General features: G+C 45.9%; 1 protein-coding gene across 1 annotated transcript; it reads right to left on the bottom strand.

Moving 5' to 3' along the window:
- Window positions 1–15126: 15126 nt before the first annotated feature.
- Anp32b (acidic nuclear phosphoprotein 32 family member B) lies at window positions 15127–37853 on the bottom strand. Its single transcript, XM_038347898.2, has 7 exons — window positions 37465–37853; window positions 28712–28861; window positions 24382–24504; window positions 19398–19626; window positions 18381–18505; window positions 16027–16096; window positions 15127–15562 (listed from the first exon to the last, which is right to left on the bottom strand). The coding sequence occupies exons 1-7, from the start codon at window positions 37516–37518 to the stop codon at window positions 15495–15497; spliced, it is 819 nt and encodes a 272-aa protein (XP_038203826.1). The 5' UTR covers window positions 37519–37853; the 3' UTR covers window positions 15127–15494.
- Window positions 37854–70164: the final 32311 nt, after the last annotated feature.

Below are 70164 nucleotides of genomic sequence, written 5' to 3'. Positions count from 1 at the left end.
CAACTGCCATTTTCCATCGCTAAAGCAGAAACATATGACAGTGTATGGAAACCATCGATCACAGTCACTGTTGTGGCACTGAAAAAAATTATTTTTATGTATATGAGAGTTTTGCCTGCATGTATGTCTGTACACCACGTGTACCCAGTACCCACGGAAGTGAGAAGAGGGCATCAGATCACCAGGAACTGGAGTACAGATGATTGTGAGTTACCATGTGGATGTTGGGAACTGATCCTAGAGCTTCTGCAAGAGCAGCCAATGTTCCTAATCACTGAGCCATTTCTCCAGGCCCTAGCACAGTACATTTTAAACAGCCATAGCTGTTCCTACAATATGACAGGCAGTGGGGTTTGTGAGTTTCACCGATTTGACCAAAGCCATCTTGAACTCCAGACTAGGGCTCAGACTAAGGCCTTGGGGTGTCTCCCAGTCCAGGGCTCCTACAGTGCATTCCTTAGATTTCAGACCAAGTTAACCCAAGAGTTAGATGGATTGCCTGTTTGACTACACAGAACTGAAGAACAGAGTAACAGCCAGAAGCAGAGGAGGGCAAGGTTGGAACCCATTGTTAATAAATGTGCGGTTCGAACTACCCACCAGACAGGAAGGAGCACAGCTGTATCTGGCTGGGAGGAAGGGGACACTGGAAGCTCTCCCCAGTGAGAGGGAGGCTGAGCCTGACTAGTGACTGAGAAAGCAGGGCTGTTGGGAGGCTCGGGTGAGCATAGCAGAGAAAGCAGAGAGCAGATCACACCCACAGAGAACTAGAAGGCCAGTCAACATCGGAGGCCCATAGCTGGAGGATGAGGAGAAGGGTCGATGGAAGCTGGGCTTACACACATAGGTGTGCTTTTTAAATGACAGGATCTTACAGTCTCAAGTGTAGTTGGCAGAGCAACAGATCCTGATCCCAGCGAGCATGAAACATGACACTAGAGAAACTCAGTCAGTTTTGGCTAAAGAAAACAATTTTAAGCCAAGCATGGTGTCTCATGCCCATAATCACAACAGTTGCCAGAATTGCTGCCTTACAGCGGGTTCCACGTCAGCCAGGACTGCAGAGAAGTGGGGGTGGCGTGTTAGTCTACCATTGATTTGATTGTTGGGTTTGTTTTTGTTTTGAGAAAGGGTCTCATGTAGCTCAGGCTGTTTTCGGACCTGCGACATAGCAGAAGATTGAGCTCCTGATCCACCTAGGTGCTGGGAGTACTAGCATGTGCCACTATGTCTATTTAAAGAGAAAACAAGATTTAAAAAAAAAAAGAAATAAAAATCATTGTAACTTTACATAATCTGTGACTAAATAGAAAATTAACCTGGGCTAGTAGCGTGTGTCTTTAATCCTAGCACTTAGGAGGCAGAAGCAGGCAGATCCCTGTGAGTTCTAAACCAGCGTGATCTGCATAGTTCCAGGCCAAAGTTAGACAGAGAGACCTTATCTTGAAAAAAAGAAAGAGCCGGGTGGTGGTGATGCACGCCTTTAATCCCAGCATTTGGGAGGCAGAGGCAGGTGGATCTCTGTGAGTTCAAGGCCAGCCTGGTCTACAAGAGCTAGTTCCAGGACAGGCTCCAAAGCCACAGAAACCCTGTCTCAAAAAAAAAAAAAAAAAAAAAAAAAAAAAAAGAGAAAGAAAAAAATCTACAATGAGTAGAAATCACATTTTAAAATAGCCATCTCTTGGTGGTGGCACACGCCTTTCATCCCAGCACTCGGGAGACAAAGGCAGGCAGATCTCTGTGAGTTCAAGGCCAGCCTGGTCTACAGAATGAGTTCTAGCATAGCCAGGGCTACACAGAGAAACCCTGCCTCAAAAACAAACAAACAAACAATAAATAAATAGATAGATAGATAGATAGATAGATAGATAGATAGATAAATAGATGTGTTCCTACATTATGAGCCTATGAGCCTTCCCTGTCTCAAAATAGGACCAGGTTCAGTTCCCAGCTCCCAGCACCCACTTGGTGGTTTATAGCCATCTATTACTCCAGTCCTGAGGGATCTGACACCCTCTTCTGACCTCTGTGGGTACTGCATGCATAGAAAACATCCACACACATAAAATAAAAAAAAAAAGAAGCCATCCCACCAAAGCCAGATAGATTGATGCTGCTAGGATTACTTCCCTCACTGCAGTCAGCAGTAAACGGGTTTTGCCTGTTGGCTTCCCTGCTTTTTACAGATGAAGCCCAGCACCCAGACATGCTGGGCGAGTTCCTACCACGGAACAGTCTACCCACCTCTCAGTCTTGTGTTTCTGGCACTTTCTGTGGCTTTTTCTGGTTGGCTGGTTAATCAATGTTTAATCTGTCCAGGTAGGACTACTCAGGAAGGGTTTTCAAAGCAAATTAAAAAAACCAGCCCAGGACTCTTTCCTGTGGCTGGCAAAGAGGACAAGGAAGAACCTCGCTTTGGAGAAACTAGAGAGCCCTGACTGTATTAGATCTCTGAGGCCCCGGGGCCAACCAGACTATGCCAAGTCTCTCCTGAACTTGGCTTGGCAAAGCTTCCTCTAGCTGATGGCTCCTGCCTAACATGTTGCCACTGTGTGGTCCAGCTACACTGAACTATTTTGAGTCCCCTAAGGATCATATTCTCTCACCTCCAGGCCGTGGCCCAGGCTGGTTCCTGGTAATGTTCATTCTGATCTCCTCCTCTCTAGCATTCTTTTTTTTCCCCAAGTTTTATTTACTGGCTGGAGAGAGATAGCTCAGAGGTTAAGAGCATGGGCTCTTCCAGAAGTCCTGAGTTCAATTCCCAGCAAGCATATGATGGCTCACAACCATCGGTAATAAGATCTGGTGCCCTCTTCTGGCATGCGGGCATACATGCAGACAGAACACTATACATAATAAGTAAACCTTTAAAAAATTGTTTACTTTTATGTGCATTGGTGTCTTGCCTACATGTATGCCTGTGGGAGGGTGCCAGATCCCCTGCAATTGGAGTTACAGACAGTTGTGAGCTGCCGTGTGGGTGCTGGGAATTGAACCCAGGTCAGGTCCTCTGGAAGAGCAGTCAGTGCTCTTAACCGCTGAGCCATCTCTCCAGCTCCCCCAGCATTCTTAACCTAGCCAACTTCTTCTGCTCTCCAGTGCAGTCATTAATTACCTCCCCTCAGTCCCTCAGTCCTTCTCTCATTTCCCAGAGCCTTCTCTAGGCTCTCAGGCTTTTTTTTTTTTTTTTGCCTACTTCTTACCTTTTAATTAGCTGTCCCTCTTTGGTGTCCCCCTGAGGTACTTGGGGTCAGGGACCATCTGGGATGGGACACCTATACAAAACACCAAACCCAGGGCAGCCCTGGGATATGCAGAGCCCCAAAGAGATAGCGACCGCTCTGCTTTATGTCATGCCCAGAGCTGTGTATGGGAATTGTGTTCTGGAGCCAGTGGGGTGGGGGAGGGGCAGAGGTGGTAGTTGCATGCACACGTGTGGTGTGTGTGTGTGTGGGGGGGGTCCTTCACATGCCTGTGATCTCAGTACCGCGGAGCACAGCCTGGACAGCTGGATGCTGTGTTCCAGAAGTCTGAAGATTGACTGTATCTGTTTACTCTTCCGACCCCTTCACATGCCTGTGATCTCAGTACCGCGGAGCACAGCCTGGACAGTTGGGTGCTGTGTTCCAGAAGTCTGAGGACTGACTGTAACTGTTTACTCTTCCGACCTCATTCAGCATCTTGGGAGAACGTGATTGATCCATGATTGATTCCAAACTGAAGTCGGTTTTCTGGCTAGTTCGTCTGAGGAAGAAGTGAGTTACCAAACAACTCATCGGTCCCCACCCAAGCTGCCAAAGACCTGCCTTGAAGTCAAGAGGCCAGAGTCTGGTCTCCCAGTATTCTCAATCCCACTTATAGGTATCTTTGACACAAACACCCCACTTCCTGCTTCCTCTGCCTTGGGCATCTCCCTAAAGCATGAAGCTAGTTTCTCAGGTGTCTCGAGGCAGACAAATACCCATCCTACCCCGGGGTGACCGGGGAGATAAAAGTCAACTGTGGGTATCCCCTGCTTGCAGGATTTTGACCTTTGACAACTTGACCTGCTTCCGTTTCCTAAAGGGAGCTCACTCTTACATTTAGAAACTCATTCCTGACAGCCTACTGTGTGCCGGGGAATAGAATGTGTTCCTTTCCTGTAAACTGTAGTAAAATGAAAGGCATTTGCAGCAAAAGTCAATTATATTCACACACAAATGTCTGATCACAAATTACGCAGAAGGCAAAGAAAACTGCAAACTTAGTCTGCTTTAGAAACCAACAAATGAGCAGGGTCTATCTCTGTGGGTTCAAGGCCAACCAGGTCTACTACAGAGAGAATTCCAGGACAGCCAGTGCTACACATGGAGAGACCGTGTCTCAAAAAAACCTACCCCCCCAAAAAAGCCAACGGATGATGGTAATCTTGTTAGCCAAAGATTTTAGCATGTAAACATGGGCCCTGGCAACCATAACAAGGTAGACTTGGCTACCCTTCTCAAAACACCAATAAAAGAAACCAGTGAGGAGCTGCAGAGCTGGTTCCGTGGTTAAAAGCTCTGGCTGCTCTTCCAGAGGACCTGGGATGGACTCCCAGCTCCCATATGGTGGTTCAAAACCATCCAGTTCTAGGGAATCAAATGTCCTCTTCTGGCTCTGTGGGTATTAGGCATGTATATATATGAAAGCAAAACACCTATGAAGTAAAAAGTTTTTCGAGACATGGTTTCTGTGTATATCCCTGGCTGTCCTGGAACTCATTTTGTAGACCGACTGGTCTTGAACTCAGAGTTTCACCTGCCTCTGCCTCCCGAGTGCTGGGATTAAAGGGGTGCGCCACCACTGCCTGGCTGTAATTTTCTTTTCTTTTCTTTTTTTTTTGAGACAGGGTTTCTCAGTAGCTAGGGAGCCAGTCCTAGAACTCGCTCTGTAGACCAGGCTAGCCTCGAACTCACAGAGATTCGCCTGCCGCTGCCTCCCAAGTGCTAGGATTAAAGGCAAGTGCAGCCATCACCACCTAAAAAATTATTATTATTATTATTATTATTATTATTATTATTATTATTGAGACAGGGTTTCTCTATGTAATAGTCCTAGCTGTCCTGGAACTAGCTCCATAGACCAGTCTCTGGCCTCAAACTCACAAAGATCTGCCTGTCTCTGCCTCCCAGTGCTGGGATTAAAGGGGTGTGTCACCACTGCCCAACTGTAATTTTCTTTTTTTTCAAGACTGGGTTTCTCAGTAGCTAGGGAGCCAGTCCTAGAACTCGCTCTGTAGACCAGGCTAGTCTCGAATTTACAGATATTCGCCTGCCGCTGCCTCCCAAGTGCTGGGATTAAAGGCGTGCGCCAATACCGCCTGGTGAAAAAATACTTTTTAATTAAAGAATAATAATAAAGAGACAAAAGAGAAACAGAGAAAGATTTTTCCAGGGTGGCTGCTTTGAGAAGAGAAAAAAATAAAGGCCCAGTGACACGTATGTCAGGGTGCTAACATGAGGCTTAAGTTTAAACAGAGAACAAGAGTATACATCACTTGCTCAAGCCAATAGCCTCCCATTCCTACTCCAGTAAGCAATCCTAATTAAGTGCAGTAGAACACGTGCGCGCGCACACACACACATGCACACACGCACACACACACACACACACAAGGAAAAGGAAAGATGGTGTCTGCTGGTATTAAGAAAATACTCTGAAGAGTAAACATTTAGGCCCAGACTCCACCTACCCCCTGCTTCAACTCCTTCCTAATGATAATAATCCCTTCCTGCTCTGGCTCCTCTCTGCAGGATACTGTAAACACACACACACACACACACACACACACACACACACACATACACACAAGGTATAATATAGGGTCCTGAAACGGGAAGATGGCATAGATTCTCTTTGTGAGTGGGGACAAAACTGGGGAAAGAATGCTTGCTTAGAGACGTGAAGCCCCTCTAGCTGGGGAACTTCCTCCTGTGGGGGATGGGCCACCAGAGGGCAGTGGTGAGGATCACAGGAGAAGCCTGTTTGCACTGCTGCCACCTTCCCTGAGGATGAAGTCATCCTCAGGCTTCATCCGTACAGAGGGTCACAGTGTCATCTCCTAGCTGGGTTCTGTTCCTCCCTGCAGCCCTGGGAGGACCATCACTCCATGCCGTTTCCATCTCCTTTGCTCAGTTCTTATTGAAAATCCCTCTGTTTCTAACTTTTGTTCTTCTTTCCTGAAGGGCTTCAGGATGTCAAAATGAGCTTCTGCGTGCGCGCGCGCACACACACACACACACACACACACACACACCACCCCTATCGTAGCCTAGACTGACTTCAAACTTTCAATCCTCCATCCTCAGCCCTCAGATTTACTTGTGTGTGTGTGTGTGTGTGTGTGTGTGTGTGTGTGTGCATGCAGGTGCCCAGCTTTCCCCATTCCTCAGATTTACTTTCATTTGTGTGTGTGTGTGTAAGCGCGCGTGCATACGCACGTGCAGGTGCCCAAAAGAGACAAAAGAAGGCTCCAGATCCCCTACAGCTGTAGTTACAGGCAGTTATGAGTCATCCTGAGTGTTCTTCATGGCTGAGCCACCTCTCAAGCACCAAACCCATCTCTCTCTGAGGCCCTTCTCTGAAGTCTCTGACTCACTCCAAGAAGCCACAGGAAATCATTCATTTTTACTTTTCTCTGTCTATCCCATCCACAACCCCTTATCCTTTGACAGCCATGACTACAATTGTGTCATTTCAGGACTATTATATTATTATATTAATGGGACCCTATTGCATAGGAGCTTTTGTGATGGACTTTTTTTTTTTTTTTTTCTATGAAGGTCCGGCTATGTCACCCTGGCTGGCCTGGAACTTCCTATGTAGACTAGGTTGGCTTCAAACTCATGCATAATCCTCCTGTCTGCTTTCTAATTGGTGGGGTTATAGGTATGTGGTTGCCGTACCCAAACCTCGGGACGAACATTTTCACTCACCGTTATTTGGGGGGTTTCATTCAGGTGCTGCCTGTCTGCATGCGCATGAATGCATCATAGTCTGTGGCTCAGTCTTATGGCCGAGTAATATTCCACGACTGTGCTCAGCGCAGCCTCCCTAACTGTGCATCTTGCTGAACATTTGGCTGTTTCCTCCTGGGGCTACTGCGAAGCAGCTGCTTCAGACATCCGTGTCTTAACCGTGAAGATCAGTTTACAGTCTCTGAAATCATGCCCAAGAGTACACTCTCTGGGTCCCCTGGCGGTCGAGTAAGAAACTGCCGACTTGCTTTCCAGGGTGGCTGGACCATTTTACAGTCTTCCCGGCAGCGTACAGTCTAGTTTCTCTGTGTTCTCGGTCCCTGCTTCTATGCTGCCCATTCCGACGGGTGTATCTCTCTGGGCTTCCATGTGCATCTCACAGATGGCTAATGATGTTGAGCATCCCGGGTATTTATTTACCCTCTTCAGTGAAAGCTTTTCATGTCTTTCTCCCATTTTCTGATTTTAAAAAAAATGTATTTATGTGCATGTGCGGTTGTCTGTGTCTATATGAGCATGTACATCCAGCTTCCAGAGGAAGCCAGAGCCATCTGATGTGGGTGCTGGAAACTACCCCGTGGTCCTCTGGCAGAGCAGCCTGTGTTCCTAACCGAGCCTTCTCCCCAGCCCCCCATTTCTTAATGCTATTGATTTTTCCTACTGAGTTTTCATTCTGTTTAAATTCTAGTCTTTTCATCAACTATGTAGGTTGTAGGTATTTTCTCCCAGTCTGTAATTACACCCATTTCTTAGTCTTCTGTACAAAGTCTTTTGCAAAACAAAGGTCTTTAATTTTAATGAAGTATAGTTTATTAATGTTTCCCTTTATGGATCATGCCTTGTGGTCTAGTTATTCTTTCCTGGATCTAGATTCTAAAGATCCCCCCCCCCAATTAGTTAGATTTGTTTTGTTTTATTTTTCAAGACAGGGTTTTTCTGTGTCCTGGAACTCACTCTGTAGACCAGGCTGGCCTCAAATTTACAGAGATCTTCCTGCCTCTGCCTCCCGAGTGCTGGGATTAAAGGTGTGTGCCACACTGCCTGGCTAGTTTTTGTTTTGTTTTAAATTACCTTTTTTTTTAAAGATTTATTTATTTATTATGTATACAACATTCCTTCCATGTATGTTTGTATGCCAGAAGAGGGCACCAGATCTCATTACAGATGGTTGTGAGCCACCATGTGGTTGCTGGGAATTGAACTCAGGACCTCTGGAAGAGCAGTCAGTGCTCTTAACCTCTGAGCCATCTCTCCAGCCCCCCCCCCTTTTTTTTTGGAGATGGGGTTTCTCTGTGTAGCTTCGGTTGGAGCCTGTCCTGGAATTTGCTCTGTAGACTAGACTGGCCTCGAACTCACAGAAACCTGCCTGTCTCTGCCTCCCAAGTGCTGGGATTAAAGGTGTGCACCATCACCACCTGCCTTAAATTACCATTCATTTAATTTATTTTGTATGCATATATGTGTGTTTATGTGTGAGCACATTCAGGCCAGGACACTCCTATTGGGGTCAGAAGACAACTTGCAGGAGTCAAGACTCTCTTTTCACTGGGGCTGTCTCACTGGTGCTGGGTTGCTTTTTTGTTTTGTTTTAATGCAAATTCTCTCTATAGCCCAGGCTGGCCTCGAACTCACAGAGATCTAACTGCCTCTGCCTCCCAAGTAATGGGATTAAATGTGTGTGTCCACTACAGTCTTTTCTGAAAATTTTATGTTTGTATCTAAATTTGTATTTCGTTAGAATTAAAGTGATTAATGGTGGTGGCGCACACCTGTAATCCCAGCATCATCTCTGAGTTCAAGGCCAGCCTGGACTACGGACGAAAACGTTGTATTCATTTTGTGGTACTGGGAATGGGATCTAGGGCCATGTCTGCTTAGCATGTACGCAACCACTGAGTTGTACTGTACCCTTAAGAGTGTTTTTAAAAGATGGCTGGAGAAATGGCTCAGTGGTTAAGAGCACTGGCTGTTCTTTTAGAGGACCCAGGTCTGATTCTCAGCACCTACAGGGCAACTCACAACCAACTGTAATTCTAGTTCCAGAGGGTCTGATGTCCTTTTCTGGCCTCTGTGGCTCTGCGTGCATGTGGTGCACTGTAGGCCCATATTTCCACACTGAGTGGCAGCCAGACTTCCAGGCCATAATTTGCACCTGCCACACAGGAGGTGGTCACCTCCCTAACAGAGGGTCAGGATATGCTAATGTTGTTCTGCTCCCTTCTTATTAATTTGGAGGATGCCTGGGATAGAGATGTTAACTTGGCCTACATGAGAGCTGGCATACAGAGCAGGAAGATAGGAAGACATGACCGAGAGGGCAGAAAAGATGTGTGGACATGACCACAGCCATTTACCTGGTTACCTAGGAAACAGAATACTAATGAGTTTATGTTTTGGTATATAATAAGGCTGTTTGGAGAATAAACGCAGAGAACTCAGGATTTCATGAGGGATCCCTGAGTATCTCCCTCCCGATAAAGGCACGTGACTTGTCTCAATTATTCCCATGCCTCCCCAGCTGGTCCGGAGAAATAATTTAGGGGTCTGTTCAGGCAAAACACCCAGACATACATTAAAAAAAAAAAAAAGATTGCTTGTCACAGTTACATCAACAATAAAATAAATGATAATAAGAAAATAGGGTTAAGGCTTCCTTAGTATCCCGGAGGGAAAACAATTATTTCTGACAATGGCTACAAAGTGCATCAGATAAGGCTCAGTATCTGTAGGAGACTGTTTACCTGGCCTGTGTGACACCGTGGGTTTCAGCCCCAGTTTTGCGTTATATACGTGAATACTACACAGTCCTGTGGGGAGTAAGCTACCTAACACCAGGCATCTGACAAAAAGCAGGTGACCCTGTTGCTGAGGAGAGGCCAACATCAAGCAGTGATCAGATGAAAATTCGCCTAAGAAGCCTGTGTGGATTATGTTCCCCTCCCCAATGCAGGCCACAGAGAGCAGAATCCGTCCTCTATGTGGTCACCCCTGAAGAACTGCACCCTTCTCCACTTCTCGCCCTATACATCTGCTCCCATGCTCCTTTGCAACACCCTCCACAGCAGAGGGGTTAACCTAAGGAAGGTTTCCCGGAGTTCTGTGAGCCACACTAGCAAAGCAATTGAACCCAAGGAGGGGTCGTGAAAACCATTTGTCCGAGCTGGTATCTTAGGTAGCTCAGGCTAGTCTTGAACTCTGTGTAGCACAGGACTCCTGATCCTCCTGGCTCCACCTGCCCAGTGCTAGGATTACAAGCATGCACCACCATGCCAGCTTTTTACTGGGCAATGCTGGGCAAGCATTCTACCAACCGAGCTACAGCACAGCTGAAGGGATCTATTAACCTTTCCTCTGAGTCACTTTGTATCTCAAGAAAAACAAAACTTGAGGGACAGACTCCCCAGTCAGAGGACAGTTACCCCTGGAGGTTCAACCCTCAGAGGTTAACACATTAAAATTGGAGCAGACTGTTTTGCTTTGCAAAGACAACAGCAGAGATAACGGGTTGATGACCACACCTCCACCAGTGTGTTGTTAGGTCTTAAGTCTTAAGTGTTGTACTTAAGACTGTATAGCACTTGCTCTCTACGTGTATTCAAACCTTGCATCAGCACTCCGAAGACAAAATTGCCGTCCCAGACCCTCTGTGTTCCTCTCCCCATGTGTCCAATGGGTCTTTCTCTTACTTTCACTCTGACTTCTCTTTAGCTGGAGACGAGTGGCTGGGTAGTACCTGTGGGGGTTGCCAGAGCCCAAGCTTTTCCTCTAAAAACTGGCCGGGCGGTGGTGGCGCAGGCCTTTAATCCCAGCACTCGGGAGGCAGAGGCAGGTGGATCTCTGTCAGTTCGAGGCCAGCTGCGTCTACAAGAGCTAGTTCCAGGACAAGCTTGGACAGGCTCCAAAACTAGAGGCAGAGGAATGTACCTGTAGTCCCAGCTACGCAGGCTGGAGGATTGTTTGAGCCTAGGACTTAAAGGTGAGCATGGCTAACATAGGCAGCCTTCACTTAGAGACAGGAGGCTCAGGCCAGGCCAGAGCTGCAGCTGGTAGCAGACAGGCCTAAGCAGGTGGCTGTGAGGATAGGAGTGACTAGACCAGGGAACCAGTAACAGCTCAAGGGCAGACCAAGGTCCTGCCTCTTCCTGATAATGCCTGACAGGGTTTCCTACACCAAAGGCTGTGGTTGTGTTCCCTTCTGTTCGGACTCCCTGGTGCCAGTGCCATACAGCTATTGTCCAGACAATGGCTTCCCTTCCACTGTCAGAGTCCCCACATCTGAGGGCCTAGAGACAGCTTTGTAGGACTAAGGGATCCTCACATGTCCAGGCCACAGCTGAATGCACACCCATAGTCTGTTACCAACAAAAGCCCCTGGAAAGAACTGTTCCCAGTCCTTCTAAACAGCACCCTGAAGGTATACAGCCCTGTCAACGCAATGGCTCATCAAGGGCAGTCCTAATTTACAGATGGAGAATGAAGTTCACCAGGGTGCCTCTACAGGCCACCTCGAGGAAGAGTGGCAGGCTGGCCAGCACCTAAGTTGTATCGCATGCATCCTAGGGGTCCATGGCTCCAGCCCCAGACTTCAGTTTGTTCTCCCAGTCCGTAGCTTTTGGAAACAAGTGTTGTGGGACATTTGTATACTGTGTGAAAGTATATTGTTGTGATTGGTGTAATAGAAAGCTGAATGGCCAACAGCTAGGCAGGAGGTATAGGCAGGACTATACCTACAGAGACCTCTGGGAAGACGGACTTGCCAGCCAGAGGCAGCAGCATTAGCAGTACTGAGAAATGGGGTGACGAGCTACGCAACAGAAACAGAGTAAAATAAATTTAAGTTATAAGCCTAAACTATGACTGAGCTTTCACTGAGCTGGAGCCAGTGTGAACAGTGAGTTCTTAGGCCCTTATGAGGTGAGCAGCCTTCACCACGCACCTCCGGCCTTCCCTTCAGCTTCACCAAGGGACTTGCTTCGAGTACGGATTATGAACTGAAATCTTTGAAACCGTATACAAAATAAAATAAGTCCATTCTCCTTTAATTAAAAAAAAAAAGTTCTCTAACTTTCTCACCAGAACTGGGACAGAGCCAGGTGTGGTAATGCATGCCTTTGATCCCAGCACTCCAGAGGCAGAAGCAGGCAGATCTCTGAATTTGAAACCAGCCTGATCTACAGAGGTAGTTCCAGGCCAGCCAGGGCTGCAGAGAAACCCTGTCTTCAAAACAAAAAAACAAAACTAGAGCTAAAGCCAGAAGCCAGGAGCCCAGCAACAATCAGCAAACGAACAGCAGCTTAGATTATGGGGGCTGGGTTGGAATTCTATCAGTTAGCTGTTACTGGCTGTGTGGCTTTCTCAAAATTCCTGCTTCAGTACCTGTAATGGGATTCACTCCTTGTTTGCAAGGAAGTGAAAGACTGAAATAATCCTCAACAAATCCACAGGCACCTCCCTTTCTCCTCCAATTGAAAGCCCACGCTGTTAATGAGTATCCTGTTCACCTAAATTCACGTACAGAATCTCCTACCCTACGCTGACCAGCGCAACAAACTCCCTGGTATTCCCGAGTTTTCCAGAGCTATCTCATTCACTCAGAGCCAGTGCCTAGGGGTGGGAGGCTGGGGGAGAGCATGGTCCATCTGGTTTTGTCAAGATAAACCAAGGACCTCTTCACTGGCCTTCACTTCTCATCTGCAGTTCTCCATGAGCCACAAGTTTAGGTGATATCCCCCACTAACACAAACCCTCATCCCTTCTGGATGGTGAGGCACTGGAAGGGCACAAAAAGATACCCTGCTGCTGCTTCGACAGAATTCAGAGTGGTCCACACTTCCACCTGGACAGCTGGAATCTCTGCCAGTTCAAGGGTTCAGCATCAGCAAAGGTGCCAGAGGCCGGGGTTTTGATATCTTGCATCTCCACCCTGTGATTGGGACAGGACAGGGCTTACAAATATACCCATAAACCTTCAAGCCCCCTCCTAAGAGAAGTGAGCCCTCTGATACCTCCCCCAACACGGTAGTCCCATCTCTTCTACCCCCATCAGAGTATTTACTAGGCTGGCTTACAGGCTCTGGAATGGACTTTCGTGCTCACTGCAATCTTGGTGACTTTCCTAGGACTGCCTGGCACCCGGAAGCAGGCTGGTAACTTGACTCCCTTTCCAAACTGTCAACGCAGCGGTACCATCAGCCTCATTAAAATTGATGTCAGCATAACTTGACAGGGCTGGAGAAGGCAGAAGGTCACAGAAAAGGGCAGTGTTCAGTGCTTCTGTCCAGCCCTCCTTAGGATGCTTGGGTAGTGTAGCTCAGAAGCCGGAGAGACCAGGTTTCACTGTGCTTAGAAGCCTGAATGTGGGCTGGCCAGATAGACGGCTGTGGGCAAGGTACTTGTGTAAGCCTGAAGACTGTACCATTATGTGGGTTTGGAGAATCCTGTGAAAGACAGCAGTTCCTAAGTATCATCACTACTGTGGCTGGATTCCAGTAGCAGAGTGAACTCAAGGCAAGAACACAGGGTTTGTAGCAGGCCTTTCAACCCAACCAGGCCCTTCCAACAGGCCTCAGCTGTTTCACCCCCACTGGCATTTTACTCAGGTGAGTTAGATCACCACTGGCCCCCATCGGGGCCAGCCAGACCTGGCTATGCACTCCAGCACAGCTCCCACCGAGTGAAGTCCTTCATGTAGGCAACAAGTGTAGAAATACAGTCAGCTCCATGACTGTCACTATAAAACTTGCTTCCTACAACTGGTATTCTTCAGCCAATGGTGGCTGAGCCTTAAGTCCTATCCAAAAGAGAATCATGTCAGAGGCTCCTGGCAAACCCAGTTTTAAAAGACAAAAACCAAGCCCTGGCTTAAGAATTACCCAAGCACCCGAATGGCTACATTACAGAGGCCGAAGCCAGCAACCAGTGACTGCAGGAGAGCCTTGGTGGGTGATGTCTCCAGCCTCCCCTCTCAAGCGCTCTCATTCCCTATTCAAATCTGCCCGAGGTTTTCTCAACACGTCCTCCTCTATTTGTCCTGGCCTCCTTGCACAGCTAAGAAACCCGGTGTATCCTAGACAGACATTGTCATGTTCTATGAACGTCTAAAAGAATCCAAGTTACTCTTGTTGGTATTTGATAAGATATGTATAAACTATGTCTGAATGCATGGAGGCCAGAAGAGGGCATCCAATACAAACAAATGCTCTTAATTGCTGAGCACGCTGTTTTGCCCCAGACTGCAATAAAGACATCTAGGCTGATAAAAACTACTGAAAAACATACTGAAGGTTTACTATGCAGGGAATAAGGCCTTGTGGTTGAGGAAGGTAATATGGGTTCAAATCAGAATTTCCTTTGCAAAAGATAAAAAATTTTAGATCATGAGACTCAACTTTAAAATATCTAATTTGGAAGCTCCATTGACATTATAAACTCAGGTTCTAATCTTTCATAATCATTTAAATGATACAGCTAGACTCACCACACCTCCAAATCAGCAACTACCCAAACCCGCATCACCCACACTACAGATATCATCCCTCCTCCCAGCCCCATGAGAGCAGGGAATATGGGCACCTTCACAGTGAGCTGAGCACAGGACTTGCCCATCCTTTGTACACTCTAGCATGGCTTCAAGTATTTATTTAGATCCTCTTCACCTGTGCTGACGCGCAAGTCATTTTTAGGCTAAATTTTAGACTTAAAAGGCTTTTCCCCTCAACTCATGTACAGGTTTGCAGAGGCTCCCGACTACTCAATTGCAATACTGTTTTTTGTTTTTTTTTTTTTTTTTCTGGTTCTGGGGCTCTAACCCAGGGCCTTATGCACACTAGCCAAGTGCTCTGTCACTACTCCAGATTCCAAACCATTTTAAAGTAACTCGCTCACTTCCATGGTCGCAATAGAGAGGATTCTAACAGAGATGGTCAAAGATTCTGTACTTCCTCAAAGCTAGAGCACAGACCCCAATCCTGTTCTCCAGAGACAATTTAGAAACGTGAGAGCACAAGTAGGCTTTACCAAAGAGTAATGCATTTATTTTACTTCGTCTTAGAAAATACTTTTTGAGCAATCATCACATAAAATGTCCTACTGTCTTAAAAAAAGAAAGAAAAGCATGAGAAAACAGACCCAAAATGTTAAGATTTTATTTACAAAGCTTTTCCTTGTTGTACAGAAAGTAAAAATGTTGTTACAATCGCAGTGTAACTGGCAGCCAGGACGGTCAACTCACCAATCACAGCTGTCACGATACAGCAAGAGTCTTACACGAAAACCTAACAACGTTTACAATTTTGTTGGGGCAGAAGTCCCCAGGCTTGGTGGTGGATTACCAAGGGGCTAAACGGAGGAAGGCGGAATGTCTTGGGAACTATTCTTTGGCTCTTTGGGTGGGGTGTCCTGGGGTCGTATCACAGCTACCTTTTTAAACAGCTACCAAATCCATGAGCAGTCCAACCAATACTCAACAGTTCTGGTTCTTGCAGATTGTTTCGGGTCTCAATCATCTTCTCCTTCATCGTCTGTTTCCCTCTTTCTCTTTTCACCTTTCCCACTTTCTTCCTCCTCTGTAATAAAATAATTAGCTGTGAGACCATATAAAGGCATTCTGCCTGGGATTCTCTGGTGATGTGGGATTCCCCTCTGTATGCTGTGAATACCATTGGTTAATAAAGAAACTGGCTTGGCCTGATAGGGTAGAACAGAGGGAAAACTAAACTGAATGCTGGGAGAAAGGAGGCAGAGTCCAGAGATAAGACATACTGAAACCTTGACAGTAGGCCACGAAACTCGTGGTAAAATATAAAATAATGGAGATGGGTTAATTCTAGAAGAGCTAACTAGCAATACACTTAAGTAATTGGCCAAGCAGTGATGTAATTAATAGTTTTCTGTATGGTTATTTCAAGAGTCTGGGCGGTAACACACTAGTAACCTCTTACGAGAGAGAGAGAATGAGAGAGTACACACGCAAGCACTAACTCATCCAATTTTTGACTGAGAAAAGAAACAATATATGCATAAGGCCCACCTTCATCCTCATCTTCATCCTCATCTTCTTCATCTTCATCAACTTCACCATCGTGTCCAAATTCTTCTTCCTAAACAAAAAAGAATAGCTCAACACCACTGTATGCTGCTAATGCCCAACTGGTAGAGGTGAAACCCTGGCAACCTAAGGTCAATCACTAGAACCCACACAGACAAAATGGGAGAATTAAAGAAGAAAGCAACTCTCAAAAGTCCTATGTCTCCATGCAGGTTGTGTTATGGGTGTGCACCCGTGTGCCTACCCACACCAAAACAAAATCATGCTTGATGGCTTACAACTATTATTCCAGCAACTGGATATGGAGGCAGGAGGATCAGGAATTCAAGCAAGGCTAGCCTGGTGATGTGCGAGTCCCCGCTGTGTGCTGTGATTACCATTAATGAATAAAGAAACTGCCCTGACCTGTTGATAGGGCAGAACTTAGGTAGGCAGGGTGAAAATGGAACTGAATGCTGTGAGGAAGAAGGCAGAGTCAGAGAGATGCAATGGATCCACTGCTGGAGGTAGACGTGCTGAAACTTTGCTGGTAGGCCACAACCTTGTAGTGATGCACAGATTAATAGAAATGGGTTAAATTAAGATGTAGGAGTAGGCCAATAAGAAGCTAGAGCTAATGGATCAAGCATTAAATATGGTTTCTGTGTGATTATTTCGGTTCTAGGTGGCCAGGACAAACAAGCAGCCTCCTCTAACAGCCTGGGCTACATAAGCGCTCACTCATCGATTCCTCTAAAAAAACCAAAAATGCAAAGAAGAATATACTTTCAGATAGTTGTAACATCACACTGGGGGAAAACTGTTATTTTCACATACTTGGCTGCAAAGAGATGCTAATTTTTTTAACAAGCAAAAGTCTGGAGAGATGGCTCAGAAGTTAAGAGTCTTGAAGGTTTGATTCCCAGCACCCACCTAGTAGCTGTAACTTCAGCCCTAGTGAATCCAATATTCTCTCATCCGACTTCAAAGGGCACCAGGCTCGTATGTAATATATAGACATATATGCAAGCAACTCATACAATACACATTTGGGCTCACACAAGTCTGCGAGTGTGCGTGTGTGTACACACACACACACACACATACATATATCTTGGGGGCGGGGGATAGGTCAGGAAAAGAGCACTTTCAGGGCTCTAGCTTCCTTCCATCCTTCGATTAATATTACATCCTAACCACAGTTTCCCCTGCCTCGAGGCTCTGGTTTCTTTTTTCTTTCTCCCTCCCCCTTGATTAATATTGGATCCCTACTGCAGTTTTCCCTCTCCAAGGTTCTGATTTAAAAAGAAAAACTGCCCTTTAAACCAGGTATTTTGTACACAGCTGTTATCACAACCATTAAAACAGAATTGGGATAGGCAGGTGGTCAGTTTAGTCTATCCTGAGATACTAAGTGAGACCTAAGTTCAATAAGTAAAATAAAAATATTTTAAAAACATCAATGTTCAGAAATAAGCAGTTCGGGGCTGGAGAGATGGCTCAGAGGATAAGAGCACTGACTGCTCTTCCAAAGGTCCTGAGTTCAATTCCCAGCAACCACATGGTGACTCACAACCATCTGTAACAGATCTGGCACCCTGTTCTGATCTTCAGGCAGAACACTGTATACATAATAAATAAAATTATAAATTTATAAAAAAGAAATAAACAGTTCATTAGGTAAGCTCTAATTATCTTGTAAGTTTAAATGGAAATTTCAATAAATGTTTTACATTCTTACATTGCAGTATTGGTTGAACAGATATTTTCCCCCTAAATGTGGGGTAGGGGTGTAGACCGACCCTATGCATCTATACATAGAATTTTAGCCCAGGTTGGTCTTGAACTTGTGATCTTCCTGCTTCTGCCTAGGTTCTGGATTATAGGTATACACCATTTTCTTTTTTTTCCCTTTAAAAAAAGATTAATTAATTAATTAATTAAGTAGTATTCTGCCCACATGTATGCCTGCAAGACAGAAGAGGGCACCAGATTCCATTACCGATGGTTGTGAGCCACCATGTAGTTGCTGGCAATTGAACTCAGGACCTCTGGCAGAGTAGTCAGTGCTCTTAACCTTGGAGCCATTCTTCATTTCTCCAGTCCTAACCACACACTTATAGAAAACTCAGCCATTTGTTGCTCTTCCAAGGGAGAACAACATTTAACTTTGAATCACAATGCTACATCCCTTCTTTGAAAGGCATCTCAGACACAAGTGCTGTATCTAGGCAGCACTGAGCAGGCATATCCTGTATTAAGACAAAAACTGCCACTGTCAGTCAGCCTTTGCCTGTCTTTCTACCCCACCTCTTTCTCTACCTTTACACTTAAGGCAAGAAAACAGTTACATTTACCTCCCCACTGACTTCATCTTCATCATCTTCTCCTTCTACATCCTCATCTTCATCTTCATCCTCTTCTTCATCATCCTCCTCCTCTTCACCGTCCTCATCTTCCTCTTCATCTTCATCTTCTCCTTCTGAAAATAGTCCAAAGGAGCAATTATTAAGGCTGGGCACACCTTTAACCCCAGTACTTGGGAGACAGAGGCAGGCAGATCTCTGTGAGTTTGAGGCCAGCCTGGTCAACAGAGTGTTCCAGGACAGCCAAGGGCCACACAAAGAAACACAGTCTCAAAAAACCTAAAGAAAAAAAAATTACTGAATAACCTTGATGACTCATAGGGTCTAACTGAAAAAGCCAGAGAGCCCAAAGTTGCCCTAAGGGGCAACTTACAGCTTCTACCAGTCCTTAATCCTAAAATCAAAAAACTTCAAACTTCATCCCTACTCTTACTGAATGAGATCTGCCTCAATTTCCTATAGGAGGAAGGCTTTCTACTTCTTCCACGACTGAAAGCTCCTGAAAGTTTTTGTTTGGTTGTGGGAAGCATGGTGTGATGGCATAACCAAGTGCCCAGAACAGTAGAAGGAAGACCAGGAGTTTATGACCAGCTCCAGCTACCTAAGACAGCCTCAACACCTCTCCAAACAAAATGGCAAGTCACCCTAGGAAAGGCACCTGAGAGCAGCTGTCAAATCAGGACCCCTGTAGGCTTAATCCCAGGCCACACAACATTCCAGGATCCTAGGTGCCCAGGTTAGAGGCAGTTTCCTTCCTACCAGCCTCCAGTTCACTGTGGTCTCCTGCCTGCTGTCCTTCCAGTTCTGCGTGCCCAGCCCTACAAACTCACTTTCAGCCCCTACTTTGGCAGACCTGGAGCTCTTTACCCCAGCTATGGGCTTTTATGGTTAAATGCACCAAGAGCTTATAAACGAGGAAACAGGAACACAGGCACACAGGCTGAGCACATGCAAGGTCAAGACTGTGGAAAGGCAGAAGTCAGGTCACAAGATGCCCAGTTTACCCACCTTCATCCTCCTCTTCTTTGTCCACACCATCCACCTCTGCATCTGAGTCGGGGGCTTCCTCTACACCATCCACCTCCACATCGGAGTCAGGTGCTTCCTGGTCCTCTCGGTCATAGCCGTCCAGATAGGACAGCTGGGGCAGGAGTTTGAAGACACTCTCTCGGTAATCATTCAGGTTAGTGACCTCACAGCCAAAGAGATCCAGGCTTTTCAGACAATCCAATTTTTTCTAAAGCAAAGAACCAAAAAAGCAAGATTCCTAAATCAAAAGAACATGTCACCAAACCATTTTCAAGAGGTAAAAGTCTAGGCTCCCTATCAATTAGCTGCTACCCATTTATCCATGGCTCCCCTAGAGAACAGTATCTTTTCCTGGTAGCGACAGGAGTCTAAGTGTGACCTAGCCCATGAGCAGCACTGGAGGATGGAGGGAAACCTGGGATGAGGTGTGCCAGCGTGGGCATTTCACCAACAGAGACATGTTTTTGTCTATTTAAGATCTTTGGGCCGGGTGGTGGTGGCGCACGCCTTTAATCCCAGCACTCGGGAGGCAGAGGCAGGCGGATCTCTGAGTTTGAGGCCAGCCTGGTCTACAAGAGCTAGTTCCAGGACAGCCTCTAGAAACTACAGAGAAACCCTGTCTCGAAAAACCAAAAGATCTTTGGAAGAGGTTAATATTACCAGACATTTTTAATGTAAACTTAAAGCATCACATACAGCCTGCTGCCTTCTACAATAGTACAAACAGGCTACTAGAGTGCAGGTGACTTTCCTATATGCGTACACACAGACAGACACGTGTAACTTTTATTAATTTTAAAATCAAAATAAAGTTTGGCACTCACAAAACTAAACAAAAAACACCAATATGGGGGCAAGGAAGTAGCCCATTTGATAGAGTGCTTGCCCAGAGCAAGGCTTTGATCCCCAGCAGTGGTAGTACAGGCCAGCGAGGCTATCATAATATCAGGGTCATCGTCAGCTACCTGAGACCCCTTACTCAAAAAGTTCTGGATGAGGTAAGCACTAGGAAATCAGGCAGTGATATTTCGTCTTCAAATTTACTGCCACACTCACACTCCAAGAAATATGGACACAGCATATCTACTTCAACACTGAAAGCATCTAATTTTCTGCTTTCAAAGTTGGCTTAAAAACGGGCTAATCTGACTCCCTAGCTATTTTTGTGAACTAATGTTTTGTTTTAAAGACAGGGTCTCTCTCTCCATATGGACTTGGCTGGCCCCAAACTCAGAGATTATCTGTCTGCACCCGCCTCCCAAATGTTCTAGCAAAAGCATGCACCACCATGCGCAACTATAACATAAAGTCTTACTGCCACACGACATTCATCTGCTCATCTATCACACATCTACTGCCAACTGAGTTTCATGTTTGCATTATCTGACCCTCAGGGAATGGGTTGCTGACCCTTATAGAAGAATCTCCATCCTCTCATCAGGAAAAGGCTCACAGAATTTATTCTCAGATGAGACTCTGGAACATATTACCAGGGAAAACCCAGCAGCAGGATTATAGGCGGATGCTATACCTACCCATCAAACACACAATATACAGTGATTTAAGATTGGTCATCAAGGGGGGCTGGAGAGATGGCTCAGCGGTTAAGAGCATTGCCTGCTTTCCCAAACATCCTGAATTCAATTCCCAGCAACCACATGGTGGCTCACAACCATCTGTAATGAGGTCTAGTGCCCTCTTCTGGCCAGCAGGCATACACCAGAGTGGTCATCAAATACTGTGCTTATAAAAGCCAACTCTCAAATGGCTCAAGAAGTCGGGTACAACCCTGCCAGTTCTAGGGGTGGCTGATTTTTTAAGCAGGTAATTTTTAGATTAGGTTTCTTACCGGGCAGGCCCTGACCTCAGAAACCCAGGTATGATTTCTTGCCAAAGAGGAAAAAATGCTGTAATACCATCCCAAATAACCAGCACAGGCTATTCATTAGCTTTCATTTTGGAGACAGAGCCTTTCTATATTGTCTAGGTTGGACTAGAACTCCCAATCCCCCCACCTCAATCTCAAGATCTATGATTCTATACTATCCCTGGCTATAGTAACAGCCGACTCTATATCACATTAAAACATAAAAGGAAAATCAACTTAAGCAACTTCTAGAAAGGTTTACTGTAATGTGCTCCTCCCTCCTCCACCCTTCTGAAGTGTATGTCTCACCATGTAGCCTTTGTCTTAGTCCTCTTGCTTTGGTCCCTCAGGTAGCTGGGACAACAGTATACATCACCACCTCTGGATAGCCTAAAAGTATTTACTTAATGGACTGGGCCACTGATGAAACTATTATACAGGGCCATCAAGGCCTTCCTGTTTCCAAACAGCATGAATCTTAGATGTTTGACAAAGCACCCATTATCAAGTAATTTGGACATGTCATATAGTACGTATGAAATGTAGGAAATAAAATATAAGCAAGTTGACAACAATAAATCCTACACAACTACAGTCCTCTGTAGATTGTTTAAAGCAGTAAAATTGTACCTATAGCCCAGCAGGCTCAAACTACAGATTATACAGGATCCTGTGATGTGCACATACCGCTAAGAACTTAACAAGTGTACCATGCCGGAAACTTGACCTAAGCTAATAGGCTAGCCATAATAAACATTAAACATTTTATTAACAATAATTTTGCTTGCCTTCTTAGAATTTAGAAGGGCTTTGGGGGATGATTTGGATGGCCCAGGTCTCTTAAAAAAGGTGTCCCAGGAAGTTGGAACTGATGCCTTCTTTGTCTCTCGTTAATGTCCCTGTAGCAAGCAGAGGCATTCACAATCATTGCATTGCCTGTGAAAACTGGGCTCAACGCAGTGTTCACAATGTGTGGTGATGAGGATGAGGATGGTGTTTTCTCCACTCTAGAACATTTACAAGTCAACACTGGACCCAGAGTCTCCCCCCTCACCTTTCCTACAGATTTCCTTTATTCCAGGTGAGAACTAGGAGGCCGACCTAGCTCAGGCTCTTCCAAGCAGCCTGGGGCATATGGAGCTACAGTAGCTCTGCCACATGTCGGTTCCCTCACTGTAAAACGGGCCATACTACTTCTATTGGCACTGTAGAGACTTCTCAACAACTACCACAGGATCCACAGGGCCCCATGGATAACACATCCGCTACAGTAGTACAGTACAGCAACAAAGATTACTTCTCCTGTCTTGGGACCATAATCTGTTACAACCCAGAAAAAGAACCCTTAAGGAAACAATCCCTGCACAGTATTTGTCTGTGCTATGCTTCACTGCTAAGTAAAACCAACACAGGATTCCCAGGGGAATTCAGTCTCCAAGAGAATCAGAAGCAGCTGGTTATCCAACAAGGAAAGACACTTTCCGGTCCTCTGCCTAAAACAAATACAACATACCTCTGTATAGGGGGTGCTACTCCTCAGCTTGGCATAGCCCAGAATAAAGAGATCTGCCACCAAACAATAAACACAGGCTTGGCACAGACCATGGGTAAGTGTTAACATGAGTATTCCTTTGGGAATTCCATTTTCTTGAAATTTAGGTATGGAATCAATTTACATGTAGAAAGAAAATGGTTCCCAAGGGCAATGAAAAATTAAGTGAATTTGAATTTGATCCTGCCATTAAATCCAAACAATTACTTAAGCTTTCTAAACCCAGTCTCCTCTCTAAACAGGACAGCCATTCTCTCTTCCCTGGGTTACAAGCCTTCAATGAACAAATATTAAATGTCCTTGGATACAGCAAAGCTCAATGCATTACCTTTAACTCAGGAAACAGGCTGCTCTACACAGAAAAAAAATGAAACTAGCAAAGCTGAGGACGTGGGAGCATCTAGTGATGGACAGCAGAAAAGATCTGCAGAACAAGGGTGAGAGGTAAGCTCTAAACACCTACAGCAAATAGAAGCTCAAATATGAATATATAAATAAAGGGACTTAGTAAAATGATTAAAACTGCATCAACATTTTCAACTGTGGAAGGGGGGGGGAAACTTAATTCTAGCAGGGCATCTTCATTGAAAGAAACCACAGCCTGTCTTCCTCCAAGGTATCAAGAGAGTAGGGTTTTGTTTGTTTGTCAGGGTTTCCTATAATCCATCTTAGGCTGGCCTCAAATTTGCTATGAAAGGTGGATGACCTTGAACTTTTGATCTCCTGGGATTAAGGCAGGCACCAGTGTGAGGTAATGGAATCCAGGGCTTCATGCATTCGAAGCAAGTACTTTACCAACTGAGAGAAACCCACAGCCCCAAACATAGCATTCTTCCAGTCAGATAAAACCCTTTATTTTTCTACGACACCTCTGTCTAACTCTCTCACAGTCCAGTCTGAGCTGAGGGGCTGCCTCTGTCCTGTTATTAAACCTGCCTGCAATCATTTCAACAATTTTCCAGTCCACAAAATAGAGCGTCTTCTTCCCGATTGTCCTGCGCTCTTAAGAAAGGAAGGAAACACCGTCTTCTCTGCTCAGTTTGCTTAAGGCCATAAACCAGGTTTACAACCCAAAAGGCACTTAAAATTTGGTCTCTTTAGCTAACCTACACTAAGACTGAAGATTTGTTTCTACCCAAAACTCTGCAACAGTGGTAGAGAGGGGTACACACATCACCAATCTCTGAAGCTGCCCTTGACTGTGCTGAAATGCCACCTAAGACGGACAGTTCTGTTACAATACAGAATAGCTTGGCCAGTCTAGTGGGAAAAATTAGGAGACACCTTTAAGGCTATAGTAACTATGTATTTTAAAAAGGACTAAAAAAATAAAAAAGTCTCTACTGCAAGATTCCATTACAGTTTCAGTCAGGGGAGCAAAGCCCCAGGAATACACCTTAGAGACTGTGACCTTTAAAAGTCACTCTATGAAGAGTATAATTCTAGCATTTTTTTAGCCAATTATATTTCCCAATCATTTCTCCCACTAGAAATATGAAAATGAATATGACAACAACCCATTCTCTACATTCCCAATTACCTACCAAAGGTTCCAAGGTGCTGATATCTTTCAGCTTATTTCCACTTAGGTTCAGATGTGTGAGGCTTGGAAGTTCTTCTGCTAGTCTGTCCAGACCTCCAAAGATTCTATTATCGCTGAGCTCAAGCTAAAAGGAAACACACGTACAGAAAAATCACCACTGAACTGAGGTAAAAAGCAAATACCTGTAACAAAGAACCAGGCAGACGCTGCACACATCTGCAACCCCACGATTCAGTAGATGGCAAGGCAGAAGAGAAGAAGCCCGAGTTCCAGGCCAGCTCACGAACCAAAGCGACCCTTTCCCCTAACAAAAATAAACAATAGCAGTCAAACTACAAGGTCTGGTGAAGTAACTCCCCAGGTAAAGGTTGACAGATCACATCCAACCCTGGGACCCACGTGGTGGAGAGAACTGACTTCCTTGGTAGTTCTCAGAAGTTAACACATGTAGCATGTGTAGAACTGCTTCCCCCAAAGCCTTGTTTGTTAGATCATTTTACATTATTTTATTTGATAAATCCAAATCAAGTAGTTTATAGATACCACCAACATTTGGGACGAGTGAAGCAGACACACCAGAAGGTGGAAAGCTTTGTTTAGGCACCAGGGGCACGCAGTGCCTATGGAGGCTAGAAGAGGGTACCAGATACCCGCTACAAGGCCACGCAATCAACACCGAGCACTGAGTATGTGTTATGGCGGGGGGGGGGGGGGTGTGGGGGGTGGGGGGGTGTAAAACCCGATCCCCAGAGGCTTCTTTGTAAGCCTGGCACTAGCCTCCACAGTAAGTTCCTTTCAGTTTCTCAGCTGCAGGTCAGGCAATAGCGCCCTCACTAAAGTATCACACTAAAAATTGCCAATGCCTCAGAGTACAAGACGTAGAGATTAGGTAAGTGAAACTCTCGTAGATAAACACTCAGGTCATGAGACCCTGCAGTTCAGAGCAGGTGTTGTCCTTCCAGAAGATGGAGTTCAGTTCCTAGCACCTATGTTGGAATGCTCACAATCACTTGTAACTCCAGTTTCAGGGGATCCAGTATCATCTTCTGGCCTCCAAGGGCATCCCCCACCCCCATACACATTTAAAAAAAAAAAAAAAAAAAGAGAGGCAGACAGGAAGGACAAGATACCCCAGGCCACACAGATGGCTCCAATTTTTCATACTGGTGACAAGATAAATGTAGCCAATCACCATGTAGGGTTTGGGGTGCTAGTCACTTTTCAGAGCACATCACCTCACTTGCTCTTATAATAAACTCATTCTTTTGTTTACAGGTAGGGAAATGAACCGCAGAACTGTGACTGGTCCATGATCAAAGCTGCACACTGACTCCATATACTTGAGCTCAAGAACTCCCAGTCTACCCACTTGTGCTACAACACACGTGCCTGGTATGCTAAGTGTGGACACTTCGTGTGGCTGGGCATGGTGGTGACAGGAGGCTGAAACAACATGTCACCCTATACAACTTAGAGAGACCTTGTCTCCAAGTTTTAAAAGGGATAAAAGACCTGGGAATATATAGCCAGTGTGTAGAGTGCTTGTCTAGGATTCATGAGACCCATGAGTTCAATCCCTAGTACTTAAGACAGAACTGCCAAAGAAAACAACAAAAAAGGAAAACCAAGTAAAAAAGAAAAAATACCAACTTCATGAAATAAAGGCTTTGGCACATCATGAAATACTCTACTTGACACAGAGCAATGACCCACAATTTAGAATCCTAGTCTAGGAGGGTAGGAGAGAGATGGCTCTGTAATAAACACACGTGGGACAAGCCCGAGGACCTGAGTTTGAGCTGTTCTTTGACTGACACATGAATGCTGCAGTAGGTGCCCCACTCAAGTAAACCCCTGCTAGTCTATAATCAACAAAGAGTCAAGCACTGGCTCTCAGTTTCTGGAAACCATTAATAGTAGAAACTTCTTTTCTGTGTTTAGCCCATATGGCTAGAATGTCACATCTTCCTACAGGAAGAAACAAGGCATTTACTAGCGTAACATTTAAAGTCATTTATATATCAAATTTTAGTACTTAGTACATTCAACCTGCCTGCCTTTAAAGTAAGATCACCTTCTAAGTCTGTTGAGTGATCTGTTTAAAATGGTGCAACTTGCAATCTCAGCATTTGAGAGGCTGAGGCAGGAGGACTGTTCTAGTTCATCCTAGCTGCACAATGAGACCCTGTCTCAAAGAACCAAACATCTGAGAAAGACTGAGTAAAACCACTGTGGTGCTTAATCTAATTGCTGACTCAACAGATGTGGAATTAGGAGGAACACACTAATTGAGGGTTTTCAGAGAAGGCTAGCGGATGGAAGACCACAATGAACATATGCACCCAATCTCATGGCCTGAAGCCCAAATTGAGTCCAATGAAGAATCCAGGTCTCTTCTCCCAACTGCACTGCACCCCACCCACCACACCTCTTCACCATGACTGTGCCCTCAACCCGAGCCTGTAGAAAATCCTTTACACCGTGCGAATATATGTCCCCGTGATTGGTTTAATAAAGAACCTGACTGACTAGGCAGGAGAACCAGACTAAAAGGATGCTGGGAAGAAGGGCTGAGTCTGAGAATCAAGAGGATAAGCCTCAAGACACAGAGTGGACATGATGGGAAGTACATATGTGAGGTAAATGAGCCTTGGGGCAGCACATAATTAATAAAATGGGTTATTTAGTTAGCTAAAAACAAGCTTAAACCATCAGCCGCACATTTACAATTAATATTAAGTCTCTGTGTGGTTATTTGGGAGCTAGAGGTCCCAACAAAAAAACTTCACTACATGAGCCCTAATGAGCTCTTCTTGATTTATCAGGTTGGTAAGAACAAAACACAAACTTACAGATCAAATTTATACAGAACAGATGCTAAAATCTTTTTTTCTTTTTTTTTGGTTTTTCGAGACAGGGTTTCTCTGCAGCTTTAGAGCCTGTCCTGGAGCTGTAGACCAGGCTGGTCTCGAACTCACAGAGATCCGCCTGCCTCTGCCTCCCCAGTGCTGGGATTAAAGGCATGCGCCACCACCGCGCGGCTCCAGATGCTAAAATCTTAATAAGGGTCTCCAGATGACCCATATCTTTCCAATGTCACTCACAACCACACATATAACTTCTTAAATGTTTTTTAGGTTTTGTGTATGAGCGTTACTTGCAGTGTATCTGTGTATCACGTGTGCCTGGAGAATTTGTGAAGCACATCCCTTTTTCTTCAATAGTGCAAAAGATTCTTATTTGACCCTAGCACAAGCATTCTGTGGGTGGCTTTAGAAAAACCGTGGTTCCTTTCTGGGTCTGTGGCCACACCTACCAATCAACAGTACACAGGAGCAACGCTTCTTCCACCTCTTTGACAAGACAAAACTTTTGTTAAGTATTCTGTCCTTTCTGGGAAGTACTAGAAGGCAAGAGGGTGACTATAGGGGAAGCAAACTACTAACAACGGTCAAGACCAGAGAGAAATGTAGGGTTTTTTTGTTTTTTTTTTTTAAATAGCTCTGTCTGGTCTGGGACCCATAGTCCTTTACATGTTTTTACCTCCTAAGAGGAGAATTACAGGCAGATACCACATGGTCTGGCCTGCAGCAGGCTTTGTTACATACATAGGACTTTTCTAGTAAACCAGAACACATTTTAAACTCTCTATTATTAAAGATTACATGACAGGGCTAGAGAAATGATTCAGCAGTTAAGAGCATTTGCTATCCTTGCAGAAGTTGGGTTCGGTTCCCAGCTCCCACAGGAGCAGCTTACAACTGTCTGTATTCCACCTCCAGATCTGATGCCTCTGAGGCAATACATAACAACATGTACACCCTACATAGTAAGACAAGCCTTCACCTTCCTGTTCATCAACAGTTGTGTTAGAGCACGGAAAGGAGGCTCTTGGGACTCCTGAGCCCGAGCCTAAGAGCAAACCTAGCTAATGGAAATAAAACTTCCAACAATTAACCAATTATTTATAAAATAATTCATAATCTAACAGGGATTAGTTCCAAAGCACTGCTGCAACTCTGCATGTCAAGTGTAATAAAAACAGGTGATGAAACTGAACCACCTTAGGAAGACAGCCTACAACAATGCCATAGTGCTTCTTTCTGCCATACAGACCTAACCTAGACATTTCTCCTTCACAATGGTTCCTTTAAACATTAAAGAAAGAGCAGGGTGGTGGCACACACCTTTAATCCCAGCACTCAGGAAGCAGAGGCAGGTGGATCTCTTGTGTGTTAGAGGCCAGCCTGGCTTACCTGTAAGTTCCAGGACAGTCAGAGCTGTTACACACAGAAACCTATCTCAAACAAACAAACAAACAGAAAACTCACCTTTTTCAATTTCGGTAGCTTGGGGAGATCTGATACTGAAAACAAGCCTACGCTTATTAAACTGAGGAACTCTAGGTTCACAAATTCATCCGTTAACCCCTCGATTTTTCCATCATTCGCTTTGCAATTGTCCAAGACAAGTTCTCGAACCTGTGGACACAAACAAAAAGGGAATAAGCTTTAAAAAGCGTAACAGGAGACAACAAAAGCAAAAACTCTAAACAGGACCTCATAAAACATCCACATACAGAACAGCTTTTAACTTTTAGTTAAAGTAGGCCCAGCTACACACAAAGCATGATCAGCCTTTTGTAGTAACATAGTTAAGACCCAAAGACCACTGTTAATTCAAGCCAATTAAAAACAAAACCAAAGCCAACGTGCCCCCATAAATGGTGTATACCCTATATCCCAGAAAGACACCACAGTTCTCAGAATGTAAGTGACACCATGTCCTAGTCTTTCCACGGCTGTAACTTGAAGGGGTTTTGTCCAAGTTCGAGTACGGAGTGAAGAAACCCTCCCAGACTCTCTTAAAGCCCAGGAGGGGCACAACCACAGGGAGATGAACACTCTACTTCACCATCAAGATCACCATGGCACTAAGCACTCCGATCAAGGAGCCCGCTGCTCTGAAGCACAGTAACTGACCTTACCACCACCCAGCTTTTGAATAGGTTCCTGCCAGTTTTTTTATTTTGTCTTATTTTTTGAGACAGGGTCTCTCTATAGTCTTGGCTGTCCTGAAAATCACTATGTAGACCAGGCTGGCCACAAACAAAGAGCTCCGCCTGCTTTTCTCTGCCTCCTGAGTGATGGGATTAAAGGCGTACCTCACCATGCCTAGCCTTTCTTTGCCATTTTCAAAGAAAAGTCACAAATAAATCTTGGCTAAGAATTTTTACACCTGCACACTTTCCAGTTTCAGATCTTTTGTTTTAGCCAGAGTTTCACTATGCAGTCCTGGCTGAGCAGAATTCAATATGGAGCTGCCTGTCTTCTAACTCAGAGACCCGACTGTCTCTACCTTCTGAGTGTTGGTATTACAGATGTACACTATCATGCCCAACTAAGATTTTGATTCATTTCCTGTGTAACAATGCAATTAAAATATCATATAAAAATGACATTAATGGCTGGGCAGTGGTGGTGCATGACCTTAATCCCAGCACTCAGGAGGTGGGCAGATCTCTATGAGTTTGAGGCCAGCCTGGTCTACAAGAGCTAGTTCTAAGACAGGCTCCAAAGCTACAGAGAAACCCTGTCTCGAAAAAACCAAAAGGACATTAATATGTCCAAAGTAAGAGGGATGAAAGAATATGTTACATTTCCTCCCAGGTAGGGATAAAAATCACCTCTTGGATAGCTCTTTCAGTTGCCAAGATTCTGTTTTAACCACTGGGAGGGGTCATGAGACACTACTACTGGGGCTGGGGCCAAAATATTACAGCAACTCCATCACTGAGGCAGACAGGTGCACTCTGAATTCAAAGTCCACAAAAGTAACACAGATACACGTAGGCTAAGGCGAACAGCAAAATGCAGATTATCGAGAGGCAGTTGGGGGAAAGGGCTGTTAAAGTAGCTGACACATGCAGGCCTGAGTTTAGGGTTGGATGATGATCAGAAAGGTTTTTTGTTCTGGTTCAGAGAAACGAGGACCTACAAGGAATATTTTTGAGAAGAAAATGAATACCACAGGAAGTACAGGCGCACACAGGCAGCTGGACGTACAGACCCTAAGTTTCAGTGGATGCCTCATTTAAAACAAGCAAACAAACAAAGAAAGGCGGGAGCAGTGACACACGCCTGTAACCTCAGAAGCTTAAGCTATATAGTCCCAGTCAGCCTCAACTACAAAGCAAAAAATATAAAAACAAGAGGACCCTGAACACAGCAGGGCTTCCGTCCATCACACCTGGGAGGTAAACAGGACTACAAGTCACTCTGTCACTAGGACTACAAGGTTGGTGCTTGGGGAAGCATTGCTGTTCATGCTTGAAGACCAGAGTTCAATCCTTGTTACTCACATAAAAAAAGGACAGCAGAGGGCAGGTGAGTCTCGAGTTCAAGGCCAGCCTGGGCTACAACAGAGAAACCCTGTAAAAAGCACCAGAGAACTGACTATACAGTTGACCTCTGACCTCCACACGTACTACCTGGTACTTCCACATCATACACACAGAGTATTTTTTTTTTAATTTAGGAAAAAAAAAAAACAAAAACAGAAGGGGCTGGGAAGACACCAACCTGGTAGCTGGATCTGCCACCTAAGGCCAAGTCTTAGGGCTGTGCTCAGACAAAGTCTACCAAGTACTACTGGTTAGCTGCCTTCAGGTCTGTGTAAAGTTCTCAACAGAGCCCGAGTGATGGTCCAAGGCAGTCATGCCTGCTTCTCAGGGGTGGAGGCAGTAGGACCACAGATTCAAGACCATCTCAGAAAAATAGGCAACAAGGCACGATGGTGGTATATGCCTGTAATCTTAGCGCATAGGCAGGTCTGGAATAGGCAAGTTTGAGCTCAACCTTAATCTATGTTTGAGTTCAAAGGAAGCCTCTGTTCATGAGACACAGACCCAAAACAAAAATTATGCGCCTGGGGAGATAGCTCAGCAGTTAAAAACACTTGCCGCTTCTCCATGAGTTTCCAGTGCCCAAACTGTGAACAGGTGGCTCACAACTGCATCCAATTCCAGGTCCAGAGGATCTGACATCCTCTTCTGGCCTCTGTACGGACCTTAATACATGTGGCAAGGATGCAGATATACACAAATAAAAATACTTCATTAATTTCATAAGCAGCCAGACATGGTGGCACACACCATTAATCCCAGCATTTACTATGAGTTCTAGGACAGCCAGGGTTACATAGTAAGACTCAGTCTCAAACAAACAATACAAACCCCTCAAATATGGAAGGGCGCCCCCAACCTGCACACTGTGACTGGAGAGACCAACAGGGTAGCCTTCTGCTCAGAGACAGAAAAGTTTAATTTTTGAGGCCAAATTTACTCATATTGGTCATTCTCCATTAAACTTGCTTCTTTCTCAAATGTGAATAAAGTAAATGTTTAAGAACTAAAAACAGCCTGGCGGTAGTGGCGCACACACCTTTAATCCCAGCACTCGGGAGGCAGAGGCAGGCAGATCTCTGTGAGTTCAAGACCAGCCTGGTCTACAAGAGCTAGTTCCAGGACAGGCTCCAAAGCCTGTCTCACCGCCCCCCCCCCAAAACTAAAGAACTAAAAACAAAAAAAGCCCTAAAACCAAATGGCAATCCCAACACTTTGTGCAAAAAAGGCAGCAGGATCAGGAGTTCAAGGTCATCCTCAGCTAGAGTTTGAAGCCGGCTATTTAATTCTTATTTTATTTTTAGGACAGAGTCTCACTGTATAGCCCCAGGCTGGACTGGAACCTAGAGATCCACCTGCCTCTGCCCTCCTGAGTGGCGCCACCAGCTTCTTTAGCTCTCTTTCACTGGGTTTTCTAGTTACCAGTAATGTCAAATATTCAGCACTTTTTCATTAAGTTCCCTTTTTTCCTTTCCAACCCTTTCTCAGTTCCATTCCTTCAGCTACTCTAGAAATGGCCAATTTTACCTATGTTCAGGGTTGGGCAATCTTCCCCAGCTACATACTTGTCCTAGGAGAGGAAAAAGACCCAGAAATTAAATAAAATTTTGAGTTATGGTGGTTTGAATAAATGCCCCCCATAGGTTGATGTGTTTGAATATTTGGTCCCAGGGAGTGGCACTACTTGGGAAGTATTAGGATAGGGCACTGCTGGAGGAGGAGTGCCGCTGGAAATGGGCTGTGAAGTTTCACAGTCCATGCTAAGCCCATATTCTGACTCCCCACACCACTGTCCTCATATTCATGGCAATCCTTCTGCCTAGTGCCAGGTGACAGTTCTGTGTCAAAGTACAGTGGTTTGTTACTGCCATACCTGCTTCTCTCTGCAGTGTACTACATATGCTTGTTTTATAAAAAGACTGCCCTATACCAAATACTCCATAAACTCAAACAGGGAACAATAGATTCCCCAAGTTGTTCTCTGACCCCCACAGAAACTTAACAGTGAAACACACATAATTTTTTTTAATTTCAAAAATGAAAACAAGAATGATTGTAATGTATTCATAGAGGGCAAAGGGGTAGAGCTGGGTAGTATGGTTAATTCAGCATGCTGGGAGCCTTGAATTCAATCCCCCAAACACAATAAAATGACAAGGCAGGGCAGGCATGGCAGAAGACACCTTTAATCCCAGCACTTGGGAGGCAGAGCCTGGAGGATCTGGAGTTCCAGGACAGCCAGGGCTACCTAGAGAAACCCTATCTCAGAAAAACAAAATAAACAAAGGACAAGGCTGAGAATGGAGTTCTGTTGGTAGTGTTTGCTTAGTATGCAGAACACCCTAGGTCGGATGCCCAGCACCCCAAAATCCACAGCAGTGATGCACACCTTCGACCCCAGAATTTGGGAGGAGAAAGGAGGTGAAGCTGGACATGGTGGCACACACCTTTAGTCCCAGAACCCAGCAGAAGCAGGTTTTGAAACTGAGTTTAAGGACAGGCTGATTGATCTATACAGCAAGTTCCAGGACAGCCAGTGTGACGGGTCAGCAGTAAAAATGCTCACTGCTAACAACCTGAGACCCACATGGGGAGAGAACCAACTCCCAAAAGCTGTTTTTCTGAACACACACACACACACACACACACACACACACACACACACACACACACACACACTTTAAAAATCCAAAGACAACTAGGCTCATATTCATAGCAACAGTCCTTCAGTGTGTTCAGACGGCAGGAAAGTTGAGAAAGATACCCCACCCTAGAAGAGGAAATGCCTGTGTCCTAAGTGTGGATTAAAGAGAACAATTCTGAAAAGCAATTAGACACACACTGGGGCTCTTCTCTAAGCACCAGACAGTCCATGTTTATAACACGGTCCAAGTTAGGAACAAAATGAAGCAATTTTGTAGGCCACACACCAAACAAAATGCACGGAAAGGTTAAGTGTGTATTGCGTATTTTTATCAACCGTTTTTTTTAGCTTATCTGCATCTAATTTTCGTTAAAGATGTATTACTGTACAAAGGAAAACAACCCCAATTAGTTGCTATGCAACCGATTAGAATATCCCATAGAGCTCAGAATTGTATCATACTAAACAACAGATGCCAAAACTTGGGGGTGGGGGCCACAAAGAGGACAATAAAAAAAAGGAAGATGTGCCTAAGAAATCTGCTTCCCCAGTGAGCTAGTCGTAAGACAGACTGATGAGCAGCGTAAGTACACAGCACAGCGAGATTGAGGGGAAGGAAGGAGGGGAGAGAAATTCTTTAAAAAAAACTCCAGTATGAAGCTATTTGGTTTTCCAACTCCGGGTAGAGGGTTAGCTGTCCCTGGCTGTGGGGTGAAAAGGGGCACACACAGCAGCCTGTGTGCCTGAACGGAGGCTGAGAACCCTCTACCAGAGCAGGCCGCCTTCCAACCGAGGTGTGTCTGCTATTGTGTGCCAGCGCTTTCTCACCCTATAGAAAACCCCACCAGCTTCTGTGGCATATATGTTCTAGCACTGTGCAGTTGATTCTCAGTAAAAACTTTTCCTATTTGGGGGGATGGCAATGCTGGGGAATGAACCAATGGCCTCATACTGCATGAGATCTGGCACCAAGAGTCCCCCATCTAGTTCATGGTATTTTACACAAACTAAGCTTGTAGGAGATAAGGCTGGGAGCTGGTGGAGCAAATGTTCTTGGTCCAATCCCCAGCACTCTCATCCTATGCTTGCCTATAAAATCTTTTGAATTTTTTTAGGGGGGAGGGCGATGCCATTTTATGACCATTTTCCCCCACTGTAAAAATACACTCTTCTACAAGAGCTGTTTTGGGACTTTGAAAAAAAAAATCGAATTAAGCATTTAAAAATCTCCTTTGAGGAAAGGGGCACACTCATATTTATAACTAATAGAGATGTAGTATATGGTCCTGAACATGTCATCTTGGGCCTTATATACTTTGAAGGAAAAAAGAGGCCACCACCAAGATGGGAAATATCATTTTGGAAATGTCCAAGATTCAAACAAACAACTCCACAAGAACACCACAAACGCACACACCTCACTTAGTTAGTTCTAAACACCAATATGTATTTAAACATCAAACCTCCACTCACCCCTTTTACTTAGACCTCACTTGACTTTAAAAGTACACTCTAGGGTTGGAGACAAGGCTCAGAGGTTAGGAACACTGACTGCTCTCCCAGGGGGCCAGGGTTCAATTTAAAGCACCCACATGGCGGCTCACAACTGTCTATAACTACAGTTCCGGGGACCCGACACCCTTACACAGGCAAAACACAAATGTATATGAAAATAATTTAAAAAAAAAAAACAACACATTGAGCAGGGACCTGGGATCTTTTTGGCACCCCACATGACAAGTCTGTAGGGTCGCAAGGGCCAACCTTATTCCCTAGCACAGGAAGTAGCACAGGTTCTAGAACATTACCTGGTTTTGTTTTTTGAGACATGGTTGACCTCACATTTACTGAGATCTCCCTGCTTCTGTCTCCTGAGTGCTGGGATCAAAAGGTGTGCGCCATCACACTCAAGAGAGATGAGCTCATTTAAAAGGCGCCATCTCTGAACTTCTCACTTTTAACCCTTGTGACACTTGGAAAAAGCCTTTCAGAGCCCCCAAACTACAGCATTACTGTATGTGATAGGATCAGCTCTCAGGAGGCTGAGGCAGGGGGATGAATACTTAGAAGAGACCCCGACTTTAGGAAAAAATAAAATCACAAAAATATCTACAGCATCTTCCCCTCAAACCCTTCAGTTTGAGGTCAAAGTTCTTCCAAATAAGCATCGGCCAATGGTCCGGCTCCCCCTAGGGAGATTCCCCTTCACACCTCCACAATCTTGGCGCTTCCACAAGGCCCCTCTAACCCAAGTTAGTGTGGCCCATGACTCTGAGGCCCAGAAGGCCCATGTCTCGTTTACACCGTTTCTCAGGCCCTGGCCTACTCTAGGTAAATATGCAATAACTCAATGATCCTGGAGACCAAGCATGTCCAGCGCGGTACCCACCAACCACTTGTTGCTTTTGGACGCTTTAAACGTGTAGACACAGATACACTTTTAGATTTCCATGGCAAGACGGTTTCAGCTGAAAATGGGTCTTTTACCAAAATTTAGTTATTTCCCACTCTGTTGATTTTTTGTGGCTCGCCTGGTCTCAAAGTATTAACTCATCTTTGCAAGTTGGAGGAAGAAGATGGTTTAACTACTCAATCTCCCAGCACGTGGTGGGCACAAAATGTCTGACTGAGAGGTGGAAGGGACACGTGCCGGTGAGATCCTCAAGGCCCCGGGAACAGGGACACCACCCAATCAGTCCTCAGGGACCGCCCCGCACCTCGGCGGGGCCGACCTCAAGGCCTGTGGCAGGAACACAAAGCCTCGGGCACGCCAGGCGCACCTACGCAGGCCATCGCCACAAGTTCCCAACTTGTTAGCCACAGCCACCTGCGTGCGCCAGCCCGGGCCGGGGCCCCCCCGTGTCCCAGACGACCGCTCGGGCCCGGGGTCGTGGCCACCGGCGCCGCGGCGCACGAGGGCGGCGTCGGGCCCGCGGCCTGCGCACGGTCGGTCGCAGAGGCCGCGCGGAGCACGTGCGGGGCCCAGGCCACCCCAGCCCCGCGTCGGCCACTGTTGCCCTTTTAAGAAGGGGGAGGGCGCCCGCGAGGGGATGAGGCGGCGGCGGTGGCCGAGTGCCGCGCTTCCAGCGCGCGCGGAGCCGAGCCCGCGGGGCGGGGGCAGCCCGGGGACCGACAGGCAGCGCGAGGGCGGCCGGCTCACCCGGCGGAGGAAGACGGCGCCCGCCAACATGGCGCTGTGGCGCGCCCCGGCTGGCGCGCGGAGCCGCCGGCCGCCCACACCGAGGGGCCGGCCTCCCTCTCGGGCAAGGCCCCGGGCGGCGGCGCGGGGGAGGGCGAAGCCACCGCGGTGACGGTGCCCGGCCGAACCCGGGAGGCCCGCGTGGGCAAGGCCGAGGGCGAAGGCGAGCCGGGCAAAGGAGGGGGAAAGTTGTATTTTTAGGCTTGAAAAATGGCGGGAAGCGCATCCTTTTTTCAAACTTGGCCTCGGGAGGGGCGGCGGTTGCGCCACCTCCGCCGCCAGGCCCGCCCCTCCCCCGTTCCGCGCCAGGCCGCGCCCGAGGGGCTCCGCGCCCCTCAGGGACCCGAACCCCCCTCCACGGCGCGGCCCGCGACGCCTCCCGAGCCGCTTCCCCGCCGGCCGCGGGGAGCATGGAAGCCGGGCCGGCCCCGCGGCAGGCCTGGCGGCGCGGCTCCTCGGCAGGCCCGGCCTCCGCCCGGCCGCGCATCCCGGGAGGCTGCAAACATGGCTCCCAGCGTTACACAACCCCCGCGCCCGCCCTCGCCGCCGGCCACACGCACACGCGCTCCCTCCGGGAGAGGACCGAGCGGGCGAGCGGCTCAAAGTTTGCTTTTCCACCCGCCGTCCTCCCCGTAGCCACGGGGGCCCGCGGGCGCCAAAGAGTTAATGCCCGCGCGCTCGCTCCCCCCCTCCGCGCCTTCCGCCCGCCTTCCCCTGTCCCCGTCCGAGCTGCGAGCAGCGCCTTCCCCGCGCCGTGGCCGGAGCCCGGTGGCCCGCAGGTGGCCACCATTACTTGCAAGTCATCGGGGGCGCGGGCGCCCGAGGGGGTTCTGCTTACTGCTGCCGGGGTCCGGTTCCTCAGCTCCAGGTGGATCCTCTTCTTCATGTCCATGTTTCCCTCGTCCCCCCTCTTCAAACTTAACTTTCCGCGGCGGGGGCGGAGGGGGGAGAGGCGACCCGGCCTGCGCGGCGAGGGCCGTCGGAAGGAGGCGGCTGGCGGAGGCGGCGTGGTCCCGAGCTGCGTGCGGCGTGCGGGCGTGCGGGCGAGCGGAGCCCCCGGAGCCAAGTTACTCGCGGGAGCGGAGAGAAACCATGGAGGGAAAAGGGGGCTGGAGCGCGGCGCTGGCCTCACTACCGCCGCCCCCGGCCAAGGCCCCGCACTGCGCTTAAACCGGCGACGCGACGCGGCGGCTGCTCGGCTCCACTCGGCCCTGCGCGGCGCCGCTCGGCTCTGGAGCCCGGGCTGCAGCACGGACTAAGGGAGGCGCACGGAGGGCGGGGCGGGGCCGCCCTAAGCTCAGCCCGGACTGCGGCACCGCCTCCCGGGCCGCGCGCGCCTCCTGGCCCTCGGGTCGCACGTGGGCTGGCTGATGTAAGACCTTCCGGGGCCGGGGACCCCCTCCCACTCTCGCCTGCACGTCCGTGAGACAGCCTTTCCCTCGCGCCTTTGGGGGTGTCCCGGACCCAGTTCCGCCTGTCGACCCTCTCTCCCTAGCCTTCCGATGCCGCCCTCAGAGGCTGTGGCTTTTGGGGTTCACCCCATCGCCCCCAGCCTGGGGCCAATAGTCTGACTCCCACAGCCTTTAGGTCCAGAGATGTTGGAAGTGCCTTCGAGGACCCTCATGAGGGTGTGATCACTGTCTGGTCGTGTTGTACCGCGTGGCTCCAGCGAGGCGGTTGCACTATAGCATGGGCAGCAGAATCGGGCATCCCAGTTAAGGAGACTTAACCCTTGGCGCTTGTTTTTAAATATTTTTAAAAATATACTTTAAAACTTTATTGCTTCATCGGTACATAAACTGCAAACTAGCCAAGAAGAAACAAAAGAACTTTACATAAATGCTGCTTTTAAGCGTTTTAACAGGCGCTACTAGAAAGGAAACCATTAACAATTTTGAAGAAGCCTCATTTTCCACTGTCTGAGGCACTCGTGGAAGGTATATACATTCTTGATCTCCATTAAGGTGAATGCCGAGCAGGCCTACTCTCGAGGGTTCTTGAATTTAAAGCACAACGTTAGGGTGAGGGAATTCAGTGTGTTAATTCGGGTGCCTGCTTGCTTCTGATATTAACCAGAGGCACCAAAGATTAAGCACAGTTTACTAAAGAAAAACAAAATTCTATACTTTACCCTAAGATTTTTGTTGAAAAAGCCTTTCTCCCTTCTATTTTGCCTTAGGGACTCAAACTTTTAAATGGATTATATGTCAGTTTCAGAAATAGCAACTCAAGAGAGAAAGTTTGAAGGTTATGGGGAATGCTTTCTAAGTGTAGACTCATCCATGCCTCCACTTGGAGTCTTGAACACCTAAGACAAGAGAATGTGGAGAAAGGAAGGGTGTGGTGTGCTCCTTGTCACCAAAGATCTCTAACTATAAGGTGATGGATGAGCTCCACTAGTCATGCAAAGAAGCTTCTACAAAACAACAAACCTACCAAGACACTTCCATAAACTAACAGTCACAGAGCTCTGACTCTTACGGGTTTGCTGTGTGGGTTATTTCCCGTTTAATCTCCGGTGGAGTTGGTGATATTTTAATTGCAAAAATGAGGAGTTGAAGCTTAATCACTGTCAGTAGCCTCAACAAGGTTAAGTCTTATAGGTCTGGCTCCAAATCTGCCGTATTTTTTGCTGCACCCCTAGTCTAAAGTGAGTCATCTCGGGGGACTCTGACTTTGGTACAGCAGATGGGGAACAGTTGAGGGAGCCTTTAGGACCAGGTGGCCCCCAGGTGTCATCTTGTGCTGCTGCTGGTAGGGATAGTCTCTTCTAGAGAGGTGTGACCTGATGCCTCCTGAGGAGGGTGGGATTCATTCTAGCTAGTACACTGAGACTGTTATCTCCTAAAGGCAAACTCTTTCCAGTGGTTAATGGTCCACAGGATAAGTGTGTATTTTATAAGATTAAGCTACAAAGTAATTAATAAACACAGCCACAGCGTGCAACAAATAAAAAGAAAGCGGGCGAGTCCAGGAGGAGAGACTACAGACAGGGCACTGTGCCTTCTTGCACAGCCGGTGCTGGCATGCACCTCTGCGAACAAAGAGCATGTGTTCCAGTGACATGCCTCTTTGTCAGGGGCTTCACTGCCAGAGGCATAAATAACACAGGCAGCACAGGGTGTGTCCCATCGCCCTGCCAACGTCTACAGGACTGTCAGTCCAAGGGCCTGAAGGGGCTGCTGTCACAGGGCCTGGTGTTAAATATTGCTGTGCTTAACGTCAGTGCTAATGGGTCTGTGTGAGGAAGAGGGACGGTATGCGGTCATAGCTAACCTGCAGTTACTATCTTGTCCATGAATTTGTGGTTTGAGCTAAAGATGGAAGAAAATGAGGGAAGGTGGAAAACGTTTTAGTCTCTTAGAGGCAACTGTACAAGTGGATTTCTTTTCAGTTCCATGGATGCTAATCTCCACTCAGTAAGTAATAAAAATACTTAGCAAGCACGTCTTTTATCTTAAACCACCTGTGTATAGAATGTGCGTGAATTACAGTAAACTTTGAAATGTCAGAGAGCAAATACTGAGCACTGGTAACTTTGAACATGCTCCTCACTTCAGAGTGGCAGATGACCCAAGCCTTCCACAAACGCCGTGAGAGGAAACACCGCCACTCAGGCTCCAGAGGCACTGCTCTTCAGGGCTGACAAGAGACCTGACCCGGTGGAAGGAGAAAGCTGACCTCCCACAAGTTCATCTCTGGCCTCTACACACGTGCTCTGCTGCACTGAGCACACAAAGTCACAGGGACACACTAAAGCACCGTCAGGCCAGCGTCTCCCTTTATCTCTGCACCATGGCATGGATAACAAATGAGAGCTCTTAGTATAGGGACAGGGCTCGAGGTCAGTGGCGGAGCCTAGCATGTACATAACCTCGAGTTCCCTCCTCAAATCACACTGGAAAGAGAGGGGGAAGGAAGAGGAAGGAGTCTGAGGCTACACATTTCTAGATGATTATGGTGAGGAGAAGCCTGGGGCCAGCTTGAGAGCGCAGGAGGGCCTTGGCAAATGTGCACATTGTAAATGACGTCAGCTATACCGAGAATCGGACAGCTTAGTTGTTGAGGAAAGGGAAATGCGAACAGGTGTCAGGAACTAACATTCTGATCTAAGTAAGGGCAGGTTCCAGGACAGCCGGGCTACACAGGAAACCCTGTCTTGAAAAACCCAGAGAGAGAAATCACCAAAAGGTAAAATCAGAAGCAGGAGGGGGGCCAGAATGCAGACAGCCTCATCCCACTGTATGGCCCTTGTGAAGGGAACCAGGTTTCTTTCTGGACAGTCAAGTCTAATGATTAAGTGCTGGCCTTGTGCCCTGTGCTGTACTGGGGACGTTTGCACACACTGCTCCTCCATCCCGGCAGGGTCCCTGGGATAGAACTGTTGTCCACTTCCTGCTGGGTTTGGGAAATGGGCGGTGAAGCCACATGGGTTTGCTGGCAGCTGTTGGAGGCGAGGGTTCACTGGAGGTCATTCTCACCTCTCTGATCTACTAGTCCTCACAGCCATTTCTGTGCCAATCCCATTTCTCCTCTGAAATTTACATAGAGTCCTGCGTAACCGCGCATCTCTCTAATTTCGGAGACAGGTGTACTGACCAAGCTGGTCCAGGCCAGACAGGTTTATAAAGTTAGACTTTGTCCCCAAAACCAAAGAAACTAGATCTGGTGATGCACACTTTTGAATTCCCGCACTTTGGAAGCAGAGTGAGTTTATAACCACCCTGCTCTACATAGAGTGTTCCAGGCCAGTCAGGACTGGACAGTAAAACCCAGCCTAAAATAAAAAATAAAATATTTACAGTTCATTGTATATGTCTATAAGGGGTAAAAGCAAAACAAAACAAATACAAAACCCGGCCCGATATAGACTTGTGCTCATGTTCTGAACACATGGGTGAGGATTCCTGGAGGCAGGATCTCCATTACAGACTGAGGTAGTGGTGGTAAAAGCCAGTGGCTGGATGGTTTGCTATTCTGACCTTCAGGTTGAACCCCAATATCTGTCTCTAGGCTTTTATTATTTGTGTCACAGGAGCTAGCCTGGGCAACTTAGTGAAACTCTACCTCAAAAAAAAAAAAAAAAAAGCAAACAACAGAAAAGCACCCTGGTTTCCTTCCCTGCCATTATGATGAATTAGAATTGCTGGAGGAGTCTAGCAAGGTGGGATTCTCATCCCCCCACCAGCCGTATGCTTTTGAACAAACTCTGTGACCTCTCTGAGTCTCACGTTACCTGTGAAAATTTTATTTTGTATATATGATTTTTTTTTTACATTTATTACTTTATTTTGTTTTGTGTGGGTGACCATGAGTGTCACAGGGCAAGAGTCGGTTCTGTTGAGATTTTCAGACTTGGTGGCATCACCTTTAGTGGCTGAGCCGTCTCACCAGAACTGTTTTTGTTTTTTGAGACACGAGTTCACTGTATGGTCCAGTCTGGCTTTGAACAATGCTATCCTGCCCCAGCCTCCCAATCCTCCCCGCCCCCCCAGCCTCTCTCACCTCAGACGTGCCCACCTGGGTGACTTCTGTGATAAGCCAGGGTTTTATGCTCTACTCCCCACCCCAGCCACAGTGTGAGCCCAAGATCCTCCATCGGCCACCAGGCTCCAGAGTACTCTGGTTTCCTTGGGGCTCCCAACTTTCTGCTGGGGCCAAAATGTGTGGCTGCTGCTCCTGTACTTTCCTTACCCTGCAGCAGAGAGCTCATCTCAACCTGATGTTTGGAATGTCCAAGAGGTCAGACTCGTTGTCTGTTGCAGCCCCAGGTCTCACCTGAATGACCTAGAATGTGCCCCTGAGCTAGACTCATAAAGAGCAGAGTGCCCTTCCTGCCATCCGTGGCCCGCACCATACCATCTGGAGCCTCTCGGAGCACACAGGGATTTCCTTGTCAGGAGCCATGAGGGCTGATCAGAGTCCAGCTTCTGCTGCCTGAAGCCACCATCTGTTGCCCAGTTCTCCCTACCTGCCCCTTGCCAGCTGAGAGCCTCTGCAGTGGATATGCAGCGAGTTCTCCTCACTCCAGACGCTGACTGCTCTCTGAGGCGCTTTCACTGACTCCTTAAAGCAGTGGTTTCTGGGTTCATAGAGGTCAAATCCCAGATAACCTGGCACTCTCATCCCTGGAACCAGGGCAGCCAGGCTGCAAGCTTCAAGTCATAATTATCTGTGCATGTACTGTAGCAAACCTGGAAAACAGACAGAAGGAATGAAAGGGTCAGCCTGGCCTGTGATTGCAGCTACTCAGTAGGCAGAGCAGGAGGATCATAAGTTCAAGGCCAGTATGAGCTACTTAGTGAATCTCAAGCCAGTTTGGGTTACAGAATGCAACCTCGTTTGAAAACAATAAATTAACTAATTTAAAAAATAGCTGGGCGTTGGTGGTGCATGACTTTAATTCCAGCATTTGGGAGGCAGAGGCAGGCAGCTCTCTGTGAGTTCGAGACCAGCCTGGTCTACAGAGGGAGTTCCAGGACAGCCAGGGCTACACAGAGAAATCCTGTCTTGAGAATAAAATAAAATAAAAATAATAAAATAAAGGTCTTAGAGATATATCTCGATGGTAGAACATTGACTTAGCATGTGTGAGAGGCCCTAGATTCAATCCTCAAGTACCCACAAATAATTGATTAATTAATTAAAAATTTAAATATCTGTTCTGGGGATTGGAGAAATGGCTCAGTGGTTAAGATCACTGGCTGCTCTTCCAGAGGACCCTGGTGCAATCCCAGCACACACATGGCAATTCACAACTGTCTGTAACTCCAGCTCCAGAGGATCTGGTGCCTTCACACAGACATCAGCAATGCACTTTTTTCTGTCCTGACTGTAGTTTCACCTCCTTTCCCTCCTCCCATTTCTCCTCCCCAACCACCTCCTCTCTGCTCCCCCATCCATCCCTCCTCTGTTTCTGTTCAGAAAGGGGCAGGCTTCCCAAGGGTGTCAATAAAGCATGGCATATCAAGTTAAGGTAGGACTAAGCTCCTCTCTTTGTATTAAGACTGCGCAAGGTAACCCAGTATGGGGAGTAGATTTCCAAAAGCCAGCCAAGGCATTAGGGACAGACCCCAATTCCACTGCTAGGCGTCCCATAGTAGAACAAGCTACACAACTGTCACTATATGTAGAGGGCCAAGATCTGTCCCATGCAGGCTCCTGGCTGTTGGTTCAGGGTCTGTGAGCTCCTATGAGCCCAGGTTAGTTGTTTCTGTGGGTTCCCTTGTGATGACCTTGACTCCCCTGGCTCATGCAATCCTTAGAGTAAATCTTAAAAAAATTCTGGGGGTCAGGGAAGGTACTAGAAGGAGAGGAAGGAGAGGAAACTGTGGCCAGGAAATGAAATAAATAATTAAAAAAATAAAATGCTTATCACTAAAAAAAAAAAAATCTGTTTAAAAAAATGTCTGTTGTGGAGCAAACCCTGTTCATGCTTTGGTGTCTTTGTTCTGCATCTGTGACTCTGTCTCAAGTGTCAGCTTGTGAGGACATGGCCTGGGGGTGCAGCCTTTCAGGAGGAGGGGAGAGGAGACCAGCTTTCAGATATCCGTATGAATGATAAAAGACACCCTTATTTCAGAAATAAAGAAGAAAAATAGCACACTCTTGAGGAAGTGCTGTATATATTACATTTGAGGGTTTTTGTTTTTTATTTTCCCAAAGCGGGCTATGAGTTTGTTTGGTTTTTTTTTTTTTTTTTTTTTTTTTTTTTTTTTTTTTTTGGAGCTTGTCCTGAAATTTGCTCTTGGAGACCAGGCTGGCCTTGAACTAACAAAGATCCACCTGTGTCTGTCTCCCAAGTGCTGGGATTAAAGGCGTGCGCCACCACCCCCTGGAGGGCTATGAGGTTTTTTTTTTAATATTTTTTTTAAAAATTATTACTTGGGGGGGCTGGAGAGATGGCTCAGAGGTTAAGAGCATTGCCTGCTCTTCCAAAGGTCCTGAGTTCGATTCCCAGCAACCACATGGTGGCTCACAACCATCTGTAATGGGGTCTGGTGCCCTCTTCTGGCGTGCAGGCATACACACAGACAGAATATTGTATACATAATAAATAAATAAATAAATAAATAAATAAATAAATAAAAATTATTACTTGGGCTGGAGAGGTGGCTCAGAGGTTAAGAGCATTGCCTGCTCTTCCAAAGATCCTGAGTTCAATTCCCAGCAACAACTTGTGGCTCACAACCATCTGTAATGGTGTCTGGTGTCCTCTTCTGGCCTGCAGGCATACAGACAGAATATTGTATACATAATAAGTAAATAAATAATTAAAAAATTATTACTCCAGGCGGTAGTGGTACATATCTTTAATCCCAGTACTTAGGAGGCAGAGGCAGAGGCAGGAGGATCTCTGTGAGTTTGAGGCCAGCCTGGTCCACAAGCAAGTTCCAGGACAGGCTCCAAAGCTACAGAGAAACCCTGCCTCGAAAAACCAAAATAAATAAATTAATTAAATCAAAAATTATTACTCTGTCTTATCTTGCGGGCTTGTGTGGGCATGTGTATGCTTCTCAGCTTCTCAGGCTTGGCAGCAGGTGCCTTTACTTCTGCGCCATCCTGAAGACCCCAGACATTTCTTTTGAATATAACATAGGATAATTTTCTATAATACTTATCTTTTAAGGATATTCATGTATAAAATGAAGCTTTGTTTTTGCCTACTTTTAAAAGTTATTTTAAATTTTTTATTATTTTATGCATGTTGGTGTCTTGCTTGCGTGTTTGTTTGTGTACCACATGTGTGCTGTATCTTTCCTTTTCTGTATATAAACATAAGAAAAATGTCACAGTACAATATAGCCTGCCTCTGTCTCCTGAATGTTGACTTTAAAGGTGTGTGCCACAACACTGTCTTCATCGGCCACTACTTTCAACTTTTTTTTTTAAGTTTTTCGAGACAAGGTTTCTCTGTCTAGCTCTGGTTGTCCTAGAACTTGCTTTATAGACCAAGCTGGCCTGGAACTCAGAGATCCTCCTGCGTCTGCCTCCAGAGTGCTGGGATTTAAGGTGTGCACCACCATTTTTAAAGAATGCATCTTTTTTGTTTGTTTTGTTTTGAGACAGGGTTTGTCTGCATAGTCTTGGCCACCCTAGAATTTGCTCTGTAGATCAGGCTAGCCTCAAATTCACAGAGTTCTGCCTGCCTGTGCCTCAGAGTGCTGGGATTAAAGTGTGCCCACCATGTACTGGTTGCATTTTTTTAATTGTATGAATGGAACATCATAATTCTTTCACCCAGTCCCTCTCTCTCTCTCTTTTTTTTCTAGACAGGGTTTCTCTGTGTAGCCCTGGCTGTTTAGGAACTCACTCTGTAGACCAGGCTGGCCTTGAACTCAGAGATCTGCCTGCCTCTGCCTCAGAGTGCTAGGATTAAAGGCAAGCACTACCACTGTCTGTCTCTTTCTTTTTTAAAATTAATTAATTTATTATATGTACAGTATTCTGCCTCCATGTCTGTCTACACATCAGAAGGCAGCACCAGATCTCATTACAGATGCTGTGAACCACCATGTGGTTGCTGGAAACTGAACTCAGACCTCTGGAAGAGCAGCCAGTGCTCTTAACCTCTGAGTCGTCTTTCCAGTCCCTCACCCAGTCTCTTGTTAATGATCAACATTTCACAGATGGCTGTGAGCCCCTATGGCTGATGGATAGCTAGCTCCTTAGAGTCTGTGCAAGGGCGTTTCTGGGAAGGAAATGCATATTTTTTAAATATTTATTTATTTATTATATATACAATATTCTGTCTGTGTGTATGTCTGCAGGCCAGAAGAGGGCACCAGATCTCATTACAGATGGTTGTGAGCCACCATGTGGTTGCTGGGAATTGAACTCAGGACCTTTGGAAGAGCAGGCAGTGCTCTTAACTGCTGAGCCATCTCTCCAGCCTGGAAATGCATATTATTAAAGCAACGATTATTCCTCATGTCTCTTTAGCATAGTTTATGGTGAACTTACCTGCCCACGGGGTAAGCTGAGCAGCTTAAATGGATGAACTCTTTTTTGGGGGGGGGGTTTTCAAGACAGGGTTTTCCTGTAGTTTCTAGAGCCTGTCCTGGAACTAGCTCTTGTAGACCAGGCTGGCCTCGAACTCAGAGATCCGCCTGCCTCTGCCTCCCGAGTGCTGGGATTAAAGGTGTGCACCACCACCGCCGGCCCGGCTAATGGATGAATTCTTAAAGGGGAAGACAACTGACTTGATGTCACTCAGAGGTAGGTTTCATTCATTTGGCTAAGAGGCCACAGCTTTTCCTTAATGAGCCTTCAATGCTCTTTTTAATTTTATTTCATTTTTTTTTTAAACGTGCATTGGTGTTTTTGGCCTGCATGTGTGTCTGTGTGAAGGTGTCAGAACTCCTGGAGTTGCAATTACAGACAGTTGTGAGCCACCATGTGGGTGCTGGGAATTGAACCCAGGTCCTCTGGAAGATCAGCCAGTGCTCTTACCCACTGAGCCATCTCTCCAGCCCAGGGAATATAGGAGTGAATCTTCATGACCTTGAGATAGACAAAATCTTCTTAGACAGTGAAACAAAAAACATAGAAATTATATTTTATCAAAATTAAAAACACATGTCTCGAAAAACCAAAAAAAAAAAAAAATTAAAAACACAGCTAGGCAGTGATCGTGCACACCTTTAATCCCAGCACTCAAGGGGCAGCGACAGTTGGTTCTCTGTGAGTTCTAGGCCAGCCTGGTTTACAGAGTGAGTTCCAGGGCAGCTAGGGCTACACAGAGAAAGCCTGTCTCAGGGAGGTGGAGGTGGGGGAGGGTATGGAGTGTGGAGGAAGTGAACTGGGTATGGTGGCTCAGGCCTATAATCTCAGCATTTAGAGACAAATGGGGCCGGGCAGTGGTGGTGCACGCCTTTAATCCCAGCACTTGGAGGCAGAGGCAGGCAGATCTCTGTGAGTTCGAGGCTAGCCTGATCTTCAAGAGCTAGTTCCAGGACAGGCTCCAAAGCTACAGAGAAACCCTGCCTCGAAGGAAAAAAAACAAAACAAAACAAAAAGAGACAGGTAGGAGGATCCAGAATTCAAGGTCACCAGACACAATAGAGCACAACTTCAATCCCAGCACCCAGGAGGCAGAGGCAGGTGGATCTCTGTGAGTTCCAGGCCAGCCCGTCTACAGAGTGAGTTCCAGGGCAGCCAGGTCTATGTATTGAAAGGCTGTCTCAAAAATATTTTTTTAAAGAAAAAGGAAAACAAAACCCACCACATCAAGGGTTGCGGGCTCATGAGGTCCCACCAGCCCTTGAGTGCCTGTAGGTAGTTAATTGTCCCTGGGACAAGAACATTTTCTTCAGAGGTGTAACTGCTCGTTAATTAGTAATCCCTCACCCAGGATATTCTAAGCTGGGCGGTGGTGGTGCACGTCTTTAATCCCAGCACTCGGGAGGCAGAGGCAGTTGGATCTCTGTGAGTTCGAGGCCCGCCTAGTCTACAGAATGAGTTCAAGGACAGCCAAGGATACACAGAAAAACCCTGTCTCAAACAAAACAAAACAAAACGCCAAAAAAGGCAGACCCATAGAAACAGATGGTATGTCAGAAGTATCGGGGCTAGGAACAACGGGAAAAGTGACTAGTAAGGACTGTGAGGTTTATTTAGGTAGGAAGTAATAGAATATTCTAGAATTTGGTAGTGGTGGTGATTGTACTGAGAACACTGACTTGTATACTATAGGAGAGTGAATTTTTAGCATATCTAAGCAAAAACTAAAAGCTTCATCAGCAAGTAAGTTCACAAGGATATAGCTTTCCTATTTTAATTAATTTTCACTTTTTTGATGTTTTTATTTTATTTTTCTCATGTAGGTCAAGCTGGCCCTGAATTTAATCTCAGCATTTGGGAGGCAGAGGCAGGCAGATCTCTGTGAGTTTGTGGCCAGTCTGGTCTACAGAGCAAGTTCCAGGACAGTCCCACAGCTACTGAGAAACCCTGTCTCAAACAACAACAGCAAAAAGTTCTATTTATTTATTTATTTAAAGACAGGCTTTCAAAATTCTGGCTGTCCTGGAACTCACTCTGTAGACCAAGCTGGTCTTAAACTCACAGAGATATGTCTCCCAAGTGCTGGGATTTAAGGCATATGTCACCACACCATATCAAGCCTTAAGAAAGATGTATATTTTAATTGTGTGTGTGTGTGTGTCTCTGTGTGTGTCTACGTGGAAGCCAGATGTTGACCCTGGGTGTCTTCTTCAGTTGCTCTTACACTGTGTGCCTATCTATAGGTGTGTGTGTGTGTGTGTGTGTGTGTGTGTGTGGTTTATTTTCATTGTTTTTAATTATGTGTATATGTCTGTATGTGGGTTCGTACGTGTGGGGCCAGAGGTGTTGGATCTCCCTGGACCTGGAGTTACAGGCGGTTGTGAGCCATCCAACATGGGTGCTGACCTCAAGTCTCCTGGAAGAGCAAGAAGCACTCTTTGACCAACTGAGTCGTCTTTCCAGTTCCTCTGGTTTTTGAAGTCAGGGTTTCTCTATCCTAGGCTGGACAACTCACATGTAGCTGCAGATGACTGTGAAATTATGCTATTCCTGCCTTCATCATACAGTGTTGGGGTCACAGGCATGTGTCACTATATCTGGTTTCATTATTAAGCAAACTTTATAAAAAGCCATTGTGCTTGCCCAGCTACTCAACAGACCAGACTAAAAATAAAAATGGAGTCATCCATGCTGAAGTTCCCTGTCACCAAGTTAAAGCTGTGATCTCATCTTCCTAGAAACCTGGAGAGAGAAGGAGATAACAGCCAGATTTCCCAACAGACCAGTTTCAACAGGTCTGATAGTGAAGCTTCCCCGGCTATACTCCTTAGGCAAAAAAGTAGGGTGAACTAACTGAACTAACCTGCCTCAGCTGCTGTTTCTGTACCATTCTGTCTCCTGGTCCCCGTTTTATAGAGAAAGTGCTTTTGAAATGACTGATCCACTTTCTCCTTTCTCCGCCTCCCCTCCTCTCTTTCTCACTCTCTCTCTCTGTCTCTATTTTTTTTTATTTGTTTGTTAGGTCAGCCCTAGCAGGGAAAGCTTTGCCCAGATGCATTGATTCACATTTTCCTGCTCTTCCAGAAGACTTGAGGTCAGCACCCTTGTTGGATGGCTCACAACTTCCTGTAACTCCAGGCCCAGGGAGATCCAACACCTCTATGAATCCCAGCACTTGGAAGGCTGAGGCAGGAGCATCCCTGTGAATTGGATGACGGTCTAGGCTACACACTGTGTTCAAGGACAGAGAGAGACTGAAATCAAAGAAAGAAAAAATGAGCTTTGACAGGACAGATCCACTGTTCGTTTCCCTCTTGGCTTCCTTCAGCTTTCTGTGCATAAAATAGCCTGCCCTGCTTGATTCACTGAAGCTCTTTTTCTCTTTTATGAAAGGTTACTTGATTCTAGGATTAAAAAATGGAGCCAATAGCCGGGCAGTGGTGGCAGAGATAGGCAGATCTCTGTGAGTTTGAGAACAGCCTGGTCTACAGAGAGATTTCTAGGAAAGGCTTCAAAGCTACAGAGAAACCCTGTCTCGAAAAACCAAAGAAAATGGAGCCAAATAAACTCTGTACAATAAACTATTGTAATTTTGACAATGGGATGGATGAATTTGATCTTACATCACACAGATGTGGAGAAGTGAATATACACAAAGACGAGAGAGAGAGAGAGAGAGAGAGAGAGAGAGAGAGAGAGAGAGAGAGAGAGAAATACATTGAGGATTAGACAAGATAGCTGGTTAGAAGTGACCGGGATTGAAGGTCATTGGGAAAGGACCCCCACTTCAGAAACAGCAGCCTGCAGAATCAGGCTTGGAAATGCAGGACTTTTGATGACTGGTTGGCAGAGGGGGATACCTTTGTCGTAACTCTGACCTGGTGGAGATGGGACACTGTGCACTGCCTAGAAGGTCAGTAATAGATAACTATCGAAACCTTACAAGAGTATTGCTCAGCTGTAGGATTTCTAGTAAAGAACAAAGATGTACCATACCTTTGTCCTTTCCCTTAAGAGTCAATCCAAGTCGGGTGGTAGCACAGGCCTTTAACCCTAGCATTCGGAAGGCAGAGGCAGGCAGATCTCAGAGTGCAAAGCCAGACAGCCAGGACTACACAGAGAAACCCTGTCTGGGGAGTGGGGAGGATATTAAGTCCAAACAGGTGTGTAGATCAACAGGAGAGGGAAACATTTTTCAGGAAAACCTTGTCTATTCTAGAGACTTTAGAAATAGTACAAAGTTTGCTTAAAATACAGATTGACACAGTAGTTGTTTTGGCCACTGTCTACTCTGTTAGGATTATGTCCTGTCACCTGGCAGGATGAACCCAGGTAGTACCCTAGTCAGCCCAGGAGCCTATGGCTGCTAGTCATTACACAGGTGCAAAGGTCCCTTTAAGAGACAAGCTCCTCCCACTCCAGGTCCCTTTCCCCTCCCACACCATTCTTTTGAAGAGTCAGGCAGCTCTATCTCCCTCCCTCTCTCTCTCCTCCCTCTCTCCCTCCCTCCATCCCTTCCTCTATATCTCTCCGTTCCTTCTTCTCTTCTTAAATAAACTCCACAGTTTATTTAACAAAAAACTCATACTCTCTTTGCATTCCTTTTTTTAAAAAGATTTTTCTATATGTGCGTGTAGGTTTTGCATACATGTATATCTGTGTGAGGGTGCCAGGTCCCCCAGAACTGGAGTTACAGACTGTTCGGAGCTGCCACGCAGGTGCTGGGAATTTAATCTAGACAGCAGTCAGTGCTCTTAACTCCTGAGTCATTTCTCCAGCCCTGACTCTTTTTCTTTTCTTTTTTTTCTTCTTCTTTTTTTTTTTTTTTTTGGTTTTTTTCGAGACAGGGTTTCCCTGTAGTTTCTAGAGTCTGTCCTGGAACTAGCTCTTGTAGACCAGGCTGGCCTACGAACTCAGAGATTCGCCTGCCTCTGCCTCCCGAGTGCTGGGATTAAAGGCGTGCGCCACCACCGCCCGGCTCTTTTTTTTTTTTTTTTTTTTTTGAGACAGGGTTTCTCTGTGCAACAGCCTTAGCTGACCTGAGACTAGCTCTATAAACCAGGTTGGCCTTGAACTCACCTGCTTCTGCCTCCCAAGTGCTGGGATTAAAAGTGTGCAACACTACCTACTGCCCAGCCAAATAAACCTATATTTCATTTTGGTTTTGATTTTTCAAGACAGGGTTTCTCTGTAGCTTTGGAGCCTGGCCTGAAACTAGCTCTGTAGACCAGGCTGGCCACAAACTCACAGAGATCTGCCCGCCTTTGCCTCCCGAGTGCTGGTATTAAAGGCCTGCTCCACCACAGTTTAGCTGATTTTTTAAAAACTCAACCATTTCATATCTCCCTTATCTCTCTTTCAAATAATGTTCGTTTACTCAGCCTAGCTGTTGACTGTCAGAAATGTTCCCGCTAATTAACATAGGTTGGCCTAGCCAATCCTTAGGAGGTTCAGCTTGAAGGATTACCACTAGCCTGGGCTACCCAGTGAGTACCAGGCCAATGTTCTGGCCAGAATTCCAAATAAGAACTTCCAAACAAACAAAGAAACAGATTCTATCGACTACTCAGAAACCATTTGTAATTATACAAAACAGCAATCTTGAAACTTAACCACCATTTTACTTTTACAGGATCCCATAGAAAAACATTACCCCCGTGACAGCAGGAAGCAATTTTAGATAGCAACATCCCCTCTCCCAACAAATTTTGTCCTCACGGTTAGAGATACCATTTATGGGTTGACTATTACTCGCATAGGGTTGGGGGTTGGGATGGAAATTATCTAGGCCTAGAGATCTCAAAAAAAAAAAGAAGATTGAAAAAAAAAGAGAAAAAAAATTAAAAAAAAAACAAAAAGAAAAAAAAGAAGATTGAATGGAATAATAGGTAATTTAGTTTGAACTTATTCACACTAATAATAGTGAGTAATAGAGTGAATACTTGTGAGCTATTATTTATGGACAATTTACACTGGTATAGTTTTTTGTATATTGATACAAGTTCAAATTATATTTGTTATTTCTGTTTACAAAATTTATACACCTATGCAAAGTTATGTTGTCATATTGTATGCATGCATGTTTCCACTTCTCTTTAAGACATTTTGTATATCGTAGTATATATTTATCATATTGCTTTATATATTTCTACCTCTAATTAAGATATTTATACATTGTTTACATTTTGATGTCATTGTCCTCCTTTACTGTACAGTTGTTTAAAGATTGTTTACTATTCTGATATGAAGTCTTAATCTTTAAGTTATATAGGTATTAAGTATTATAGGTCAATAGTCATTCATGTTTGTTGTACTTTTCGTCAGACTAATTAGGTTCTTTAGATACATAGAGACTGTATTCTGCACAGATAGGTAACCTTCAACCACTTCAAAGATCTATAGATCATGGCATTAAAATAACTTAGGATTCTGTTGAAATGAGACACGATTGCTCCTGGCAGCACTGATCTATTCCCAGGAGAATGTTGAGCACCAAATACACTCCACTTGGAGTTTGTCTTCTTCTTGGAACAACTGGCCTTTGGTCAAGAAACTGACCACTGACAAAGTAGTCTGGACTAGACAGCAGGATACAAAAAAAAGAAAAAGAAAAAAGAAAAAAAAGACTGTCAAATCTTGCCAAGACAGGGTAAGATGGTTTTGAAAATTTTCCTGCCCCTGAAAATGGTCTGTCAGTTACTCTAGGCCTTAGCCAAAGTTGGTCGCTTCAAGCAGAAGAAGGGGCGGACCTACCCAAACCCTGTTCTTTTTTTTTTTTTTTTTTTTTTTTTTTTTTTTTTTTTTTTCGAGACAGGGTTTCTCTGCAGCTTTGGAGCCTGTCCTGGAACTAGCTCTTGTAGACCAGGCTGGTCTCGAACTCACAGAGATCCGCCTGCCTCTGCCTCCCGAGTGCTGGGATTAAAGGTGTGCGCCACCACACGGCAAACCCGGTTCTTTTAAAGGTATGTTTTGCCCCTGGAGCGGCCACGCCCCTCAGACAAGGGATTGGTCAGCCGCCCCAACAAATAAGTCTCCCCTAAATAAATAACTTTTTATTATATGTAATTCTGAACTAGTGTGGGATTATTTTGTATCTTCAACTGTCATGTGTATTATATATTATTGTATTTATATGTATATACATATAGTAAATTGTATAAATTACATATTTATATTCATTGTTATACAGAACTATATATTTATTTAAGTTTTTTTATATTTAAGTGTTATGTATGCATTTAAATATTTGATTATTGTATTTGTGTATATATATAATTTAGAGATTGGCCCAGAAGGCCTAACACCTGACTATTCAGTGTTTGCAAAAGGGAAAAGATAAAATGTAGGGAAATAGGTGGAAAGTCACAACCCAAATAATGAATCTTCCAGCTCTCTTTGCCCTGCTTAACTCTAGAATGCTAGTAGCCAGTCTCCAAAGGTAAGAAATGACAGGATTCTTCTCTGGAGAAAGAACTGATTTAAGATAACTAAATTTGTCTTAGTCTTAGTGATCATATTTTTAATTTTTAAGAGCTTCTAATGCCAAAGTTTTAGAGCATGCTCTGATATTCCATAAGTATAAAATCTGTTAACATTCATTCTCCGCCCCCCCCCCCCAGACATGGTTTCTCTGTGTAACCCTGGCTGTCCTGGAACTCACTTTGTAGACCAGGCTGGCCTTGAACTCAGAATCCACCTGCTAATTATACCTCTCAAGTGCTTGCATTAAAGGTATGTATGTACCACCATTGTCCAAGCATCTAAAAATTTTTATTCTACAAATTTTGCTAGCTTGTCAAAGTTTATTCTCTTCATTTTTTTATTATCTTTTATTCATTTTTATTATCTTTTCATTTTCTGTTTGGGAGTTTTGCCTGCCTGTATGTTTGTGTACCACTTGTATTCTTGGAGCCCACAGAGCCAGAAGAGGATGTTGGAACTAGACTTACAGGCAATTGTTAGCTGCTATATGGGGCTGGGAAGGGAACCCAAGTCCTCTGCAAGAGCAGTGAATGCTCTTAACCACAGTATCATCTCTCCAGCCCTTCCAGTAACATCTTTCCTTTTCCCTTCCTTCCTTCCTTCCTTCCTTCCTTCCTTCCTTCCTTCCTTCTTTCCTTCCTCTCTCCCTTCCTTCCCTCCTTCTCCTTCTTCTTTGTCTTCTTCTTCAAGTAGGTCTTTTAAAAAATAATTCATTTAACTTTATTTTATGTGCATTAGTGTGAAGGTGTAAGATTCTCTGGAACTGGAGTTACAGCTGTCACATGTGGGTACTGGGAATTGAACCTCGGGTCCTCTGGAAGAGCAGTCAGTGCTTTTAACCTGAGCCATCTCTCCAGCCCTAAAGCAGGGTCTTACTGTGTAGCTCTGGCTGTCCTAGAACTCAGTATGTAGACCAGGCTAATTCAAAGTCACAGAGTTCCACCTGCCTCTGCCTCCCAAGTGTTGGGATTAAAGGTGTGTGCCAGCTCCCCAGTTCTATCAACAGTTTTAGATGTGATATATTTATATATTAAATAGAAGGGCACACAGACACACAGACACCACACACAGACACACACCGCACACCAAACACATACCACATGTGCACATGCTTCCAATCCCTAACTTCTCTCCACTTTCTCCAAATTGCTTGCTAGCAGCACAGAGCTGTCTCCCACCTTTCCTGAGTGGCCAGTGCCCTGGGACATCCATCCACGTGTAGAAGGGAGTCTCTACGAAGGGGACTGGGAAGTCTGTGGGAACCAGGCTGTCTCAGAGGCTCACAGACACTGTTTTGGGGGTGTGTCCCGGTCTGTTTCATGCTACTGTTGTAAAACAGCCTGACAAGAGCCACATCAAGGGAGAGAGGGCTTCTTCAGTTCAGGATTCCAGGTCCCCCCTCACTTCGGGGAAGTTGAGGCAGTTATTTAAAGCAGCTAGTCACACCCACAGCCAAGAGCAGAGAGAGGGCTTACATCCAAAGTGGGTCTTCCCATCTTAGTTGCACCAATTAAGAAAGTCCCTCAAGGGCATGCACACGGGTCAATCCAGTGGGTTGATCTAGACCGAGTGGCTCTAGATTGTGTCAAGCTGATAATTAGCAATAACCAAGGCAGGACGATCAGGAAGTCAGCTGCTATTTTCACTGAGGGAATCACAGATGTTATTGATATTTTTAGTAACTTATCTGTAAGGATGTAATTGTTGGGGAGTACTCTGTCATGATTCCTTTAGATTGCTGGAGTCCCCCAAGGGATGCTATGGAATGGAATCTCAGGCATGCTAAAAGTCCTGAGAGGAAGACAGGTTCAAATAGAGAGAGAGCCATAAGATCAGAAATCAATGGCTCAAAAGTCCTCAATGACGTTCTGAGTTACAACAGTCTGAGCAAAGTGTTTGCATGAAAAAAGAACCCGAAAGGAAGGACATGACTGCTCCTAGGTACGGTGGAGGAGAGGGTTTATTGTAGATGTGAGGGAGAACATAGCCAGTGGCAGGGACATCTGGCAGAGTCTCCAGGGAACATGACCCTGAGCCAGGCCTCGTGAGGAGAAGCAGGAGGGAGAGGGGAGTAAAGGTAACCGAGCAGATCCGGGTAAATAAAATGGCTGAATTATAGAGGGAAGGGCAAGTAGGAGAACCGAATTAGCTCAGTCCCTGGGTGGGGAAGTTTAGGGTAGGGGGTTGGTACCAGCCAACCAGAAGGAGCCTGTAATTGATAGGGACTGGGGGCTGCTGGGAGAACCTGGCGACCAGGTCAGCTTTGATACGTAAATAGGCACCTGTGTTTGCTGTTTGTCCCAGGTTTGAACCTTAACATCGCTGTTTGTCTTAGAATCTATGCAATTAGTGCAGTGAGAGTCTCATTCCACAGTAAGGACCGCGGGATGAAGACAGTTTCAGCTATCCAAGGTCTCAGAGCACTGCCCTCCACGCACCCCTTTTAAGATCTTTCTTGAAGATTTATTTTTATTTATATGCGTCTGTGTGTTGTGATTGCAGGTGTTCGTGGAAGCCAGAAGAGGGCGTCAGATCCCCTGCAGCTGGCGTTGCCGGCATCTACGAACCACTGGTTCTAAGTGCTGGAAATCAAGTTTGGGTCCTCTGTGTGAGCAGAGCATGCTTTTAACCATTGAGCCATCTTTTGGTTAGGTACCTCAGGCTGCCGTTAGTCAAGTATTCCTCCCACTTTGAGAGAAACTAAAAAGAAAGGGCTGGGAATCTTTGGCTCTTAGGGGGAAAACAGCATTGCAGGAGTAAGGGGATGTTGGTCCAGTGTGGGGTTGTGTGTAACTTAAACGGGTCCGTCCCTTCTGTGTCTTTTTTCAACAGAGGGATCAGGACTCTCCAGCTTGAACCTGCTGCTGTGCGCGCACGCACACACACACACACACACACACACACACACACTTTTTTGGTTTTTTGAGACAAGGTTTCTCTTCCTTCCACGTGTGCCCGTATGCCAGAAGGGGGGCGCCAGATCTCATTATAGATGGCTGTGAGCCACCATGTGGTTGCTGGGAAATTGAATTCAGTCAGTGCTCTTAACCACTGAGCCATCTCTCCAGCCCCTTCTCTGGGGTTTTGAAGCATGTCCTGGAACTAGCTCTTGTAGACCAGGCTGGCCTTGAACTCACAGAGATCCGCCTGCCTCTGCCTCCCGAGTGCTGGGATTAAAGGCGTGTGCCACCACCGCTAGGCCCATGAAGCATATACTTAATTATTTTGTTATGGTTGCTTTTTGAAACAGGGTCTCACTGTGTAGCCCTGACTGTCCTGGAAGTCACTGTGTTTATCAGGTTGGTCTTGAATTCACAGAAATCTGCTTACCTCTGTCTCCTAAATGCTGGGATTAAAGGCATCTGCCATGCCTGATTGTATATTTAAAGTTTTTTTTTTTTTTTTCCCAGACAGGGTTTCTCTATGTAGCCTTTGCTGTCCTGGAACTCGCTCTGTAAAACAGGCTAGCCTTGAACTCACAAAGATCCACCTAACTAACCATTAGGCCTGGCTTCAGGTGTCCTTACACAGAGTCATGTCATTGGTCCGTACATGTGTATTTGAAGACAAAGTCTCATGTAACCCAGGCTAGCTTCAGATTTGCCGTATACTGGAGAGTGACCTTGAATTTTCTGGTCTTCCAGCCTCTACCTTGAGAGTTCTGAGAAGTGTATACCATGCTTTTAAAAATATTAATTTTTTGTTTGTTTGTTTTTTGAAATAGAATTTCTCTGTGTAACAGGCCTGACTGTCCTTGAACTTACTTTGTAGACCAGGCTGGCCTCTAAGTCACAGAGATCCATCTACCTCTGCCTCCAGAGTGCTAGGATTAAAGACGTGCCACCACCATCGGGCATTTAATATTATTTTTAAAAACAGGACCTTGCTTTTTAGCCCAGGCTGGCTTCAAATTTCTGAACTCAAGATCCTCCTGGCCACAGCAGGCAGTGCTGGGATGGTTCTTCTGATTTGCTTTACTTGAGGCAGTTTCATTGGGTTGTTCCTGCTGGCCTCAAACTGCCTTCCTGCCTCAGACTTAGAGCTGGAGAACAGATGTGTTGCCGCCATGTTAGGCCTGGTGTGTCGTTTTAAAGAGCCTCGCACATCAGAGCAACGAAGATGTATGTCACCCCTTTCAGAAGCGGAGCTGTGGGAAGGTATGCTAAGACAACTTCCAGGATGAGAGAACCCTCAAGAAGAATTGCCACCCTATACAGTGTGTGCCCTGTGCAGTGTGTGGTGAGCTCCACTGGAGCGTCTCAGAATACACAGGATCTTCACCCCGTCAGACCGACTGCTACCTTGCTCTAGAACGTTTTGTCTTGACAGAAGGAACCCCTCAATGCATTAAGGGCTTACTCAAGCTTGCTGGGGTGGAATCCTCTTTTGTGATCTGTTGTTGGCCCCCTTTCTGGTAAACAGACACATTTGTTCATAGTCCCCTTACCCCCAGGAAAAGTTAGACAAAATAGCTCAGACTGGTATCAAACTAGAAATTCTCCTACCTCTAAGACTACTGGTGTGGGATACCACACCAGCCTTAAATAACATCTTATTTGTGTTGGGGGGAGGTTCTAGAGATGGAAGCCAGGGGCTGGAGAGGTGGTTCAGTGATAAGAGCACTGGTTGGGCCAGGCAATGGTGGCGTATGTCGTTGATCCCAGCACCCAGGAGGCAGAGGCAGGTGGATCTCTGTGAGTTCGAGACCAGCCTGGTCTTCAGAACTAGTTTCAGGGCAGCCAGAACCACATAGAGAAACCCTGTCTCACAAAACAAAAAGAAGAGACTATTTAAATTATGCGTATGTCTGCGTGTCTGTGTGAGGCTACATGCACATGAGTGCAGGTGCCTGGGGGCCAGAGGTATGGGTCCTCTGAAAAAGCAGCAAGTGCTTTTACCTGCTGACCTATCTCCTCAGGCCCCCAGCCGCCCTGTTTTCTTGAGACAGGCTATCTCACTGGAACTCGGGACTCACCCGTTGGGGTAGGCTGCTGGCCAGAGAGCCCCAGGGATCTGATTGGCTTTGCCTCTCCAGTTATGGGATTACAAACCTTTGCCACTATGCCCAGTTTTTTACATGGGTGCGAGGGACTAGAGTCAATCTTCATGTTTGCATTGCCACATACTTTACTGGATGAGCTGCCTCACAGCCCTGGCTCCAACTTTCATTCCTCTCTCTCTCTCTCTCTCTCTCTCTCTCTCTCTGTGTGTGTGTGTGTGTGTGTGTATCTGGGGTTGGATTTAGGGCCTCATACATGTAGGTACCACCCACCTACAACCCCAGTTCCCTTTTTACTTTTCGTTTTCAGACAGGGTCTTACAAAGTTGCCCAGACTGGACTTAAGCTCACTTTGTAGCGTGGCTAGGTATTAAACTTGTGATCCTCCTGCCTCAGCCTCCGAGCAGCTGGAATTACAGGCTTGCATCACCAGGCCTCAAGACAGGTTCTTAGTTTATTTTATTTTATTTTATTTTATTTTATTTTTTTTTGGTTTTTCGAGACAGGGTTTCCCTGTAGTTTCTAGAGCCTGTCCTGGAGCTAGCTCTTGTAGACCAGGCTGGCCTCGAACTCAGAGATCCGCCTGCCTCTGCCTCCCGAGTGCTGGGATTAAAGGCGTGTGCCACCACCGCCCGGCCTCTTAGTTTATTTTTGTTTTTCTCCTCTCTCTCTCTCTCTCTCTCTCTCTCTCTCTCTCTCTCTCCACATTCATAATAGTAGAAAATCGGAATATGCTTGTTTAAACTGTATCATGCTTGCTTTAAAAGAGATTCTTATCACTATCGCACCATCAATTCACTTCCTATCATGACGGTGATTCCCTGCTCCTTGGGATGAGGGTCATCGCGTCCTTTAGAATCCTGTCAGGCAGCAGCCCATGCCACGAGCTGCTGGCCCCTTTCTCCGCTAATGATCACAGCTCATTTTATTCCTCAAGTATTCTTCCCTTCTATAATTAGCATACTTATTATGGAGTGTATTCAGATGCTAATGCGCACGCTGTACTGACGGCATTGTGAGAGTCATTTTGCTCAGGAGCTAAGATTACACTGTCATCCTGCCTGATGCTCGGGGTTCTGTGCTTGAAGCATGTTTCCACATAACCAGGAGCCAAGGCCGTTTAGTGAGCACACTGAGCTAGGAGGAGAAGAACCCGACAACAGGACATGTAAACTAAACAGGGTCAACAAGGAGAGGGGCCTGCTCGCTTGGCAGGAGCTGTCCACCCCTATGGAGACCGTGCTGGCACTGGTGAATACTCAACAGCTTTATCCTTCCTCAGGCTAGGCCATCAGAAGGCCTGGTTGTCACAGGTCTTTTGATAGTCATGGTCAGTACCCTCTTCCTTCCTTCCTTCCTTCCTTCCTTCCTTCCTTCCTTCCTTCCTTCTCCCTTTCCTCCCTCCTCCCCTCCCTCCCTTCCTTCCTTCCTCCCTTCTTTCTTTTCTTCTTTTCTTTTCCTTCCTTCCTTCTTTCTTTTCTTCTTTTCTTTTCCTTTCTTCCTTCCTTCTGTCCTTCCTTCCTTTCTTTTTTTTTTTCTTTTCAAGACAGGGTTTCTTTGTGTAGCCTTAGGTGCCCTAGAACTTGCTCTGTAGACCAAGTTGGTCATGAACTCACAGAGATCTTCCTGACTCTGCTTCTGGAGTGCTGGGATTAAAGGTGTGCGCCACCACACCTGGGGCACACCTTCCTTCCTTCCTTCCTTCCTTCCTTCCTTCCTTCCTTCCTTCCTTCCTTCCTCTTTTCTTTTTTCTTTTAGACAGGGTATCACTGACTAGACCAACAGGCTGGACTTGAATTCACAGAGTTCAGCTGGAGTTTGCCTTCCAGGTGCTAGGATTATAGGTGCTTACCATCAAGCCCAGCTCACTCAATGACTCTGAGTGTAAACAGAGGTTTCTCTGTCCCGCCCCATCCTGAAGCTGCTCCTAAATAATCATTCAGTGGCTTTAATATTAATTACAAACTGCTTGGGCTATTGTTTAGTCTTATGGCTACCTAGCTCTTACAACTTAAATTAACCCATTTCCACTAATCTATATTTTGCCATGTGGTTTTATGGCATTACCTGTTCTCTGATACATCTTGTTGCTCCTTACAGCCTGTTTATTTTTACGATGTGAAGCTTTAAGCTATATAGGTTAATAAGAATTACAGGTTAATAGTCACCCATGCTTGTCAAACTTAAAGTCATGTTAGTGGGGCTTTCTAGGTGTGCAGAGATATATCCCATAAAGATAGGTAATCTTCAAACACCTACAAAATATGGCATTTAAACAATTTTGGGGTTTTGGTTTGTTTGTTTTTGTTTTTCTAGACAGGGTTTCTCTTTGTCACTTTGGAGCCTGTCTACTCACTCTGTAGACCAGACTGGTCTTGAACTCACTGAGATGTGCCTGCCTCTGCCTCCCAAGTGCTCGGATTAAAGGCACATGCCACCACCACCTGGCTGCATTTAAATGTTTTAGTAACTTAGAATTCAATTGAATTCTGGCAGTACCCATCTACTCCCAAGAGGATGATGGGCATCAAAGACACTCCATATGGAGTTTGTTTCTTTCTTGACCAAACTGGCCTATTGGGCAAAAAATTGTCCTGCCTTGACTGCTGATGGTAAATATTTTGTCCAATCTGGACAAGCAAGACACAAAGAGAAACTACTGATGAACTTTGCCAGGACAAGCTAGAACAGTCTTTCAAAATTCCCTGTTTCACAGGAAAGTCTGTCAGATATGCTAGGCCTGTAGGCCAAAGTTGGGTGCCCCAATGTTGAAGAGGAAACGTGGGTGACTGTCCAGGCAGCCAGCTGTTTCTGTCATTTCTTACATTTTGGAAGTCACTTGCTCACACTTCTTGCTACTCAGATAATATTATTTTCCTTTTCAGACCTTTGATGGGATTGAAGACAGATAGTTACAGTTCCATTCCTCCTGAATCTTAGCTAAGAACATATCAGGTACAAGCCTAGATTCTGCAGAAAAGGACAGCTAATGGAGTAATATCTATAATTTGCCAGTTGCCTATGGTCTGGACATCTAGAATGTATTTCCTATGTGACATTGTTCTTATAGTCTGTAATTTCATTTTTGTTTATGTTACTACCTTTTCTTTCTTCTGGACAATACTTGGTAATTGTTCTTATTGTATGTAGGCTGTATTACCTTAGGGCTAGAACCCTCCTTTTTATTTTGGACTAAAAGGGGGAAATGTTATGGGAATTCGATCTGACAGTCAATCATATTGGGGTGACTTGGTCCGATGGGTGAGGTCTTCTCTGGGATTACTTAACCCGAATACCTCAAATGAAGGTCCAGGATGGGGCAAAGCTTGCTCTTGGACTATGGAGAGCTCGCTGGCAGCAGCGGCTTGGTGACCTTTCCCGGACCTCCCCGATCTCCCTTGGGAACGAGAGTCTCAGCAGCTGCAGTGTTGCAGCCTTGTTCGGTATTGTGGGTGTGCTTTTTATTTCACACCTGTTTAATAAACCTGCCTTAATCACAGAGATCATCATCATCATCATCTGGGAACTGTCCATCCTGCTGTTGCTTCCTCACTGCTGAAGACAGACCACCAGCCACACCTCTGCTGTGGTATCCCAGAAGTGCCTTCACTCTCCTGCTCTTGACCAGCTGAAACCGCCACCAAATACTCGGATCATACACTGCCACTGAAGCAGTGGCTATTTAGACCCCAAAACAGGATCAACCACTTTCACCATTATATACCATCCTTTTAGATCTGCCCCGGTTCTTTGGCTTGCCAACAAATGTCTGTAACCTGAACTCATCTTTTCTCCCTAGGAAGGTAATCCAATCCATCTATCCATCAATATTGCTTTTTTTTTCTTTTTTTGCTTCTGGTTTTTCGAGACAAGGTTTCTTTGTGTAGCCCTGGCTGTCCTGGAACTCACTCTGTAGACCAGGCTGGCCTTGAACTCAGAGATCCGCCTGCCTCTGCCTCAGGAGTGCTGGGATTAAAGGCGTGTGCCATCACCACCTGGTTCAACATTGCTATTTGTGTATAAATCAAAGTTCAAAATTCCTGACAGAAAAAGCTTTACCTACCAGCCTAAACTTGGAATCAAAATATTCTTACACACACAGAGACAGACAGACACCACACACACACACACACACACACACACACAGCCCCAATACTCTCTTTCATCATAACTGTTCCGTTCTTTAATTTGTGTGGCCAGGGAGAGAAAAGACCAGATATTGTTATAGTTTGATAACTGATTGGCCAAGTCATCCAAGAAGAGTAGTGTTCAAGGGCTAAGCCTGGCAGGACAGAAGGGACAGTGCCGAAGCCCACACATGCCCAGGTCGGACAGAAGCCAGGCTGAATCTGGTGGAAGACAATTCCTGGGTCCTGCTACGATTTCAGAGATGAAATTAATGACCAGGAAAGAGAGCCAATGCCAGGAGCTAAGGTCAGCAGTCAGTGTGCCAAGTGGGAGGGAAGAGCAAGAGGAGGACGAGCAAGGGTCACCAAAAGGACAAGGCTGGGAGGAAGACATGCCAGAATCTAGAAGCCCAAACTGGACTCCCAGTTTTCAGTGGTGGCCGTTTGTAATGGCCTGGGGTTGTGTTGTAGCTGGGATGTGGGTTGTCTTCCAAAGGCTGTGAGCTCAAGGCTTGGTTTCCAGGTGGTAGCACTTTGGGGGAGGGGGAAACATGAGGTGCCTAGTCAGAGGAAGCCGGTCACAGAGAGGGCCCTGAATGGTCTATCTTGTCTCTGGCACCACCCCCCCTTTATTTTCTGATTCTCCTGATAGCCCTTCCTGCCATTAAGCCTGCCTCACCATAGTCCCGAAGAGATGGATTCAAACCTCTTAAACCATGTGCCTAAATAAATATTTTCTTTTTTTTTTTTTTTTTTTTGGTTTTTCGAGACAGGGTTTCTCTGCAGCTTTAGAGCCTGTCCTGGAGCTAGCTCTTGTAGACCAGGCTGGTCTCGAACTCACAGAGATCCGCCTGCCTCTGCCTCCCGAGTGCTGGGATTAAAGGCGTGCGCCACCACCGCCCGGCAATATTTTCTTTTTTAAGCTAACCTTCTCAGGCATTTTGGGGCATGGATGGAAAACTGATGAACATGACACAACCCCTGTGGTCAAGAACTCACTTAGCGTGTGTGAATCCTGGTTTGATCCTCAAATGTGGAAAATAACTAAGGAGAAACATTTGATGTTTTACATGCATCTATTTTCCTATTTTATGCCGACTGCTATTTTGGCTGCTTGAATGGTTGCATACTATGTGCATGCGGTGCCCTCAGAGATCAGAAGAGGGCACTGATCCCCTGGGACTGCAGCTGTGAGCCACTGTGTGGGAGCTGGGAACCAAATCTAGGTCCTCTGCAAGACCAACAAATACTCTTAACCACTGAGCCATCGCTCCATCTCCTAAATAAAGTAAAATAAAATATGAAAATGTTCCATCATATTAACTCCCTTCAGGTGTTCAGGAGCTGTGTGTGACTGATTATGGGCTATGACTTATTATTGGATAAGACGGAACGTGTGTGTGTGCATGTATGTGTGTGTGGTGTATGTGTGTGCACGTATGTGTGTGTGGTGTGTGTATGTGTTGCGTATGTGTGTTATGTTGGGTGGTATATGTGTATTGTGTTGTGTGTGAGTGTGTGCATGTATGTGTGTGATGTATGTATGTTTGTGTGGTGTATTGTGTGTGCAAGTATGTGTATGTGGTGTATGTGTCTGCATGTACGTGTGTATGGTGTATGTGTGTGGTGTGTGTGAGGTGTATGTATGTGTGTTGTGTGTGAGTGTGTGCATGTATGTGTGTGTGGTGTGTTGTGTGTGAGTGTGTGGTGTATGTTGTGTGGTGCATGGGGGCATGTGCTGTGTGTAGTATGTGTTGGGTATTGTGGTGTATGTGTGTGTGATATGTGTGTATGGGGGCATGTGTATTGTGTGTGTGTATGTAGAATAGTGTGTGGTGTGTGTATAGCATGTGTGTTGTGTGTGTGGTATGTGGGGCATTTCTGTGTAAGGTGTATGTGTCTGTGCTGTATGTGTGTGGTATGTGTATGTGGGGGTATCATTTTAAAATTACATTTCTTTTAGTGTGTGTATGTGGGGTGTGTATGCATGTAGCAATCAGAGGAAAACTTTCAGGTCAGCTCTCTCGTTCCATCTTGTGGGTCTCAGGGCTCAAACCCAGGTCTTCAAGCTTGTCCACAAGTGCCCTTACTTGCTGAGTCAGCCCAGAATATCATTTAAGTGTAATGATTTTCCCTTGCTTTCCTCCAAGATCCAACTGAAATGTCTGTCCTTTATGGTGTGACATTCTTAGTGATGTCACTTAGGGTTTACCAATCTGGCTCTGTCTCTCCTTAACCCTCCTCCAGCTGTGTCTGAGGAGGGTGTCTTCTTTTCAAAAACAAAAACCCAGGAACTCGTTCCATATTCAGGCTGGCCTGGAACTCATACCTTATACCACAGCCCAGGCTGGCCTTGAGGTCTTGCCAGTCCTCCTGCCTCAGCTTCCTCTGTGCTAAAATTACCACGACATTTCCACTAGCACAATCACCACCCCCAGTTTAAGATATCCTCCTTGATAGAGAGTAACTGGACTTGGAGCCAAGACATGCGGCAGGAGCTAGGGTGGAAGGGAACACTGGCTGAGCCAGCTGGACCTGCTGAGTCCCCTTACCCCTCCATAGCTGCAAAAACAGGTTTATAGCAAAGCTTTTGACCTACTGGCCGCAGCTGTTATGTAAATCAGGCAGTCAAAGCTGCAATCCAGGTCTGATTTGTGAGACAGATATCTTGTCATCTTGCTCCTGGGCTTCCCAGAGACTGCAGTCTGCCTTCCCTTTCTTTCATTTCCTGTCCCCCAAAGCTCACAGAATTTCTATCAAGATCTAGTAGTTCTACTTTCTAAGTTTTCCTAGAGTACGCCCCTTCTTCCAGTCCCACCAGCTCCCTTTTGGCCTCTCCCACCCACGCAGGAGACTTCCAAAGCTCTGAGAGCCCTACTAGCCCACCACATTTTAACTCTCTCAGTGGCTCTCTAGAGGGTAAGATTGGCTCCTGGGGCCCCCAAGTGCCTCTTCTGTACCAGGTTTTCCTCTAGCCTCAGAGTGGAGAAGCCCTCCTGTCTCTGTGTCTTTGAACTGCTAGCTCCCTCCATCTTAAATCCCTCTCAAGGAGAATTGACTCTTTTTCCCCTTTTTCTTCTCTCTAATGTCCTCTCCTTTCATCCTCTCTCTCTCTCTCTCTCTCTCTCTCTCTCTCTCTCTCTCTCTCTCTCTCTCTCTCTCTCTCTCTCTCTCTCTCTCTCTGTTCTTCCTTTCTTTCATTTTTTTTCCCCACTAAGTACCTCAGGCTAGTCTTGAACTTGACACTCCTGCCTCTGACTCCTAAGTGTCCTAAGTGTATGTTACAGACAGGCACCACCAAACCTGGCTTCCCCAGTGAATTTCTACACTCTACTTATTAAATATCTTCCTCAAAACTTTCCCTGAGCCCTCAGACAGCTAGGCTCCCTCAGCTATGCCCAGAACTGAAGGCGTTGGTCATCACACTTCCTGTGCCTGTTCATGGGTCTGTTTCTCTCAGTAAACTGTGAGGTCTCACAAGCCAGCAACTGCGTGACTCATCTCTCACCCCAAGTGACAGCACAGGTCCTTACTCATAACCAGTACTCCCTGGATGCCAGGCAGACTGACCAACATCTCCACCATTCTCAGCTTCTGTTGAGGCCCAGATGAGTGACTGCAAGGGTCCCTGTACCCCTCAGCACAGTCCCGATCCTGGAAGCTCACCCATGAGCTAAGATGCCGGAGCCCTGGAGCTTGAGGGTGTGGGCGAAAGCGAGAGGCCTGCAGCTGTCCTGCTGAAAGCGTCTCTGTCTGTGGCTGTGACCCCAGCAGTCATGCTGCCCAGCACAAGCTCTTTCCTTGTTTTTCATTAAACACTGGGCTCCTTAAAGGATGCTCTAGTAGGAAACCATTTGTGGCAAACTCCATGGGGGGAATGGGTGGCGACAGAAGAGAAGGTTGTATATAGTAGAAGTGTCTCTGGCTAGAGAATGGGAGAGCTGTTAGCAACACTGATTTTGATGTTGCTATTGTCTAGCTATGCAGTCAGACCCACCTCAAACTCATGATCCTTCTGCCTAAGTTCCCAAGTGTTGAGATTACAGGTAAAAAACACCATTCCCGGTCTGCTGTTCTCTTCTAAATGTGCCCTAACCTTAATGGTTACCAAGACACTTTCAGCCAGGTTGTGGTACCTCACGCCTTTAATCCCAGAATTTGGGAGGCTGAGGCAGGTGGGTCTCTGTGAGTTTGAGGCCAACCTGGTGTATAGAGCAAGTTCAAGGACAGCCAGCGTCACACAGAGAAACCTTGTCTTGAAAAATAAACAAACATGGCTCAGAGGTTAAGAGCATTGCCTGCTCTTCCACAGGTCCTGAGTTCAATTCCCAGCAACCACATGGTGGCTCACAACTATCTGTAATGGGGTCTGGTGCCCTCTTCTGGTCTGCAGACATACACACAAGACAGAGTATTGTATACATAATAAATAAATAAATAAATATTTAAAAAGAGAAAGAAAAATATACAAAGCCACTTCCTTGACCATCATTTCCTTTAGCCATTGGTCTATCCTGAGAGGCAGCCGAGGGAGGGTTGTGATTGTGTTGTTGTTATTGTCATGATTTTTAGAGACAGGGCTTCTCTGTGAAATAGTCCTAACTGTCCTGGAACCAGCTCTTGTAGACCAGGCTGGCCTCGAACTCACAGAGATCCACCTGCCTCTGCCTCCCAAGTGCTGGAATTAAAGGCATGTGCTACCACCACCAGTTGTTATTGTTATTATTAGAGACAGGGTTTTTCTGTGTAGACCTGGCTGGCCTTGGACTCCGAGATCTGCTTGCCTCTGTCTCCCAAGCTCTGGGATTAAAGATGTGAACCACTCCACCGGATTTAGGTGGAAGAAAGACACTAGTACCATCCTGAAAGAGAAAGTGACTGGCTGGCCTGTAGCCATGCACACTAAAAGCAAAGGCCGGTTGAAGTCACTTTCCCAGGCCATGAGGCAATAATCAGAGCCATATTATATGGGTTCGGTGTTGGGATGAGGAGAAAGGATTTGGGACAGGGTCTTATGTAGTCCAGATTGGCCTCAAATTTACCCAAGTTGCCAAGGCTTTCTGGGAACTCCTGATTCTCAAATACTGGGATTACAGATATGTACAACCACACCTGGATTAGGTTTTCTTGAAAAAAAAACAAAAACCCTGCTTAAAATAAGACCCATTTTCTAATAAACCAAGTCTGTAGAGTGACTTTAGTCACCTCATGGAAAATTTGGTTAGATGACATAGAGTATTTCTCTTGATGTCTTGACTTGTCTTGAGATGACATCTCATGATTGTTCAGTCTGCTCTGAACTCTGGATGCTCATACCCCAACCTCCTAAGTAGAAGGGATTATACATTTCTTGAATTTAATATATACTATATCTCAAGTTCATCTTATTCTATAAATTGATGGGTTTCCTCTAAGGGAATTTCCAGACCAAACAAGTATTGTATCTGCACGGCTTATCAAAGGGTGAGGGCTGTTCTGTGTTTGAGCCACCCACTCACCAACCGATTCTTCCCACTGAGGCAGGCTGCAGCATGGCCTCTTACCTGATCAATCTTTGCTTCCTCTGCCTGTGATGGCCATGATTTACAGCCAAAGGAGTTTCCTCTCGAGATCACAGGCAGAAGTGTCAGCATAGTTGGTTGAGACTTTAATTTAACTCCTACTGAGAATTCAATCAACTAATTAGGAAGGTTTCCCTTTCTTCATCCCATCCCCTAGAGATGACTACATCCTTTAGGGTGTCATCTTGGGGAGTATATAGGAGAAGGAGATAATTAGGTTTTTGCTGTTGTTTTCTGTTTTCCTGACAGGACCAGCCGTTGAATCTACAGCTTTAACTATGCAAGGCAAGCATTCTACAGAGCTACAGCCCAGCCCAAGCGTGGTTTTTTTTGTTTGCTTGTTTTGGGCTTTTTTGAGACAAACATCTTGACTCATGCCATTTTTTCTTGGATTCAGGTTATACCATTACATCTAGCTTGGAAAGAAGTCTGTTTTGGGATTTGAGACAGGGTTTCATAAAGCCTAGTTGGTCTTGAGTTTTCTGTGTAGTAGAAGATGACCTTGACTTCTGATCACCTCTTCCTAAGTGAGCCACCACACCAGGGTTTATCTGGTGCTGGGGATCAAACCCAAGGTCTTGTGCGTGCTAGGCTAAACTACATCCCCAGTTCTTGTTTTTACTAGTTTTTTTTTTTAGTGTATTTGTGTGAATGTATGCTACCTTTGGGTAGGTGCCTATGTGCGTAGGAGTCCCTGGAGTCCATTGTGAGTTTACTCATAGGGGTGTAGGGAACTAAACTTGGGTCCTCTGGAAGAACAGGAAGTGCTCTTCTTAATCACTGAGCCATCCCTCCAACCCTTAGTTCTTGTCTTTTAAGCCCAGTCTCATGTAGCCCAAACTGGTCTTGAATCCACTGTGAGGCCAAAGGCGATTTTGAAATTTCGCCTCCAACTCCTGAGTACTGAGTGCTGAACTGTGGGTGTGCGCCATCACGCCCAGCTAAGAAGGGAGGTCTTTCCTCTAGATGCAAGGGTTCACTGTGTAGTTCAGGCTACACTGAAATGTACTGTGTAGGCCAGGCTGTCTCAGAACTCATTAGGTAGTCCAGGTTAACCTGGAACTCCTAGTGATCTGTTTGCCTCAGCTTCCCTTGAGCCGGGGTTATAGGCATGAGCTATATATCATGTCTGCCAAGAACAGAGTGTTGTTGGCTTGTCAGAATATGTACAAGGTGCCCTGGAAGGGCAGTCTGCATTAGCTAGATAAATCAAGTTATTTAAGATATTGCCCCTGGGCATGGGGGTACACACTTGTAATCATGACATTTGGAGGCTGACAGGAACATCAGAAGTTCAAGGTCAGCCTGGCAGTGGTGGCACATGTCTTTAGTCCTAGCATTTGGGAGGCAAAGGCAGGAGGATCTTT

Source organism: Arvicola amphibius, chromosome 11, assembly GCF_903992535.2.
Source record: "Arvicola amphibius chromosome 11, mArvAmp1.2, whole genome shotgun sequence".
Classification (NCBI taxonomy): domain Eukaryota; kingdom Metazoa; phylum Chordata; class Mammalia; order Rodentia; family Cricetidae; genus Arvicola; species Arvicola amphibius.
Note: the sequence above shows the minus strand (reverse complement) of the source record. Positions and strands in the feature narration are given on the sequence as shown.

Coding starts and splice junctions, on each gene's coding strand:
- Anp32b (XM_038347898.2), bottom strand. CDS start 37,518: ATGGACATGAAGAAGAGGATCCACCTGGAGCTGAGGAACCGGACCCCG. Junction 28,862..37,464: donor GGAACCGGACCCCGGCAGCA/GTAAGCAGAACC, acceptor TTGTGTCCACAG/GTTCGAGAACTTGTCTTGGA. Junction 16,097..18,380: donor AAGATGAAGTCAGTGGGGAG/GTAAATGTAACT, acceptor TTTTTTGTTTAG/GAAGAAGAATTTGGACACGA.